The sequence below is a fragment of the Gnatocerus cornutus genome, unplaced genomic scaffold, assembly GCF_029298725.1.
Source record: "Gnatocerus cornutus isolate USDA-ARS CGAHR unplaced genomic scaffold, icGnaCorn1.1 ctg00000023.1, whole genome shotgun sequence".
Taxonomy (NCBI): domain Eukaryota; kingdom Metazoa; phylum Arthropoda; class Insecta; order Coleoptera; family Tenebrionidae; genus Gnatocerus; species Gnatocerus cornutus.
In genome coordinates, this window is record NW_028275375.1 from 3,252,024 (window position 1) to 3,312,394 (window position 60,371).

Sequence of the window (60,371 nt, forward strand, 5' to 3'; positions counted from 1 at the left end):
TGGTGGACCACCCACTGATGAAGTTTAAGTATACATATCTATATGTATTTAAATTTTGCAGCTTAAAACTAAAATTTAGAGCAATTCTGGGGATGAGGATAAGAATAGTTATCGCATACATTATGTATAAGCCCGTCTCATTACAGTATATTATGTACAGACAAAAATTTCAACTTTCAAGTTTGTAAGTTTGCATTAAATTTATTGCTCGAAAATACGTTTCTTTTCATTGTCGGAGAAAACCAAAGCTAACCTAAAGAAACCGTTATATTATAAAGATTGTAGCTCTTCTGGGAATTTCAACTTTGCAACCGTTTTCTACTTTTTTAGATATATTAAGCGTATTTCGCCGAATGTTTTCAATGATTTTCGCAACGTTCTTTTTCGTTCTTGGGTCCCTTGTCAGGTCACCCGCTATTTCCCCCACTAAAACAAAATTTGCTTTTTATTCCCACCAAGTTCAACCCCCACTTGATATAGTACCAAAGTTGTAAGCTGGATATTCATTTGTGTTGTGAACTTTGGCAGTGACAACAGTGCAATCATGACTTGTAATTTTTACGATTACCAAAGCAGGGTACGTATAATTACTTAAATTATTTTGAACTATTGTAGTTATTAATCTTAACTGATTGCCTTTTATTTTGTTTTCTTAGTTTACTTGTCTCATGGTATTTAAATATTATTTAAATTATTTTTATTATTACACAATTGTTTCGAATTTTAGAATGTTTGGGCTAACTTCCAAGAGTTAGAGGCCGAATTTTTCCACTTTGGAGTGCAGCACCTCTATCCTAACATCGAAGAAGTCCGCCAAGATATATTCCAGATGCCTGAGTACTTCTCCCTGGCGCATTGCGTTGCGGAGGACCTCAGGATGGGGCGCGGTATAGCTGTAGACTTCCGGTAAAACGATAATTATAATTCTTTATCTTCATCATTATAACATCAACGTTTTAGGCTAAAATTCGGCAGAGTTGAAACTCTCAAAGGGCAACGGCAACGAACGGGAGGTGTTGCTGTGTTGCGGTTTTCTATGCGCAATATTTTTTACCTCATCACTAAAAAATATTCGCATGGTAAACCTACATACTACACACTTTTCTGTTCGTTGCTCCGATTGAGAGATATGGTCATATCCGAGCGCATCTCCCACTTGGCCATCCCGCTTATCGGATGCGGCCTAGACGGCCTTGAGTGGCCGAAAGTAAAGTTTATGATAAACTTTATATTTCGTTCTACCAATCTACACATTGTGGTGTGCAGCCTGTAACACCGTAAGTCGATTTTTAAATGTTTTCAATTTTAATTTAAATTCTTATTTCAGATTCGGCCATCTCATAAATGAGCAGACATTATGATGTTGTATCCAAGCTTCGAGGCTAGCTACGTAATTAATGCGTGGTCACGGCGACAAAACATTTTTATAATGTCTGCTTATTTATTTGTGCATTAGGCCTACTGGGGAAAGCACGTAAAAAAAAACGCGCCTAAAAAGCTGTACCTCTATGGTGGTGTGGAAATCAGCTGAACCTGTTTATTAATCTTTAACCATCTATTAGGAAATAAGTACGTCTCAACCGAGATATCGATGTGTAATTTTGGAAATTTGGGTGAGTTTCTACACTAATTAATGTGACATGTTATAAACTTCAGTTGCAGGTCGTTGACAAAGCAAAGAATGTTAAATGTTAAAAGAAGCCGGTCCGCCATTTTGTATATGTTCGGTAGAGATGTATGTGCAGCGGCTGAAATTTTATAATTCCCTATTATTAAAGTTCTTAAAAAAGATCATTTCACATTTGATTTTCATCCTCTAAAATATTGGCAGCATAAAATTCGTACTTTTATCCAGGATTTTGTACACAGGTGCAGATAGAGGCAATTGTCATAATTTTATGTAATTGTAGATTTGACTTTATTGTCTTTCGTGTTATTCAAGGTTAACTTGAGCAAGCTGCATTCGCTGCAGGATAACCAATCGACGAACACTAAGAAATAGAAGTAGCCAATAGAATGAGGGCAGATACGAAAATGCATTTCACGTATTGCTGGTTGTCTAGTCCGTCATGTTGTTAGTACATAATGTAAACTTCTTTATTATGTTTAAAGTTATTTTTCTTTATTATGTTTTAAAATTTCCCAATGTAACCTAGTGTATGCACAAAAGACCTTAGCAACAACTACTGCTGGTCTCACCGCCTAACAAAAGCGAAAAAATTGTTTAAACCCACAGGGCGAGATTACAACCCTCTGACAATTGATGGAGGCAAACTTGATATGGGAGATTTATCAGTGAATTTTTCTCTATTTTTTGGGTCTAATGCCATTGGGGTACATTTTCGACTTTTCACATTTTTAGAGGGTGAATATAAATGGGGCGAGATTACAACCCTCTGACGGCTGGTGGAGACAAACTTGATATGGGGGATTTATCAGTGAATTTTTCTCTATTTTTTGGGTCTAATGCCGTTGGGGTACATTTTCGACTTTTTACATTTTTAGAGGGTGAATATAAATGGGGCGAGATTACAACCCTCTGACGGCTGGTGGAGACAAACTTGATATGGGGGATTTATCAGTGAATTTTTCTCTATTTTTTGGGTCTAATGCCATTGGGGTACATTTTCGACTTTTCACATTTTTAGAGGGTGAATATAAATGGGGCGAGATTACAACCCTCTGACGGCTGGTGGAGACAAACTTGATATGGGAGATTTATCAGTGAATTTTTCTCTATTTTTTGGGTCTAATGCCGTTGGGGTACATTTTCGACTTTTCACATTTTTAGAGGGTGAATATAAATGGGGCGAGATTACAACCCTCTGACGGCTGGTGGAGACAATCTTGATATGGGAGATTTATCAGTGAATTTTTCTCTATTTTTTGGGTCTAATGCCGTTGGGGTACATTTTCGACTTTTCACATTTTTAGAGGGTGAATATAAATGGGGCGAGATTACAACCCTCTGACGGCTGGTGGAGACAAACTTGATATGGGAGATTTATCAGTGAATTTTTCTCTATTTTTTGGGTCTAATGCCATTGGGGTACATTTTCGACTTTTCACATTTTTAGAGGGTGAATATAAATGGGGCGAGATTACAACCCTCTGACGGCTGGTGGGGACAAACTTGATATGGGAGATTTATCAGTGAATTTTTCTCTATTTTTTGGGTCTAATGCCATTGGGGTACATTTTCGACTTTTCACATTTTTAGAGGGTGAATATAAATGGGGCGAGATTACAACCCTCTGACGGCTGGTGGAGACAAACTTGATATGGGAGATTTATCAGTGAATTTTTCTCTATTTTTTGGGTCTAATGCCATTGGGGTACATTTTCGACTTTTCACATTTTTAGAGGGTGAATATAAATGGGGCGAGATTACAACCCTCTGACGGCTGGTGGGGACAAACTTGATATGGGAGATTTATCAGTGAATTTTTCTCTATTTTTTGAGTCTAATGCCATTGGGGTACATTTTCGACTTTTCACATTTTTAGAGGGTGAATATAAATGGGGCGAGATTACAACCCTCTGACGGCTGGTGGAGACAAACTTGATATGGGGGATTTATCAGTGAATTTTTCTCTATTTTTTGGGTCTAATGCCATTGGGGTACATTTTCGACTTTTGACATTTTTAGAGGGTGAATATAAATGGGGCGAGATTACAACCCTCAGACGGCTGGTGGGGACAAACTTGATATGGGAGATTTATCAGTGAATTTTTCTCTATTTTTTGGGTCTAATGCCGTTGGGGTACATTTTCGACTTTTCACATTTTTAGAGGGTGAATATAAATGGGGCGAGATTACAACCCTCTGACGGCTGGTGGAGACAAACTTGATATGGGAGATTTATCAGTGAATTTTTCTCTATTTTTTGGGTCTAATGCCGTTGGGGTACATTTTCGACTTTTCACATTTTTAGAGGGTGAATATAAATGGGGCGAGATTACAACCCTCAGACGGCTGGTGGGGACAAACTTGATATGGGAGATTTATCAGTGAATTTTTCTCTATTTTTTGGGTCTAATGCCGTTGGGGTACATTTTCGACTTTTCACATTTTTAGAGGGTGAATATAAATGGGGCGAGATTACAACCCTCTGACGGCTGGTGGAGACAAACTTGATATGGGAGATTTATCAGTGAATTTTTCTCTATTTTTTGGGTCTAATGCTATTGGGGTACATTTTCGACTTTTCACATTTTTAGAGGGTGAATTAAAATGGGGCGAGATTACAACCCTCTGACGGCTGGTGGAGACAAACTTGATATGGGAGATTTATCAGTGAATTTTTCTCTATTTTTTGGGTCTAATGCCGTTGGGGTACATTTTCGATTTTTTACATTTTTACAGGGTGAATTTAAACGGGGCGAGATTACAACCCTCTGACGGCTGGTGGAGACAAACTTGATATGGGAGATTTATCAGTGAATTTTTCTCTATTTTTTGGGTCTAATGCTATTGGGGTACATTTTCGACTTTTCACATTTTTAGAGGGTGAATTAAAATGGGGCGAGATTACAACCCTCTGACGGCTGGTGGAGACAAACTTGATATGGGAGATTTATCAGTGAATTTTTCTCTATTTTTTGGGTCTAATGCCGTTGGGGTACATTTTCGATTTTTTACATTTTTACAGGGTGAATTTAAACGGGGCGAGATTACAACCCTCTGACGGCTGGTGGAGACAAACTTGATATGGGAGATTTATCAGTGAATTTTTCTCTATTTTTTGGGTCTAATGCCATTGGGGTACATTTTCGACTTTTCACATTTTTAGAGGGTGAATTAAAATGGGGCGAGATTACAACCCTCTGACGGCTGGTGGAGACAAACTTGATATGGGAGATTTATCAGTGAATTTTTCTCTATTTTTTGGGTCTAATGCCATTAGGGTACATTTTCGACTTTTCACATTTTTAGAGGGTGAATTAAAATGGGGCGAGATTACAACCCTCTGACGGCTGGTGGAGACAAACTTGATATGGGAGATTTATCAGTGAATTTTTCTCTATTTTTTGGGTCTAATGCTGTTGGGGTACATTTTCGACTTTTCACATTTTTAGAGGGTGAATATAAATGGGGCGAGATTACAACCCTCTGACGGCTGGTGGAGACAAACTTGATATGGGAGATTTATCAGTGAATTTTTCTCTATTTTTTGGGTCTAATGCCGTTGGGGTACATTTTCGACTTTTCACATTTTTAGAGGGTGAATATAAATGGGGCGAGATTACAACCCTCTGACGGCTGGTGGAGACAATCTTGATATGGGAGATTTATCAGTGAATTTTTCTCTATTTTTTGGGTCTAATGCCGTTGGGGTACATTTTCGACTTTTCACATTTTTAGAGGGTGAATATAAATGGGGCCAGATTACAACCCTCTGACGGCTGGTGGAGACAAACTTGATATGGGAGATTTATCAGTGAATTTTTCTCTATTTTTTGGGTCTAATGCCGTTGGGGTACATTTTCGACTTTTCACATTTTTAGAGGGTGAATATAAATGGGGCGAGATTACAACCCTCTGACGGCTGGTGGAGACAAACTTGATATGGGAGATTTATCAGTAAATTTTTCTCTATTTTTTGGGTCTAATGCCGTTGGGGTACATTTTCGACTTTTCACATTTTTAGAGGGTGAATATAAATGGGGCCAGATTACAACCCTCTGACGGCTGGTGGAGACAAACTTGATATGGGAGATTTATCAGTGAATTTTTCTCTATTTTTTGGGTCTAATGCCGTTGGGGTACATTTTCGACTTTTCACATTTTTAGAGGGTGAATATAAATGGGGCGAGATTACAACCCTCTGACGGCTGGTGGAGACAATCTTGATATGGGAGATTTATCAGTGAATTTTTCTCTATTTTTTGGGTCTAATGCCGTTGGGGTACATTTTCGACTTTTCACATTTTTAGAGGGTGAATATAAATGGGGCCAGATTACAACCCTCTGACGGCTGGTGGAGACAAACTTGATATGGGAGATTTATCAGTGAATTTTTCTCTATTTTTTGGGTCTAATGCCGTTGGGGTACATTTTCGACTTTTCACATTTTTAGAGGGTGAATATAAATGGGGCGAGATTACAACCCTCTGACGGCTGGTGGAGACAAACTTGATATGGGAGATTTATCAGTGAATTTTTCTCTATTTTTTGGGTCTAATGCCGTTGGGGTACATTTTCGACTTTTCACATTTTTAGAGGGTGAATATAAATGGGGCGAGATTACAACCCTCTGACGGCTGGTGGAGACAAACTTGATATGGGAGATTTATCAGTGAATTTTTCTCTATTTTTTGGGTCTAATGCCGTTGGGGTACATTTTCGACTTTTCACATTTTTAGAGGGTGAATATAAATGGGGCGAGATTACAACCCTCTGACGGCTGGTGGAGACAATCTTGATATGGGAGATTTATCAGTGAATTTTTCTCTATTTTTTGGGTCTAATGCCGTTGGGGTACATTTTCGACTTTTCACATTTTTAGAGGGTGAATATAAATGGGGCGAGATTACAACCCTCTGACGGCTGGTGGAGACAAACTTGATATGGGAGATTTATCAGTGAATTTTTCTCTATTTTTTGGGTCTAATGCCATTGGGGTACATTTTCGACTTTTCACATTTTTAGAGGGTGAATATAAATGGGGCGAGATTACAACCCTCTGACGGCTGGTGGGGACAAACTTGATATGGGAGATTTATCAGTGAATTTTTCTCTATTTTTTGGGTCTAATGCCATTGGGGTACATTTTCGACTTTTCACATTTTTAGAGGGTGAATATAAATGGGGCGAGATTACAACCCTCTGACGGCTGGTGGAGACAAACTTGATATGGGAGATTTATCAGTGAATTTTTCTCTATTTTTTGGGTCTAATGCCATTGGGGTACATTTTCGACTTTTCACATTTTTAGAGGGTGAATATAAATGGGGCGAGATTACAACCCTCTGACGGCTGGTGGGGACAAACTTGATATGGGAGATTTATCAGTGAATTTTTCTCTATTTTTTGAGTCTAATGCCATTGGGGTACATTTTCGACTTTTCACATTTTTAGAGGGTGAATATAAATGGGGCGAGATTACAACCCTCTGACGGCTGGTGGAGACAAACTTGATATGGGGGATTTATCAGTGAATTTTTCTCTATTTTTTGGGTCTAATGCCATTGGGGTACATTTTCGACTTTTGACATTTTTAGAGGGTGAATATAAATGGGGCGAGATTACAACCCTCAGACGGCTGGTGGGGACAAACTTGATATGGGAGATTTATCAGTGAATTTTTCTCTATTTTTTGGGTCTAATGCCGTTGGGGTACATTTTCGACTTTTCACATTTTTAGAGGGTGAATATAAATGGGGCGAGATTACAACCCTCTGACGGCTGGTGGAGACAAACTTGATATGGGAGATTTATCAGTGAATTTTTCTCTATTTTTTGGGTCTAATGCCGTTGGGGTACATTTTCGACTTTTCACATTTTTAGAGGGTGAATATAAATGGGGCGAGATTACAACCCTCAGACGGCTGGTGGGGACAAACTTGATATGGGAGATTTATCAGTGAATTTTTCTCTATTTTTTGGGTCTAATGCCGTTGGGGTACATTTTCGACTTTTCACATTTTTAGAGGGTGAATATAAATGGGGCGAGATTACAACCCTCTGACGGCTGGTGGAGACAAACTTGATATGGGAGATTTATCAGTGAATTTTTCTCTATTTTTTGGGTCTAATGCTATTGGGGTACATTTTCGACTTTTCACATTTTTAGAGGGTGAATTAAAATGGGGCGAGATTACAACCCTCTGACGGCTGGTGGAGACAAACTTGATATGGGAGATTTATCAGTGAATTTTTCTCTATTTTTTGGGTCTAATGCCGTTGGGGTACATTTTCGATTTTTTACATTTTTACAGGGTGAATTTAAACGGGGCGAGATTACAACCCTCTGACGGCTGGTGGAGACAAACTTGATATGGGAGATTTATCAGTGAATTTTTCTCTATTTTTTGGGTCTAATGCTATTGGGGTACATTTTCGACTTTTCACATTTTTAGAGGGTGAATTAAAATGGGGCGAGATTACAACCCTCTGACGGCTGGTGGAGACAAACTTGATATGGGAGATTTATCAGTGAATTTTTCTCTATTTTTTGGGTCTAATGCCGTTGGGGTACATTTTCGATTTTTTACATTTTTACAGGGTGAATTTAAACGGGGCGAGATTACAACCCTCTGACGGCTGGTGGAGACAAACTTGATATGGGAGATTTATCAGTGAATTTTTCTCTATTTTTTGGGTCTAATGCCATTGGGGTACATTTTCGACTTTTCACATTTTTAGAGGGTGAATTAAAATGGGGCGAGATTACAACCCTCTGACGGCTGGTGGAGACAAACTTGATATGGGAGATTTATCAGTGAATTTTTCTCTATTTTTTGGGTCTAATGCCATTGGGGTACATTTTCGACTTTTCACATTTTTAGAGGGTGAATATAAATGGGGCGAGATTACAACCCTCTGACGGCTGGTGGAGACAATCTTGATATGGGAGATTTATCAGTGAATTTTTCTCTATTTTTTGGGTCTAATGCCGTTGGGGTACATTTTCGACTTTTCACATTTTTAGAGGGTGAATATAAATGGGGCGAGATTACAACCCTCTGACGGCTGGTGGAGACAAACTTGATATGGGGGATTTATCAGTGAATTTTTCTCTATTTTTTGGGATCACTGCGACCGGGGTAGATGCTGGATTTTTACGATAACGGTGATGAAAAAGGCGGCAGCACAACCCCCTTTGATTATCCCTTTTCTGTATATTTTACACCAAAGTATTGATTGTTACAATGGGAGGTTATTATTCCAAAGTCAAATTGCCATAAATTTGAAAGAAAAGTAGCGAAATCATGAAAATACCCACGAAATTCCAGAATTTGTCTGGTCTACTGTAAAAAAAGCCGAGTGCTCGTTGTGTTGCCTATGTTACGGCGCAACCAAAAAGCCAATCCCAAGCTAACTTCAACGACATTTGCAATTAATATTCCTGAGGAGCTAAATACAAACGATGGTATCTACAGATACTATTTCATTGTATCGACGTTTCCGTTTTCTTTGGCGTTTCCGGAGGGCAACGTATTCAATGATTGGAATCAACGCGAATTTATTTGGCAAAAATTTCAACATTTGCAAGTACATTCGCATTGGTATTTTCCTTCAGCAGTCTTCCGGGCGGTTTCCGGGGTGCATTTGCAGTCGCAGGTGCAGTTGGCGGAGGACGTGCGCTCGCATTTGCAGATGCACTCGCAGTCGAATTGGCCCTCTGGCGTCTGAAGGGTGCACATTTTGGTGAAGGTTTCGGTCGAGCCTTCGGAGGAACCTGAGAAAAATGTTATTATTAAGGGAATTTTTAGGGGGTTTTTACTACTTTTGCAGCACGTTTGGCTTGACATTGTGAAAGCGGTGAATAACGCGTGTGGGTTAGATAAAGCGCTTTCTTGTCACTAGGAAGTAGAGGAAAGAATGGATAATGTGTTGCCTAGATTCATTTTTATAAGCAGCCCACGGCACCGAGTGCAGATGGTGGAGTTTCGTGTCGCGTGCAAGGTCTACAAAAATCTATGGATTTATCTTATCACAATAATTATTTATAATATGGATATCTAATAAAAATGCAAACTCTAAATAATCTTTTCTTCGAATTTTAAAATTAATGTGACGACTTGTTAGATCCGGTGCCTCCAATTAAGTAATCCGAATTGTTAATCGCTAATTGTTAAATTCAGGAGTTTCATTAAAATGCTCAACGACTCATTTCCTGTGACTAATGTAAGACGGTCTGCGAATTTTTTTCATGAGGAATAAAAAATGGGTTGTTTGGTATTTTCCAGGTAGATTTCAATCATCGATTGAGTATGTTGGAAGAGCGGAAAATGCGCATAAAGTGGAAATATGACCATATGTATTTGAAATTATTGGAAAATATGCAAAGATATGTAAGTGTGTCAGTAGATTCGTGGTAACTTTCAAACTTCCTTGGGTTTCTCAGTCTTTTCTTTGGATTCTTTGAATCTCTTACCCAGTTTAACATTTTTGCTTGATTGTTATTAAAAAAAATACTTACGAATAGATTGTTAGAATTTATAAAAAAATTGAATTCTGCATTTTGCAAAAACTTGGATTCTTTTTTATGAAATCGCCGGCTTAAGTTGTTGAGTTGCTAAGTCTATTTTGGGCTAATATGCAATTTCGATTTTATAAAAAGGACAACAAAAAAATTATTATTTCAGAATTTATAATTTTATTTTCAATTACCAAATTTAAAAGTGATTACAATTTATATATCTCCGACAAAAAAATTCAAAAAGGAATCCACAACTTAACGACTTAAATTTTTCGTTTGTTTAGATTTTTTATATTCTTCGGGTGCTTTAGGTTCTTTGTACACTTTTTTCCAGAATTATTTGGAATACCACAATTTTTGAAGTTTGCTAAATGATTGAACCTTCTTTAGATTCTCTCTTTATTATTTCGAAAGCTTCTTTAAATTCTTTTTGAGCTTTTTTTTACATATTCCTTAAATACTTCTTTAGATTCCTATTTTAATTATCTTCAAATTCTTTGATTTCATTTATAAATATATTTTTTCTAGATTATATTTCGATTCTTTCTCCACTTTCTTTAGATTCTTTAAATATTCTCTCGTTTATTTTTACCACTTCAATTTATTATTTAGATTTACTTGTTTGAGCATTTAGTTTGTTTCTTTCTTTGATTCGATTTTCTCTACATAAAGATTCTCCAGTTTCAATAGATTTATTTTATTAAAATATAAACATTTTCTCTAAAAATTTGTTTATATTTTTTTTTCTCTTTACATTTTCCCTGTACACTTAAATTTTTTTTAATGCTTTTTCGATTTTTTGTACTTATGATCTTTACATTTCATCTCTATTCTTTCTAAAATCTTCCGAGTTTATTACATATTTTTTATTCCTTCGTGTCTTTAAAATCAATCATTCAAATGAGATAAAATTTAGGCAAAATTTAACTCGATTTACTGTTTTGCCTCTATCGCTTTTAATTTTTTTATTCTGAGAATTCTTGCATTTGTCTCAGATTTTGAAGACATCACCACGATTTTGTTTAAATTTTCTAAACTTTCCGTAGATTTTCTAAATTTTCTATAGATACATTTTTTTCGATTTATACCTTATTACTTTCTTTACTTTCGAGAAAACGAGCAGGAAAATCTACAAATGAAACTATAAATCTCAAATATTTGTGTCAGCGGAAAATATGTAATTTTAAGGCGCCTTTCAGAAATTGGGCCCCCGGACGCAAGCGTTTCTTTTTTCACTTTTTTTATGTTTCGAATGTTTGCACTTTTTTACATTCACACTTAAGAATTTCAAAGTTTTACATCTATTTTTGAAGATGCTTCGAAGAAGTTTCTCTGATATTTAAGACCGCCTTGAACTGTGAAATTAAATTTCTCTTCTACAAGTAGATAAAAAAGCGTATTTTGGGTTGTCTATATTAATTAATTAATGTCATTAATACCAATTTTTAAATTTAATTTTTACATTAACTAGGTTATGAGTGTATATTGCAAGTATTAAACCTTTTTGTTTTCAAAATAAAAATCATTACACAGCTCAAGTACGATTTATTCAAAATTAGTGTAAAAAGCACGAATTTTTGTGAGTGTAAAAATTCGCATTAAAAATAGGCGGTCCAAACCAATTATGATTTGGATAGATTTCCATCTTTTTTTTTAATTTCTGTTTTTTCTGTTATATTTTGAATCTTTATGACCATAATTACGTCAATAATTTAAATAAACCTTAAAAAAACCAGCCATTTTTTATATTTTTTTGAAGTGAAGTTTTTGAGGTGAAGATATTGTTTGGCACTTCTTTTTAGATCACAAAACACCAACTTTCAAAAAAGGTACTCAAAATTAATTTGAATTTGTCGCGCAATGTTAGTGTTATTGAAAAGGGAAAAACACATAGTTTACAGTTTTTCATCGTAAATAACTCAGAAGTGAAAAGGAAATTTATACATATATTTACCAACGAGTTAGTTACAAAACTTTGCCGACGAACGTATTTTGAGAAAAATAAGAAAAAGGAAAATGTATTTTCTGGCATTTAATAGAAGTTGAAAGTGCAGAAACCCATAAAAAATCGTTTATTACTGTGGTTTTTTAATGAACGATTTGCGAGCAAAAATCGTGCGTTAATGACCCCCATTACTGAACTTTAGACGGAAATGTGAATAAACCGTGTTGAAGTAGTATCACTGCTTATAAGTACACAAAAACACAAAATTCTATTATTTTTTAGATTTTTTTTATTTGATTGATGATTCTGCAGATTCGGAAATTGCGTATAGGAAATCTCTTTTTAATTTTTTTCTCTATTCCGCGTTTTTGTGTCTCGATTGCTAATAAAATTAGTTAACGAGTCGTGTCATTCACAAACGCTCGTGTGCTAAATGAGAGTACCGTGTGCAACTTTATATTTTTGTTTTGATGATTTCATTCACGTAAGCGAGACGAGCATTATTAAGTGATAACAACTTGTTTGTCATGAAGCAAATAAATTGAGTTTTATTGCCAAATAAATAAAACTGATCGCTAAACATTCGCAGTGGCAAATTTTTATAACTATTATGAATGTTGAGGAAACATTTTACTTTTAATTTATTAAATGTTCACATATTTTCCTCTTTTATTTATTTTCGTTGTATAGAAATAGTAACGGTGAGAGACATACCAATCGATGTAATGCGTGTAAGAAAAGTAAGAAAAAATATGCGTAGGCAACAAACACGGCAACACATAATCAGTTTGAAGCTAACGGTGATGAGCAGTTTTTTCAAGAATTGCTAAATGATGAACTGCGGTTGGTCTTCAATCCCCCTTTTTGTGCCATCATTCTTATATTATCCAATTTAAAATTAGTTAGAACGGACGAATCTAATTAAGTTAATTCCAGGTGACAAAAAATGTTTTATTGCGGCATTAAATTGAAACCCCAAATTAATTTCGAAATTTAAGTTTCATTCATCACACATTTATTACTCTCAAACCTTCTGGAATATTTTCTTTAAGATAAGACTAGCAAATTAACTCACGTCACAACGCCATTTGTTTATATAAAACCGCCCAAAAACTTGCGGTGAAGACAAAATGAGTGCCTCTGAAGATGACATTGCTGCAGGTAAAATCCTCTCTTGTTTTAGTTTCGTTTTGACTTTATTTTTCTAGAAGCGGGACGTTTGTCAGTTAGTGAGAAAAAAGGAAGTGTTGCAGAAAGCGACGCTTCTTCTGCATCATCGAAATGCTGTTGGATGAAAAGCCAAGCGTGTCACCCGTACGGTTTTTATCCTGTCTTCTTCCCTGCTTTCTGTATGCCACCGAACTGTTCTCACTGCACGCCATGTAAACCTGTAACTCCGGAGTGTCCTTTCTGTGCTAAGAAAAAGGAGGAGGAATCTGAAGAGAAGTCCTGCGAGTGTTGCCAGGCGGGGAAATGTGAATGTTGCAAGAGCGGGAAAGAGTGTGGGGAGGAGAAAGAGAGTAGCAGCGAGGAGGAGGAGGAAGAAGAAGAAGAAGAAGAAGAAGAGGAGGAGGAAGAGGAGGAAGAAGAAGAGGAAGAAGAAAAAGAGGAAGAAAAACCGGAAGAACCCGAACCAGAGCCAGAAAAAGAGGAAGAAGAAGTGAAGCCCGAACCCGAGAAGAAAAAGAAGAAAAAGAAAAAGAAAGAGTAAATTCTCATACCAACTACTTAGTTCTCCATCGTAATTTGACTTGTTTTAGAAACGATGGTGGCGTTTCTGTAGCAAAATTGATTCACCAGTTTTCTAAGGACGTGTGATAATGATAAGAGTTGCTTCACACATCTGCAGAAAGTAGTCAGATTTAACACGTTGTAAACAATCTTGTTTATTGCGTTGCATAACTTATTTATGAGAGTCAGGAGAATGTCAATAAAAGTACACAAATAAATCATTGGGGAATTTTATTCATTCGCGCTGCTTTTTTTACAGCACGATCCAGCATTGTCACTCGCTCCACCTTCTTTCTTACAACAAGGCGCGTTGGTTTTATTCTTACCGCAGCCACATTTCTTCTCAGCTCCTTCGGGTTTTGAATCCTCGGACTTCGGATCTAAAAGAAGAAAGTTAAGAACAGGCAAGGGGGATTTTTAGGGTACTTTTGCTGCAGGAGTCACCTGGGGGGTCCATGCTTGCTGCTTCGTCACACTGAGCAGACGACACAAATTAACTGTTTAAATTAGATTAGATAAGAGAATTGGGGCTGAATATCGAATTATTGACTTCGATACTTGAATTTGATTGATCTATTGAAGGGATCTGACTCGATTCTTAGTCAAATATTGGGTCATTAGTATAGGCAACCAGTAAAACCCCGCGTTATTGCTTGTCGCAGCCTCAACTTCTTTGGTGGTGAAAACAACCCCTCATAAAAAACATATATTTACGATCAAATGACTAACAATTTTCCAACATAAACACGTGAAATTGTCGATAAAACTATTAGGTACAAAATATTTGGTATTAAATTAATTAGTACTTAGAACATGTCGAATTTCTACACTAAGGTATCTAACAACTCTTTGGTATGCGAATAATAAGAATTACAACTATTTTCGGCGCTGTGCCTCTGCCTCTTCGTGCTGCACATCAACGCCTGCAACATCTCATACTCTTGGTCCTCATTAGCTAAATCTTTGTGTAAATTCTCCAGGTGGTGCCGCCTGTTCATGAGCATCTCCATCGTCTCTTCGAGCACCACCTCGTTGTGCTGCATCTCGCACGCGCTCTTCGTCATTTCCGTCCTCAGGTTCGTCAACGCTTTCGCTAGATCTTCCGTGCTGCTTTTGTGCTTGTCGTACTTCCGAAGATTGGCGTCTAACCTGACTAAACTTTCTTCTTCTCGGAGAAGACGTTTGTTGAGTTTGGAAATTGACTCGAATAGCTCTAGTTGTTCTCTCATAGTCGCTTCGCTGACTGTAGAACTCGTGTCGTCGTCTTTGAGGTCTTTACTGAACTCCTCGGAGGACGGCGAAAATCGCTCGAAAGAGGTCTAGAAAAACACAGTTAACACGAAGAATGAGAGGATTTAGAAGTACCTCTGTGGATCTCGAAGGTTTATTGGACTGCTCGCTGTCCCCCTCGGTCATAACTCCACTGTCGCTGTTCTTGTCGGCGCAGAGATTCGCCTGGCTTTCGGGGTCCACAGCTTCAGAGAGCCCCTTCAAGTACGTTTCCAGGAGGTAATTACTCCCGTGTTTCCGCACTCGGGCTTTGTGCGTCTTGTCTTCCAAATACCCGATTTGGTGCTCGCTGTGTCTGCAAAACACACGACTCATGAAGGAAAGGAAATGCAATTTTCCGCTTGGGTTCATCAATTAGGTTCTCACCTCAGTTTCTTCAGTTGTCGCCTAATCACTTCGCCTTGCGCTAAAACTAGTTTAAGTAATTCTTCCGTGCTTGACGGCTGCTTTTCATTTTGTAAAGCATGCAGTCTCTTCGGATGGATAGTCTTCCAGGCGCTGCGATCCGACCATGTGCTGGCGTCCGATCGACAACGCGTTCTTCGGCTCGGTGGTCTGTCGTACTTGATCCTCCTGAGCGAGATCTTCACCTGCGAACAATGTAAGATTGATTTGACGCGTTTAAGTGGGGCTTACTTCAGGTTGAGCGGTTCCCCAGGCGTTCCAGATGTCCAGGATGGCGGATTGGTGGTCCAGGGGCTGCTCCACGCCGCGCCACCGCTCGGTGATGTGGTACAAGTCGGGGGAGCCCACGTGCCGCCCCTGAGGAATCAAATTAAGACATGGGGATGTTGCGATGTTGAAGGCATCTTACCCGCGTTTCCTCGTCCTGCAGCAGCACCTGGATGACGTCGTTGCAGGTGGTGTCGGCGGTGACGCCAGAGACCCAGCGTTGCTCGCCTCGCACCCAGATGGGCACTTCTTCGTCGCTGCTGGCGCTGTCGTCCGAGTCGTCCAACACTTGTCTTTTCGCGTCTTCCAGCCACATCATGGTATCTGGAAGAATTGAGTTAGTGAACTGGTTTGCTTAAACTGGGCTAATGAAGCGTGGCGGATTTTTATTGTTTTCCGACAAATGGTGGGAACTTGGTTGATAGAGCCGGCGAGCACGTAACGTCTCGCCGGAAACACGTAAAGCTCCTCCTCTTCTCCGCCGCCATCGTTTAACCACTGATTCATGAACACTTAGCTCGGTAGCGCACCTTCATAGAAATTTCTGACACGCTCGGTGATTTGTGGAAAAGGTGTTTTATGGACTTGTTGATTGATTTTTATTTGAACAAATTGTTTTATTTCCCACAGAGGGTTTTTCTCGGGTAATTAAACGGACAAATTGCCCCAGTTTTTGTCTCTCAGCTCACCGATTCCGGGTCAGAATTTGATCGGAAATATTTTTTACTGCCGCAATCGAAGAATAAACTTATTTCAAATCAATTTGTGAGAACAGACCGTGACGAGGATTGAATTCTCTTTAAATATTCCGTTTAAGAAACAGACAGTACCACACCGAGCCTGTCTGCAATGGTAATCGAGTCGCTGGCGCCTTTCTTGACTAGCAATTTATTCAGAACATAAAATTTAAGGTTTCGATATTTTATAGCAATCTCAGTTTTGATTGCTCCATTAATTGCCGCTCTATTAAGTAAATTGGTATTTTTTGAGTAATTTTTTTTTTAAATCACTCGGTATACAGGTGAGAGGCTGTGGACTTTTGATGACAAGTATATTTCCCGTTATCGCGGTATTAACTTGTTAACTTGTTTCAAGATTTTAATCTAGAAGCTACAAACAGAACAAACAAATTCCTGACATGTTGTGACGACGTTTCCTCAACCAATAATTGCACAATTAATTATTTTCCTCCAGGTCTGTGAAAATCACACGGAGATTCTTAAATAAAAACTTCGTGTGTCGTAAAAAAACAATGAAAATTGTTGCTAGAATACATGGAAATTCTTTATTATTATTAAGAAACAGTTTGGAGGAGCAGTTTCAGATTCCCAGCTTCAGGTGGTCATATTTCGAGGTTTCAGGCTCTGATTTCTAAGGTCCTCGGGTTTTCAAGTTCTCAAGCCCTTTGATCATTCCTTTTTCCAGTTTAATTTCGAAATTATTAGAATCTGGAAATTCCTTAAATTATCTCATTCGTAAATGTTAAAATTTAGAGAAATTTTGTGGATTTTAATGATTTTTAGGATTTACGGGTTTTGATCTCTTCATTATTTACAAAAAAATGTGAAATTTTAACTTCACATGAGGAAATTAAGAAAGATCGAAAGAGAAAGTAGCAATTTTGTTCCGAACTTTTTATTTAGTTCTGTAAGTTGGACACTTTTTGACTCAAAGATTTTAAATTCTTAGAGTTTGCGGGTTTTGATCTATTTATTATCCCCAGAAAATCGCAAAATTGAAACTTCTCAGGAAGAATTTTTTCCAGGATCAGAGAAAATGTGACAATTTTTGTACGGTGGTTTCTATTTAGTCCTGTAAATTGGACACTTTTTAAGTCTTAGATTCTGAATTTTCAGAATTTACTTGTTTCGATTTGTTTATTATCCTCAGAAAATTGCAAAAAACTGCACAGCAATAAATAAAAAAAAAATTCTTCCAGGATGAAAAAGATTTTTGTACCAAACTTTCTGTTTAGTCCTGTAAATTAGACAATTTTCGGATTAAAGCTTCGAAATTTTCAAGATTCACTAGTTTTGACTTCTACATATGTAATTATATCAAAAAATTCAAAAAATTGAAAAAATTACCAAAAAATGCCAAAAACTTATACAACCAAAAGAATCAAAAGTGCAAAGAATTCAAAGGTGAAGAATTCAAAGGATCATAGAAGCTTAAACAATTGAAAGAACCGGAAGAATACCAAAGATTATAAAAAATTAAACTCCAGGCGGTGACTAAAACAGCGCGGCTAACTAAAATGCCTCTTTAGTCACGGCGTTGAAGATTATTTTTTATTCTTTTGCACTTATTATTTGTTGCAGAGGCTCATTTTCCAAAAAAATTCACGCTGAATCTAAAACTGCCCTCTTCCCGTCCGTCCACAAATAACTGAATTAAAAGAGTTTGAAATTTTTGGGAGCCAAAATTTTCAAGCTTGAAAATTCGATCAATATTTCGCTTATTTACGCAGAATTTCTGTTGGTAGGTACTCATTTTACGCAGAATTTCACGCAGATTCCAAAACTGCCCTCATTTTTTCTGTACGTCAACAAATAACTGAATTAGAAGCGTTTGAAATATCGGGTAGTCGCCAGAAAACCAGAATTCTGAGGCTTAAAAATTCGGTTGATTTTCGGTTAATTACGCAGAAAACTCAAAGTATTATTACTCATTTTACATGGAATCCAAAAACGTGCGACGTTTAACTGTAGATCCATTAATAACTGAGTGAGAAGCGATTAAAGTTTCGGTTATTAAATTTTGAGTTCCAAAATTTTCAAAACTCAATATCACCATAACAACGACAGAAAGAAATTCAAAGAATTGCAAAACAACATAAACACATTACGTACTATACTTTTTCTACGACCTTGAGTTTTGATTAAAGATTTATTTATTTTAAATTAAGCAAAAAATATTTTTCCTTTGTCATTTTTTTGTAAAATGAAAAATAACGTTTTATTTTCTCTTGTGAACTCAATCCGGGGACATACTGTATATTAGACACACAAAATAACTAAACTATACCTGCACATGAAAAAAAAAAGAAAAATCAGAATAAGGGAGAAAGTAACATTTTTTTCACAAAGTTTTTTATTTAGTTCTGTAAATTGGACAGTTTTCAAATTAAACAGTCACAGTTTTCGGAATAAGTAATACTTCCATCTCTTATTTAAACACACTAAATTGTAAAATTGTAATTGCACAGGATGAAATTTTAAAAATAAAGTAATTAACCACTTTTATACAATTTTTTTTATTTAGTCATGGAAGTTAGACAATTTTTGAAGAGTTGAAATTTTCAGTATTTACGAGTACGTATTTTCCTACGACAATTTAAAAAAAGGCGTCAAAGAACGCATCTCAACAAAAAAACCGAATTAAAATTAGAGATTCCGCTGCATATATTAGCACAGTTTTTTCAACTAGTCGGAATGCTTGGATGCATATTCCGATCATCTGATGAAATTAGATTTTTTTGGCCATAAAATCCAACGATGCCATTAATTGTCCACTGCTTCTAATGATCAAGACATATGAAAACGGAATCGACAAAAATAATGACTTTATCATCTTCGTCAAAGCAGCATTCCGACGATTCCGGGTTCAGATTTCACTAGTTGATTGTTGAAAGTCGTTTTACATATTAATAATATTTCCATTATTACAAAATTAGCAAAAAGAGCCTTTCTATGCTAAACACGTCTAACACAATGCAATTACCGGCAATGTTACCAAAGCCTTGTATTGTGGTTAATTAGTATTTTCTATTTTCCCAATGTCGTGTTTTTTTACAAGGAATAATAATTAAAATTCCAACAATACACGTACGGATTCTTCACTTTTCCATTAAAAGAACGCATCAATCGGAGACTCCTTTTAATAGTCCTCAGGAAACTGTCAACACAGTCAACTGGACAAATCAATAATATTGAAATGTGAGCTTTTCCTCGCAATAATGAAGCGATTAATCATAAAATTGCGTAAACAAGACCGACTAAACAAGCAAAATGCCAACGCAACTAGAGTAATTGCCATATTTTCCAATTTTTCACACAATTTCAATATGACAGCAATTTAGTTTTAATTAGCAGTGACATACCTTGATCAATTAATTTACATGAAAAACACTTTCCACTGTAATTATATCAGACAGTTTAACAATAATTAACAAGGAAGAACGTAAATATCCCGCGATTTACGAGCTGAGGTGTTAACATTGCACTTCTTGCGCAAGTTTTGGTCGCCGTTCAATCAATCGGCCTCTGTTAATTAGTGGCGATTTTTTGCGACATCGCGACGATAAATAATTTATGGTTTTCCACACTCGTCAAGTTTATTTGCCTCGGTCGAGCGTCAAAGCGATTTTGTTATATCGAGAATTGTGAGGAAACCAAAACGAATTTTGAAGCACAGGTGGTCCACGAAATAAAGTAGTTCAACGGTAGTCTGTAATCACAGCTTCAAAAATCAAAACAAATAAAACCAAACCAGTAATTTGAGGAGATTATAGAAGCTAGGCTTTTGTGGCGTGCATTTCGGTCTACCGACGAGATGATTAGTAGGTTAGTCTGGGAGGCAGCGGCGGGGCAGGATGTCGAAATTTAAGGATTTGTGAAGAGTAGCTAAAATGTCTCAATGCGCTCGATCGAGAATAAACAATTTAAGCGAGAGCTGGAAGCAATCAAGTGCAACCAGCGTCGTAATCAGTATAATACGCAGCCAATGACCGTGAAATTTTACCACGCTATAAAAGAAAGATAAAGCTTTAAGACGCCACGAGACGCAGGAACCCCAATCGTCCCGCCACTGCTCAAATTGTATTTTTTTGAGGGCGTGCACCGTGTAAATGCGATTTTAATTTAATATTATTAACAGGTCGAAGTGGCTTTTCCAGTACGGCAGCGACTGCTTCACGCTTCTTCATTTAAAATGTGCATTTTAAGAGTACCAGGTCTATAATATGTCGCTTAGAACTTGTCACACGCTGGCGATGATTTCCTGAAGTATTAAAGCAGTGCTTCGATCGTATTTTTACTCGGTTTTCAACGTGTTTCATTAAAACCTTTTAATGTTGCTGAAAAATGTCAACGTACTGTTGTAAAAGCATTTCATAGTTCGTCGCGCATAATAAACAACATTATCGAAGTTATCTCACTTCCTACAGTGCAACGAAAGCCTGTCAAGTCGACACTAAAACCAACAAACGCCTGTTAACTATCATTTAGATTTTTTCCGTGACGCGCCAATGTGGAATTTACAAAAAATACGAGTATTACGGAGAAGATGTAAATTACAAAATGAAACGGTGTCTGACACCGACCAATAAAAAATTTGTAGCAATTGCTGGTTTCGATGTTAACAACTTTGTCCAGTTTCCAAGCGGTTTTGTTGTCACCGGTTTAAATACGTCCTAAAAAATCGAAATTTTTACGATATGAAAAAACTTCGTTCTCTTGCTAACGATATTGAATAGGAAATTTTGTTCCCACGTCAGGTTACACAAGCGTTTTAATTCATAACTGTAAAAAATTCAAGAGTTAAATTTGAGTTAAATTTTACAATTTTTGGATTCTCGAAATGTTGTTTATTTAATTTTCCTTCGTTCTTCTACAGTTTTCTCTGTTCTCTTGGTGGTACAGATTTTCCAAATTCTTTTTATTCAGATAATTTATATAATTCAGATCCATGAAATCCTTCGTGTTCTACACACAGTTCAAATACTTAAGATAAACTAGTTTCTTCAGTTAAATCAAATCTTTCAGATCCATGAGATCCTTTAGCTTCTTCAGATCCTTCAGCTGGTTCAGACGCTTCATAACCTTCAGATCCATCAACTTCTTTGTAATGTTGCAATCTTCTGGGAATAATAAAGAGATCAAAACTCAGAAATCCCGAAAATTTAGAATCTCTAAGTAGAAAAGTGTCCAACTTACAGGTGTAAATAGAAAATTTGGTATAAAAATTGCAACATTTTTCTGATTCTAGAAGAAAAAATTTTAAAATTTCTTCCTGTGGAGTTAAAATTTTAAAATTTTCTGGAAATAATAAAGAGATCAAAACTCGTAAATTCTGAAAATTTAGAATTTCTAACTAGAAAAGTGTCCAACTTACAGGTGTAAATAGAAAATTTGGTATAAAAATTGCAACATTTTCTCTGATTCTGCAAGAAAAAAAATTTAAATTTCTTCCTGTGAAGTTACAATTTTAAAATTTTCTGGAAATAATAAAGAGATCAAAACTCGTAAATCATGTAAATTTAGAATTACTAACTAGAAAAGTGTCCAACTTACAGGTGTAAATAGAAAATTTGGTATAAAAATTGCAACATTTTTTCTGATTCTGGAAGAAAAAATTTTAAAATTTCTTCCTGTGGAGTTAAAATTTTAAAATTTTCTGGAAATAATAAAGAGATCAAAACTCGTAAATTCTGAAAATTTAGAATTTCTAACTAGAAAAGTGTCCAACTTACAGGTGTAAATAGAAAATTTGGTATAAAAATTGCAACATTTTCTCTGATTTTGCAAGAAAAAAAATTTAAATTTCTTCCTGTGAAGTTACAATTTTAAAATTTTCTGGAAATAATAAAGAGATCAAAACTCGTAAATTCTGAAAATTTAGAATTTCTAACTAGAAAAGTGTCCAACTTACAGGTGTAAATAGAAAATTTGGTATAAAATTTGCAAACATTTTTTCTGATTCTGGAAGAAAAAATTTTAAAATTTCTTCCTGTGAAGTTAAAATTTTAAAATTTTCTGGAAATAATAAAGAGATCAAAACTCGTAAATCCTGTAAATTTAGAATCTCTAAGTAGAAAAGTGTCCAACTTACAGGTGTAAATAGAAAATTTGGTATAAAAATTGCAACATTTTGTCTGATCCTGGAAGAAAATTTTCTGGAGATAATAAAGAGATCAAAACCCGTAAATCCTGAAAATTGAGGATATCAGAGTCGAAAAGTGTCCAACTTTCAGGACTAAATAGAAAGTTTGGTACAAAATCTTAGTGATCCTGAAAGAAAAATTTTTAAAATCTCTTCCTGTGAAATTACAATTTTGCAATTTTCGAGAAATAATAAAGAGATCAAAGCTCGAAAATTCTGAAAAATTTGTTTATTTAACCTGAAAATTGTCCAATTTAGAGGATTAGAGATATAGTCTTGTTAAAAAATTGCCAATTTTTCAATAATCCTGGAAAGCTTAAATTTCTTCCTGTGAAGTTACAATTTTAAAATTTTCAGGAAATGATAAAGAAAATAAAACTCGTAAATCCTGAAAATTTAGAATCTTTAAGTAGAAAAGTGTCCAACTCACAGGTGTAAATATAAAATTTGGTATAAAAATTGCAACATTTTCTCTGATTCTGCAAGAAAAAAAATTTAAATTTCTTCCTGTGAAGTTACAATTTTAAAATTTTCTGGAAATAATAAAGAGATCAAAACTCGTAAATTCTGAAAATTTAGAATTTCTAACTAGAAAAGTGTCCAACTTACAGGTGTAAATAGAAAATTTGGTATAAAAATTGCAAACATTTTTTCTGATTCTGGAAGAAAAAATTTTAAAATTTCTTCCTGTGAAGTTAAAATTTTAAAATTTTCTGGAAATAATAAAGAGATCAAAACTCGTAAATCCTGTAAATTTAGAATCTCTAAGTGGAAAAGTGTCCAACTTACAGGTGTAAATAGAAAATTTGGTATAAAAATTGCAACATTTTGTCTGATCCTGGAAGAAAATTTTCTGGAGATAATAAAGAGATCAAAACCCGTAAATCCTGAAAATTGAGAATATCAGAGTCGAAAAGTGTCCAACTTTCAGGACTAAATAGAAAGTTTGGTACAAAATCTTAGTGATCCTGAAAGAAAAATTTTTAAAATCTCTTCCTGTGAAATTACAATTTTGCAATTTTCGAGAAATAATAAAGAGATCAAAGCTCGAAAATTCTGAAAAATTTGTTTATTTAACCTGAAAATTGTCCAATTTAGAGGATTAGAGATATAGTCTTGTTAAAAAATTGCCAATTTTTCAATAATCCTGGAAAGCTTAAATTTCTTCCTGTGAAGTTACAATTTTAAAATTTTCAGGAAATGATAAAGAAAATAAAACTCGTAAATCCTGAAAATTTAGAATCTTTAAGTAGAAAAGTGTCCAACTCACAGGTGTAAATATAAAATTTGGTATAAAAATTGCAACATTTTTTCTGATTCTGGAAGAAAAAATTTTAAAATTTCTTCCTGTGGAGTTAAAATTTTAAAATTTTCTGGAAATAATAAAGAGATCAAAACTCGTAAATTCTGAAAATTTAGAATTTCTAACTAGAAAAGTGTCCAACTTACAGGTGCAAATAGAAAATTTGGTATAAAAATTGCAACATTTTCTCTGATTCTGCAAGACAAAATTTTTAAATTTCTTCCTGTGAAGTTACAATTTTAAAATTTTCTGGAAATGATAACGAAATCAAAACTCGTAAATTCTGAAAATTTAGAATCTCTAAGTAGAAAAGTGTCCAACTTACAGGTGTAAATAGAAAATTTGGTATAAAAATTGCAACATTTTCTCTGATTCTGCAAGAAAAAAATTTTAAATTTCTTCCTGTGAAGTTACAATTTTAAAATTTTCTGGAAATAATAAAGAGATCAAAACTCATAAATTCTGAAAATTTAGAATTTCTAACTAGAAAAGTGTCCAACTTACAGGTGCAAATAGAAAATTTGGTATAAAAATTGCAACATTTTCTCTGATTCTGGAAGAAAAAATTTTAAAATTTCTTCCTGTGGAGTTAAAATTTTAAAATTTTCTGGAAATAATAAAGAGATCAAAACTCGTAAATTCTGAAAATTTGGAATTTCTAACTAGAAAAGTGTCCAACTTACAGGTGCAAATAGAAAATTTGGTATAAAAATTGCAACATTTTCTCTGATTCTGCAAGACAAAATTTTTAAATTTCTTCCTGTGAAGTTACAATTTTAAAATTTTCTGGAAATGATAACGAAATCAAAACTCGTAAATTCTGAAAATTTAGAATCTCTAAGTAGAAAAGTGTCCAACTTACAGGTGTAAATAGAAAATTTGGTATAAAAATTGCAACATTTTCTCTGATTCTGCAAGAAAAAAATTTTAAATTTCTTCCTGTGAAGTTACAATTTTAAAATTTTCTGGAAATGATAAAGAAATTAAAACTCGTAAATCCTGAAAATTTAGAATCTCTAAGTAGAAAAGTGTCTAACTTAGAGGTGTAAATAGAAAATTTGGTATAAAAATTGCAACATTTTCTCTGATCCTGGAAGAAAATTTTCTGGAGATAATAAAGAGATCAAAAACCCGTAAATCCTGAAAATTGAGGATATCAGAGTCGAAAAGTGTCCGACTTTCAGGACTAAATAGAAAGTTTGGTACAAAATCTTAGTGATCCTGAAAGAAAAATTTTTAAAATCTCTTCCTGTGAAATTACAATTTTGCAATTTTCGAGGGATAATAAAGAGATCAAAGCTCGTAAATCCTGAAAAATTTGTTTATTTAACCTGAAAATTGTCCAATTTAGAGGATTAGAGATATAGTCTTGTTAAAAAATTGCGAATTTTTCAATAATCCTGGAAAGCTTTTTTTGGACTCGTGATTTATTTAGCCCCAAATTTTGTATCAATTTAAACCAGATTTCTTCCAAACCTACACCTCATAATTTCTGATTTAGCAACCACGTTTCACCTTCTCCTACGCAATTTTTCCGCCCTGTCTCCCATGTAGGTCTCAATTATTCAAATAAAAATCACTAAAGATGTAGAAATATTGTTAGATCAACTACCTCGAATCTCGAAACAGAAGCTCGTTTTCCTCGCTTATTGTCCTCCTGCCTCGTGCTTGATTAAAGTAATCCGGTAATAATTGAGCTTTCGCGGTGCATTCTTATTAAAAATAATATCTACCGCTAGTTAATTTGTTTAGTAATACAGATTAAGAAGAGCAAACGCGGAAGAACCAAGTCACTGATATTAACAATCAACTGAAAGCGACGACATGACTTGCAAATTCTGTTTTATTGTAGTAAAAGTGCCAGACCATAGTAAGTTTTTGTCGACAAAACTTAGCATTAGATTGACTGCAACGGCTCGTTTGACATAACTGTCATCAGGAAACCTCGTTGTCTTTGCTTATCGCTTTTAATGAAGCACCGTTAATCACAAACACGATTTTCCAAGCCGTTTTGGAAATCTCTGAGATCCTAATGATACGGTAGCAAAGTAGGAAGTAAACGGTCGTACTACCACAAGGCAACGATTAAAATAATACAGACTACAACTATTAATTTGAATTTTCACCGTCAGTTTTCGTACAGTAATACCAACCTGTTATCCACAACGCGTAGAAATACCGCAAGCGACGTCTGAAATATTTAGGCCGAAATCGTGAAGATGCGCAAAAATTGAAAACATCACGCAACGCGAAAAGGTACATTCGCGAAAATCAGGTTATTGTTCTGACAATGTGCTGAACCTTAACCTTAGCCGCCCACGCGAAGGTACAGCGAACTTTTGGCCTAATTGTTGAAAAATCGGTATCGGAACGGCTGTCAATGGAAGAAAGGGAAGCGTGAGAAGACAACGCAACAAAGCAAGGAAGAGAATTTTTGTCACATTTAATTAAAAGTGGCGGTACGCGGTTATCTTGCTTCATGTTGCAAAGCTTCGCTTTCATTATGAGGCTTATCGGTGAGAAGTTCTTTTTTGGTCGCTTTAATTGTAAAGCACATTTTTCCATTGCACCATGGCGATGTCAGTGCGGAAAAGATGCAGCTGTGCGTTAACAAAATTGCTACTTTCTCCCTGTTCCTGATAACTTTTAAATTTTTCTTTTTGTGCAGTTACAATTTTGTAATTTATAGTGTCTAATACAAAGATTGAAATTACTTAATCGTGAAAATTTTGGACCTCTAACTCAAAAACTGTGCAATTTACAGGACTAAAAAATAGAACGTTTTGTGAAAAAAATACCCTTTTCCCTTGATCCTGATTTTTATTTTTTATTTTTTTTTATTGTGCAGATACAGTTTAGTTATTTGGTATCTCTAATACAGAAATCAAAACTAGAAAATCCTGAAAATCTTGGAACTCTAGCCCGAAAATTGTCCAATTTACAGGACTGAATAGAAAATTTATTAGAAAAATGGCATTTTTTTTCTGATCATAAAAATGTTTTGTTTTTTTAATATTTTCCTGTGAAGTTACAATTTTGCAATTCAGTATGTATAAAGTGAAGAACGAAACTAGCAAATGCTGAAAAATGCAACTGTTTGACCTGAAAACTGTTCAATATACAGCACTAAATAAAAAGTTTTGTGAAAAAATTGTCACCTTCTCCCTGTTCTTGTTTTTTCTTTTAATTTTTCTTCTTTTGCAGTTACAATTTTGTAATTCACAGTGTCCAATACAAAAAGTGAAATTACTTAATCCTAAAAATTTAGAATCTCTAACTCAAAAGCTGTTTAATTTGCAGGACTAAATAGACGATTTCGAAAAAAAAATTGCCTTTTCTCCCTGATCCCGATTTTTCTTATTTATCTTCTTTTCTTGTGCAGGTACAGTTTAGTTAATTGGTGAATCTAATAGAGAAGTCAAAACTAGGAAATCCTGAAAATTTTGGATTTTTAACCCGAAAATTGTCTAATTTACGGGCCTGAATAGAAGAGTTTTTAAGAAAATGTCTATTTTCTGCCTGATCCTGGGTGTTTTTTTTTTAATATTATCCTGTGAAGTTCAAATTTTGCAATTTAGTATGTAAAAAATGGAGAATGAAACAAGTAAATGCTGAAAAATGCAGCTTTTTAACCTGAAAACTGTTCAATTTACAGGATTAAATAAAACGTTTTGTATAAAAATTGCTATTGTCCTCCTGTTCCTATTTTTTTTTAAATTATTTTTTTTTGAGTAGTTACAATTTTGTAATTTGCTGTGTCTAATGCAAAGATCGAAATTACTTAATCGTAAAAATTTCGAATCTCTAACTCAAAAACTGTTCAATTTACAGGACTAAAGAGAAAGTTTTGTAAAAAAAAATTGCCACTTTCTCCTAGGTCCTGATTTTCTTTTTTAATTTTTTTCTTTTGCACGTAAAGTTTTGATATTTGGTGTGTCAAATACAGAATTGAAAACTAGTAAATGTTGAAAATTTGGATCTTTAACACAAAAATTGTCCAAGTTACAGGACAAATAAAAAATTTTGTAAAAAAATGTTATTTTTTTCCTAATTCCGGATTTTTTATTGCTTCCTATGCAGTTAAAATTTTGTAAGTTGCTGTGTTTACTACAAAAATTGATAATATTTAATTGTGAAAATTTCGAATTTCTAATTTTAAAACTGTTCAGTCTACTGGACTAAATCAAAAATGTTTTGTGAAAAAAAATTGCCACTTTCTACCAGATCCTGATTTCCCTTTTTTATTTTTTTCTTGTTCACTTACAGTTCTGATATTTCGTGTGTCTAACACAGAAGTCAAAACTAGGAAATTCTGAAAATTTTGGATCTTTAACCCGAAAATTGTCCAATTTACAGGACCAGTAAAAAAATCTGTATTAAAATAGCAACTTTTTTCTGAATCCGGATTTTTTTAAATATTTTCTGTAAAGTTACAATTTTGCAATTTGCTGTGTCTAATACAAAGATCGAAATTGGTTAATTATGAAAATTTCGAATCTCTAATTCAAAAACTGTTCAATTTACAGGAGAACTAAATAGAAGATTTGATTAGATTATTCGAAAAAATAAAAACTGATTTAAATTATTACGATAATAAAAAAATGTAAAAAGACGAAATAAAATTTGTAGTTAAATAAATGTAGAAACGCATAAGATTCAAAGTATTCTCAGAATTAAAAAAAATATATAGATCAAAAATGTGAAAGGTGAGAAATTTCTGTCAATTTAAATTGATACTTTTAATTCTTTTTAAAGTCTCCTAAACACAAATACGCAGGCATTTCAGAAATCCATAGAATTAACAGTAAAATTGGTTTGAACTTAAAATTAAAATTCTCGACGACTTGTTTATAAATTTATTGAAAAAAAATCTCTATTTCTTTTCGGATTCTTTCAATTTTTCCAACTTTTCACCAATTCTGCTTCTTTTTAGATCCTCTAGATTTGATAGACGTTTGCTAGTCATTGTGCATGAATATAAAAACTGTTACAAAATTTCCGAATGTTCCCACAGCTCCGTTCGTCCCAACAATCAAAGATAAAATTTACCACCAGCAAATGTAAAGAGTTGTTACAAATTTATTTCTCACACTTTTGCCGCAATAAAAGTAGAAACCACAACATTTCACACAAAATACGTACATAAAGAAATAAGATTTTCTCAGTGTTGAGTGCTTTTTAATTTTTAGTGGTTTGAATGTGATCAGTGCGAGTAAAGAGCATCTGATTATAATTCAGGTTGTGGTTCCACAAATATCACAGACGTTCACTTAATAACAGTGATTAGCTTAGGATTCCAACAGGTATTAATTGCATCTATAAATGTCAATAAAACACGTAAAAAGTGAAATTTCTCTCACGCTTTGTCCGAGTCAATCCTCAAAAATTCCCAAGCACATGCAAATTACACCCACACGCCGATTAGCTTATAAATTATGAGCGATATAGCGATAGTGCACCTGTCATAACTGATAAAATTTCGCAATATTATAATCGCCGTTATTACGATAATTATCGTGTAACATGCGTTGGCAATGTAAATAACGTCGGAGAATGAGAAACCCCTTCAGAGGTCATATCTAAAATCACCTCGATTTAGTAACCACTGTAATGATGACGTTATTGTGTGTGAAATCAAAAAGTTTCATCTGATAAAGATCGTGGATTTTCTGTGTTCCGTGATGGCTTGGAGCGATCCGCTTCGTAGGCGGCCAAGCGCGAGAGGCACGTGCCCGTGAACCAGGAAAAAACGGAATAAGCAAAGAAGTTGTAAATCTCGACGCTTTCTTTTCGCTTAGAACAATGGCGTTAACTAACGTCCTTAATTATTTTCGAGGCCGCTGGAGCGATCGATCGGCCGGAAACGAAATTCTCTTGAGCTTTTTCAAGCGGCAATTAACAGTCATTATAGATGATTGGATGCTTTACGCAAATTATATGCGATTTGCTAAACTAATTAGGATAATTTAGATGTGGAACAACTTTGCACTTTACGCTTCTATTCCTTATCTAGAAAAAATAGGTCTTTACATTTAACCAACTGGAAGTAGCATTTTACGGCTCGACTACAATGTTGAGGAGAAGGCGGCATTTGCTGGAGAAACTGCGAAATTTGTAAAAAGCTTTTTAGCCGGTAAACCCTCTAAAACTTAATTAAATTGTTGATTTGACAGATTCGAGAATTCTTTGACAACGACGTTTGCAAATTTTGAAACCGCCACCAAAAATTTGCCACAAAAAAAATTGTCGTCAGAAAGAAAATAGGCATTTTCGTATATTCAATTTTCTATTTAGTCCTGTAAATTGGACAACTTTCGAGTTAAAAATTCAAAATTTTCAGGATTTACTAGTTTAAACTTCTGTATTAGACACATCAAATATCAAAACTGTCGAGCGTAAGGAAAAAAATTAAAAAGAAAATTAAGAATAAATGAGAAAGTGTTTTTTTCTTCACGAAACTTTCTATTTTGCCCTGTAAATTGACCAGTTTTTCAGTTAAAGATTCAAGAACAAGGAGAAATTGCCAGTTTTCCTTCACAAAACTTTATTTTTAGATCTGTAATAGAAATTTTCACAATTAAATAATTTTGATTTATGTATTAGACACCGTAAGTTACGAAATTGTAACGGCACAAAAAAAAAATTAAAAATTAAAAAAAAACAGGAACAGGGAGAAAGTAGCATTTTCTTCACAAATCTTGTAAATTGAACAGTTTTTGGGTTAAATAGACGAAATTGCCACGTTTTTGTCATTTACGGGTTTGGATCTCTTTATTATCTCCAGAAAATTTGAAAATTGTAATATTACAGGAAGAAATGAAAAAAAATCTTTGGGGATCAGAGGGGAGGGTTCCAAAACATTTTTATTTAGGTCTGTAAATTGAATAATTTTCGGGTTAAACATTCGAATTTTTCAACATTTGTTTGTTTCATTTTCTAATTTATACACATTAAATTACAAAATTGTAACTCCAGGGAAAAAATAAAATAGGAAAATCTGGATCAGGTTTTTTTTTTATTTATTTTCTTAATTCTGTGGAGTTTTGGAAAATTCTTCGTTTTAGTTTCTAGGTGTATGAAATCTACATGAATCAAGTCGCATTTTGTGAATTGGAAGGTTTATAATGAATAGATTGGCAGAAATTTCGCATCCATCCTTTTTGAGATTTTTTAAGTATGAATTTTTCGGAAAATTTTCGGCAAATTCCTCGACAGATGAAGTAGACAGAAAACAAATCGCATTTTGTGAATTTGTAGGTCTCAAAAAGAATTAGAAATGTCATTTTGAATCTTTGGAAATTTGATTTTTTTCTTAATTTTGTGGGTATTTTAAAAGTTTCAGCTGAAATCTATAACAAAATCCATTCGTTTCAAAAATCCAAGCCTTGTATTTTTTATTTAGAATTCTTTGCATTTTTTATTCTGTATTTTATTAATACTCTGAAGTTTCAAAAAACTCGGCGTGTCTGTGCTTTGACAGTTTCAATCACGAAGCAAATTGCATATCGTGACTTAAAAGATTTTAGACATAATTAAAAATACATTTTTGAAATATGTATCAGAAATTTCTAGTTTTTAGGGGTTAAAAAATTATAATTTTTCTTGATTCTGTGGTTATTTTAAAACTTTCTCGTTTCTATATTTCGGCAAATGAAACCTACAAAAAATGTATAAATCTTATACAAACATAAGAAAAATTGGAAATTTTAAACGAAATTAAAGAATCAATAAAAAATCAAAAAAATAGAAATGTCCAGGATAATTCTAAAGATTTTTGATAAATATTACATTATATTAAAAACGAATCATGGAGAATTTCGGAAATTCTTGCAAAAAATTGACAAATTGCAGAAAAAATGGACTCGATCGATGAGTCTGACAAAGGTATTAAAGTTTAGATAATTCCAAAAGCATCTATAAATCTAAAAAGCATACGAACTTTGATGAAAACAATTACAAAACAATTTTTAACATAATTTTCTGTATCCATTTTGCCAATTTTAGATGTTAAAGAAACAATTTCTCTAAGCGTCTAAAGATTTTTAACTTCGCCATTATAATAGCTCAAAAGTCCTTGCAACTTTGCTAATAAATCTTTCCAACACGCAACTTTTTCTCTATTAAACTAGAATAGATTAAAATAAATTGTACCGATGTGTATGAAAAATACAAAACCTTGCAAATAGTTTTCGGTGAAACCGCCGCACGTGAAGCGCTTTATCCTTCCTAAACCGCTATAAATATTCCGCAAGCAAACATGCAAATGCGTACAAAGAACTCAAAGTGTGTGACAAGGAAATCAAATTGGGTCCGATTACCTTACTTGGTGAATTAATCACTCCACTCCATTAATTGATACTTGAAAGAACCGCGAGAATTTCCACTTTTCGTCGTACGTTATGAATAAAATAACTCAGTCTGATGAAAAAACCTGCAGCGCCTAACAAGTGTCCGCTTAGTTATTAGGAGCAAGTTGTAATTGCAAATGAGATCGCTTGCAACACACTGACATTAAAAAACAATGCACTTTACGACGTCTGCAGCAATTTTCTTGTTCAAGGCGAGGTCCTGCCAGAAAAACTGCCAATTAGTCCTGTCAGCGATTTTCAACGTGCTTTACTGTGGTAATTGGAGCTTTCGCGGTAATAACGTGTGAAGCAATTCCATACTTGATTTCATTATTTGGTTCGCACAGAATCCTTCTTTTTCGCCACAATTGCGAACGTCCGGTTGTGTAATTGGCGGGAGCATTTCCAGAAAAATGACACGTTTTAATGCTACAAGGTTATAAACCAAATTAAAAATAAAAAAGAAAGTTATCTCGAATCTCAAAATTTACATTTTGAATGCAAAAAATTCGAGACAAGGTTTTTGACATATGATTTTGCATAACTCGTGCATTAATAAATTTGATAATATTCAAGTATCTAAGACGTGGTTCATCGATCTCATTGCAATGGCCGAGTTCATTAAAAATATGGAAAACCAGTCACCACTAATAAGAAAATCAATTCTGTATTAATATGCACGTCACCATAAATTCAATTCATTTTCTATGACATAAACAGGAAACTTCTTCATTTTTCGCCACTCCAATCAGATTAGACCATAAATCGGGATTTTCTCTAGAAAAACTCGCACCGGAGCCCTCAAATTTCAACACAATTCTAATCGCTTTGACACAGTTTATACCAGCTAACTGTACCTCTGACCAAATCTCGGTTTCAATTATTTTCCCAACACATTTATTTCAGTCAAACATATAAATCAAGTAAATTAGTTTGCCGAGAAGAGATAAATATGATTACATGAGTGCGGCATTCCTGTAGTGCAACAGACGCCTTTCAGTGTGTTCTGACATTAATTAACAAAGACAATTTATGATTGATTTGATTAATAACTTAATTGTATCGCATTAGCCTCAACGCAAATTCCCTACGAATCGACTAAATTCATCTTCCGATCGTTTGATTCTGTTGATCTTAAAAGTTAATAACAATTATCGGTTTAACGGGTATTTAGAAGGTTAGAAAGCACCTCATTAACTATGTGGATGACATATGAACTCTGGTAGCGTTTAACAGTTCAATTTTAGAAGGTTCAGTTTAACTGGATCGAGGTTTCAGTTCAGCTGTCTGTTATTATAGTTTGAAGAGGATTCGTTTTTTGTGGCGTGAAATCTGCAAATTTTTCATTGACTTGAAGTCTAAAAATTTGCAGTTTCTAATAAATTCTGCAATAAATGAGCGAGTCACTTTCTAATTGGCAATGTTTATTTAATGATACATAGTGATTATTTATTGTACAGAAAAACCAATTATAGGATAACAAATTACAAATAAACAATTTGTAATATTACAGAAACGGATAAACATTTAAACCAATTAAACACGAAGTTTTTATTTGTTTATCTTGTCGTCCTATTTTAACGTTTTAAAAGGTCTCCTTTGTTAACTTAACGTTTATTTGCAGATTTTAGGTTTACTTAAATTGAATTAAATCAGATATTTAACAAATTCATAGAGTTAAAAAAAAACGTTTTAAAAATGTGGAAAAATGGTGGATGCGCCATGAATTTTTAAAACCTGTCATTTTTAGATCATTTTGAAGGTGAAAAATTCAAATAGGTATGTTTACTTCTCTGTTGGTTGTGCATTTTTGAGCTTAAGCCTTTAAGAGCGATTTTGAATCAATTTAAAGGTGAAGAATATGGCATTAATTGTAGGAGGTTTCAGGTTTAAAATTCAGAATTTATGTGTAAAAAATGCGTAAAAAATATTTTTAAAATGAATAATGCAATTTTTAAGAATTTTGGTTTGTTTTAAAAGGAAAATATTGTCATACTGCCATAATTTTTTTCAGATTTATTTCATGGTCCGTTTCGGTTTTACGAGCTTTTAAAATGTTAGCTTCTAGAAGTAAAAGCAGGACAAATCGAACATCAAAGAAAAATACATATCTTTAAATTAAACCAGAAGATTTTTTAATAATTTAGGCTCTTTTTAAAGAAAAAATGTTGTGCTATGACTGTTATTTTTTTTTTCAAATTTTTATCATGGCCTGCTACGGTTACATGAGCTTTCAAAAACAGAACTAACTGAAAAACGAAAAGAGTTGAATATTTTTTAACCAGTCAGTCGATGTTAAAGAATTTAGGCTCGTTTTGAAGGGAAGATATAGTTAAATACCCATGATTTTTTTCAAATTTTTATGATAGGCGGTTTCATGATCTTTTAAAGCTTTAGTCTGTATACGCGGAAGACGAATTTCGAAAAAGTAAAAATTTTTTTTTTTTTTTAAACCAGTCAAACGATTTTTAAGAATTTAGTCTCGTTTTAAAGAAAAAATATTGTACTATAGCGGTGATTTTTTTCAGATTTTTATCCTAGCCTGTTGCGGTGTCATAAACTTTCAAACTCTAGCCTCTAGAGGATAAGAACAGTACAAATTGAATTTCGAAGTTTGTCAAATATTTTTAAAACCAGTCAGCCGATAAAGTCAAATATTTTTAAAACCAGTAATTCGATTTTAAAGAATTTAGGCTTATTTTAAAGAGAGAATATCGTGCTATGACTGTGATTTTTTGCAGATTTAAATCATGGCCTGCTACAACTTTATGAGCTTTCAAAATTTTAGTCTTCAAACCTAAAAGCGCAACAAACAAAAAACGAAGAGGGTCAAATATTTTTCAAATCAATAAACCGATTTTAAGGAATTTAGGCTTATTTTAAAAGAATGATATTGTGCTATAGCCACATTTTTTTCAGATTTTTATGATGGCTTATTGCGGCTTCATAAGCTTCAAAACTCTAGCCTGCAGACGGAAAAACAAAACCAACTGGATTTCGGAAAAAGTAAAATATTTTTAAAACCACTTAGTCGATTTTCAAAAATTTAAGCTCGTTTTTAAAGAGAAAATATTGAGCTATCACTGTGATTTTTTTCAGATTTTTATCATGGCTTGTTGCAGCTTCATGAATTTTCAAAATTCTACCCTCTAGAAAAAGAGTTGAAAAAACTGAATTTTGATGATTATCAAATATTGTCAAAACCAATCAGTCGATTTAAAAAAAATTAGTTTGTTTTAAAGGAAAAATGTGCTATAGCCGTACTTTTTTTCAGATTTTTATGATGCCCCTTCAGAAGCCTTCAGACTTCTAGTCTTTATCAGTAAGAACAGGACGAACTGAACATAAAAGAGAGTCAAATATTTTAAAAATTAATGAGACGATTTTTAAAAATTTAGGCTCGTTTTAAAGATAAAATATTGTATTGCAGCCGTGATTTTTTTCAGATTTTTAACACGTGTAGTTACACCTTCAAACGTTTTCAAAATTTTAGCCTGTTGATATAGTAAACAAATACAAAATGATAAATTTAAAAAAACAAGTAAAATATTTTCAAAATTAGTCAGTCAATTTTAAAGAGTTTATTGTCACTTTTAAGTGAAAAAATTGTACCAAAATCTTTGATTCTCCAGAATTCTAAGGCCCCAAACGTGCAATTTTTCCTTAAAAATTTTGAGTTTTTTGCAAAGAACCTGAATTTGCGTTTCTCGAAAGTAGCAGATGTTATCCGTGCTATTTTCTTCATAAAACGATTTTTCTTCGACGCAGTTTCGATCTTTCGATAACCCAGTTACGCAACATTTTCATTATATTCGATATTTATGGTATGAATTTAAAGCTGATTATTATTCCTTTTGGTTCCATTCTCACTAATGGTTCTCCATATTGTTGCGTAATCTTGATGTACTATCTGTGCATTTCAAAAGGAATTAAACGCGTTGCAACAGTATAATGAATGAAATAACTGTTGCAAAGGAACATAATGCAATGATGGTGATTCATCTACATACACAGATTTAAATCTATTGTCTAGTTAATGAAAGGCTGCGTAAAAAAGGTAACCGTGTGTTGTAGTTTGCGAAATTTTTGTCGTCTTCGTCATCACCTGTAAATTGTACTACGACCTTTAAACGCTCTCATTTGCAATTTATTATGGAAGGAGTGTCAAACATGGAGGTAACTTTTTCCAATCGAACGCATTGTTTCATCTCTAGGTTAGATAAAAAGGTGTGAAATGACGTTCTAAGCGCCGTTAATAGAAATCCAACCTCTAGCCTAGCCCGCAATGGTGCGACAATTAAAAGTGCAAGTTAGATAAAATCCTAGTCACAACTTACAGATCCAGAGAAAATCAGCACTTTTGTGGCTCAGTTTAGCAAGGAAATCGCTCTACAATTACGGAGAAAAACATTGAACATTTCGAGGCCGTCCTTCTTATACCCAGTAGCTAAAGACCAGGTGTGTGATCGCGTGCATCATCCTCCGGCGACGCCACAAAAAAACCCACATTAAAATAAACACAACACATATTCGTCGATGACGCCGAAGAGTTTCTCCACGTCATACTCTCGTAAATTAACATAAGAAATGAATGAGGGGCCTTAAGCGCTAGACCCAACAAAAACACCGCGAATAACGAGCGACCACCAAATAACTGTAATTTAGAAAAAAATAACGCGGGCCACATCAAAAACGCCGTTTCACGATTTCATGAAACCATAAATTGTGCGCGAGCTTTGATTATATGCTGACTACGGATAGAGGCTTGTTTTTGGGGCCAAATTAAATTATAAATTTCCGATGGTAAACGAGACGGGTGCAGAGTATAAATCACGAAAGACAATTTGAGGAATTCGAATAAAACTGTGATGAGATTTTCAATTCTTTCGTTTTATTATTCGGTGTGTGTAGTTGAAGTAACCCGCATGATCGAGTTTACACTGTAATCTTCTTGAATTATTATGTTTAAATATGGATATGACAAGATATAATGACCGAAGTACTCAAACTACAAAAAAATTTAATCTGTGTCATTATACAAATTTATGGGTTCCATTCGGTCAATTTTTATATCATTATCAATGCTATCGGGTCATAAATATCAACAGGTGCTACTTAAATTTAAGTCTCCAAAACTATAATTTCGTTTTTTTTTAATTCCACTGATAGACGGCGCCAAACAGCATAGCGAAATTTCGGACATTCCTTGCGCTCAAAGCTTCCGTTCTAGATTATTTAGATTTTTCAAGTTCTTTTCAAGTTGTTCTTTGAATTCCTTCATTCAGATTATCCTGTCACTTGTGGATTTATGTGAACCAGAAAATAACGAGTCTCGAATAGAGTCAAAGACTTTTTAAACCAGTCAGGCGATTTAAAAAAATAGCCTCGTTTTAAAAAGGACAGATTGTGGTACATCTGCATTTTTTTTCAAAGTTTTGTCTGAGCTGGTTTTGACATATCTGTGTAAGAAATGATGAATTTAGATAAAAGGGATTTTTTAAAACTTGTTTACAGACAATAGGTTGTCCTGTGGTTTTTATTTTTTTAGATTTGATCTTGATTTTGCAAAAAGTCAAATATTTCCTAAACTAGTTAGCCAATTTTAAAGAATTTACCATCATTTTAAAGCAAAAAGATTGGACTACAGCTGAGATTTGTGTCAAATTTTTGCCTTGATTCAATATGGTTTAAAAAGCCTTCAAATTATACTACATATGGCTATGAACAAAAAAGATAAATTTAGAAAAAAAGTCAAATATTTTTAAAACCAGTTGAGCGATATTAAAAAATTTTACACCACTTTAAAGAAAATTGATTGTACTACAACTGTGAATTTTCTCAGATTTTTAAACCAATTCTTAAAGGTTTCTTCTTTCCGTATAAATATAAGCAAAAAGAGTCTTAAAGGTTTCTTCTTTCCGTATAAATATAAGCAAAAAGAGCCAAATTTCGAAAAATGTGAAATATTTTTAATATAAGCCAGCCAATTTAAAACAATTTAGCATCCTTTAAAAGAAGAAGGATTGTGCTAAAGCCGGTGATTTTTTCAGATTTTTCAACCAATTCTTTATGGTTTCAGGAGCGTTCAAAATTCGATCTTTTCTATATAAACATAAGCAAAAAGTGCCAAATTTCGAAAAAAATGAAATTGTTTTAAAATTAATTGGCCTTTTTTACAGAATTTAGCATCATTTTAACGGCAAAAGATTGTGCTATTTAAAGAAAAAGGCTTGTGCTATAGGCGTGGGCGTTCAAAATTCGATCTTTTCCATCTAAATATGACCAAAAAGTGCGAAATTTGGAAAAAAGTGAAATATTTGTAAAATCAGTCAGCCGATTTCAAAGAATTTAGCATCATTTTGAAGCAAATCTATTGTGCTATAGCTGAGATATTTTTTTCAGATTTTTAAACCAATTCTTTGCGATTTCAGGGGCGTTCAAAATTTGATCTTTTCCATCTGAATATGACCAAAAAGTGCGAAATTTCGAAAAAAGTGAAATATTTTTAAAATTAATCGACCGATTTTAATGAATTTAGCATCATTTTAAAGAAAAAAGATTGTGTTGTAGCTGCGATTTTTTTCAGATTTTTAAACCAATTTTTGCGGTTTCATGGGCGTTCAAAATCTTTTTCATGTAAATAGGAGCAAAAAGTGCCAAATTTCAAAAAAGCGAAATATTTTTAAAATTAGTCTGGCGATTTTAAAGCATTTAGCTTCACTTTGGAGACAAGATATTATACTATTGCTATGATTTTTTTCATATTTTTGCCTTAATTCGTTGAGCTTCAAAAATCTTTCAAAATTTTAGTCTCTTAGAAAAAAACCATAAAATTCCAAAAAAGTGAAATATTTTTTAAACCAGTCAGCCGAATTAAAAAAAAAAATGAATGTGTCATTTTAGAGGAAAAAGATTGTGCTATAGGTGTGATTTTTTTTCAAATTTTTGTTTTTTTTGTTGTGGTTCCATAAGCCTCCAAAGTTCTAGTCTTTATACCTGAACAAAAAAGATGAATTTCGAAATTTGGATTCTTATTTTTTTTCTCAATTATTAATACATAAAACATTTCTACTGCTATTTTTTGTTTTGTGACTGTTAAATCTTTCCGCAGAATTTGTATTAAATAACTTGACAGGTAATTATTATGATTGGCCAATTGCCAGTGAGTTATATGCTACTTTACGCCTCAACAAACAAATAATAGTTTGTCGATACTGTTTAACATTTTTACTTCGAAGACAAGCAGAAATTTCGATATTGTAGAGAATGCGCGTGCCATGTCGCCGAATTTAACACCTTTTTTCCCATTTCTCTAATTCTTGTTCTTTGTGTTTTACAAGCATCCATAAACATCATCTTAAATGAATTTTGACACCGTTAGAACATAAAAACCGTTAACTGTTTCATTTTAGTGCTATTTCTGATATTCTCTCATCTGAAATTTGCAGGCCCCCGAATCCAAAAAAGGAGGCCTATTTTATACAATTTTCTTAACTGTTTCCCATCGCCTTATAAGCGAAGAAAGTTCGAACTGTACTGCAATTTACTACATGAACGCTATTAGAAATTATGCGACTGAAATGTCGACTAATTTATGCAGAAATCGTCATAAACAATGCTCTTGCACGCCTCCTCTCATTACCTATGTGCACATGTTTAGAAAAGATGCATCGTGAAAAAACGAACGACTTTCGAAGAGAGAGGAGGATAGAAGAACAAATGTCAGGAGTACGAAAGGTGCCATTCACTGATCACGAATTTTCAGGATTGCGCAAACGACAACCCTGAAGTTTAATTAATTATCCCGTCGTTCATTACATTTTTTTTAACAGAGGAAAGTACTCACCCAGATTGTCAAGTCGAGTATAATCTGAAAACAGAAAATATCGGTAAAAATTGGTGTGACTACATTTTTTTTATTTATCACTAGGAAGTAGGTCTTTCGTGCTTTGTGGGGGCCCGTATCTGATAGACTGTCGTATAAATTTACATGCAAAAGCGGCAGCAACAATGAAGATATTGCCGAGCAAAGTGCGAAAATAATGGAAATCTTTGAAAATAAAAAAATGTTGGTGGCGCCATCTATTAGAAGATTTGAAAATTGAAAGTGACTCTCCAGCAAATGCCGCTCAAAAAATTAATTTAAGAATCTGAAAAAAAATCATAGCTATACCATCATCTTTTGTTTTAGATGTTGCTAAACTCTGTAAAATCGGCCGACTGGTATTAAAAATATTGGCCCTTATTAGAAATTCGTCATTTTTTTTCCTACTAATATGTAGAAACTAATATTTTGAAAACTCTTTAAAGCAGAATGACTAGAGGCAAAAATATTTAAAAAAAATCACAGCTATAGTACAATCTTTTTTCTCTAAAATCTTTAAAATCGGCTGACTAATTTTGAGAGAATTTCGCTTTTTTTAAAATTTGGCACTTTTTACTTATATTTAGATGGAAAAAATAGAATTTCGAGTGATCCTGAAATCGCAAAGAATTGGTTTAAAAATCTGATAAAAATCACAGCTATAGTACAATTCTTTTTCTTTAAAATGATGCTAAATTCTTTAAAATCGGCTGACTAATTTAAAAAATATTTCACTTTTTTCGAAATTTGGCACTTAATGGTTATTAAGATGGAAAAGATCGAATTTTAAAAGCTTGTGAAACCGCAAAGAATTAGTTTAAAAATCTGAAAAAAATCCCAGTTATAGCACAATCCTTTTGCTTTAAAATGATGCGAAATTCTTTAAAATCGGCTGACTAATTTTGAGAGTATTTCGCTTTTTTCGAAATTTGTCACTTTTTACTTATATTTAGATGGAAAAGATCGAATTTCGAGTGCTCCTGAAATCGCAAAGAATTGGTTTAAAAATCTGATAAAAATGACAGCTATAGCACAATTCTTTTTCTTTAAAATGATGCTAAATTCTTTAAAATCGGCTGACTAATTTTGAGAATATTTCGCTTTTTTCGAAATTTGGCACTTTTTACTTATATTTAGATGGAAAAAATAGAATTTCGAGTGCTCCTGAAATCGCAAAGAAATGGTTTAAAAATCTGATAAAAATCACAGCTATAGCATAATTCTTTTTCTTTAAAATGATGCTAAATTCTTTAAAATCGGCTGACTAATTTTGAGAATATTTCACTTTTTTCGAAATTTGGCACTTTTTACTTATATTTAGATGGAAAAAATAGAATTTCGAGTGATCCTGAAATCGCAAAGAATTGGTTTAAAAATCTGATAAAAATCACAGCTATAGCACAATTCTTTTTCTTTAAAATAATGCTAAATTCTTTAAAATCGGCTGACTAATTTAAAAAATATTTCATTTTTTCGAAATTTGGCACTTAATGGTTATAAGATGGAAAAGATCGAATTTTAAAAGCTCGTGAAACCGCAAAGAATTGGTTTAAAAATCTGAAAAAAATCACAGCTACAGAACAATCCTTTTGCTTTAAAATGATGCTAAATTCTTTAAAATCGGCTGGTTAATTTAAAAAATATTTAAATTTTTTCGAACTTTGTAGCAACAATGAAGATTTTGCAGCCTGAGTGGCGAACGAAGTGTGAAAAGAACCAAAATCTTTAAAAATATGAAAAGATTCGAAAATTGAAAGTGGCGTTGTCAAAAAATTGTCAGATTAATGTCTCTCTAGCAAATACCGCCTAAATCGCAGGCTCAGGGGGCATTTGCTGGGGCGACGTAAACGCCTACTTACAGTTGCTCGAACGTAAATAACTATTTAATAAATAGTGGCAAAAACCGACCCCTTTTACAATCGCGAAGAAGATTGTGAGAACTGGCCACCAGCATTTCCATGTTTCCGTCCTTTATCTAATGCCCTTTTTCCGTTGTAATCAAACACTGTGCATCGCTGCGTCCGATTTTAAGCCTATCAAAAAGAAACTCGCTTGTTGACGAAATCGAGATTGATTTTTGCAAAATCCCGTTCTTTGATGTCATTGAATACAGTTAAAAACTAGCTACAACAGAATTTGAACTTGACATAGTTATTCCCATACGTGTCTTACGACATTGCCGGAATAAATTAGACGTTGAAAAATCGATGACTATAAATTAATGGCGTTCGTTTTAATAAAAATAGCCATAAAATAAAATATCGTCGTGTTTTATACAAATAGATTTGAAGTTTACGGTGAGACAAGAAGGAACCTCACGATGTGTTTGTACTTTTAATTTGTTTTAATTTATGCGCATTGTTTGAATTCTCGGAATTTGCATAAAACAGATGTCCCATACTAAAACCTCCGCTACTATCAACGGTGACATTTCATTATGGTCAATTTTGGTAGCAATAAAGTGCTACCATTGCCAATCGAGACCTACTTTTTTGAATAAACTGTTCATTTAGAAACAACCTTGCACTTATTTTTAATTAATTGATCGTTTACTAAATTGCAAATGGGCTCTTAATGCTATATACAGTGACAGCGATCCTTACAGGGCTCGATTTAGATCTGTCTATTTTAATTAAAATTGAGCCATTAAATGACCATTGTAGTGTTCCAAATGTTGAGTCGGATAATTGGCAAGAGATGATGCACATACTTTTAACAACTTAATGAAGACGCTCTTCCGCTCTTTTGTCTGAGGAACTAATGAAGATTTATGTCACTAACAAATCGTTAATGGAAACTAACAAGCAGTGGCCAATTTGCAAATTTTGGTTTTATTGCTCGGGATGAGTTTTGCCTCTTCAGAGTAAGAGGAGCCTTTTAATTAAATTCAGCTTAATGACTTAAAAACCTGATGGGAATGTGCGCTTTGAAACCTGTTGTGGTTACATAAATTTTCAAAATTTTACCCTCTAGAAATCGGAAAAAATCAAAAGAAGTACAACCAGAAAAAAAGGAAATTTGAAATAAAAATCAAATATTTTTAAGACGCTTCAACGATTTTAAATTTTAGATTTTTGCGTGCACTGTTGTGGTCAGATAAATGAACAAAATGTGCTAAATTTAGAAAAATATAAATATTTTAAAAATTACTCAGCGGATTTTATAGCATTTAGCTTCATTTTGGAGAGGAGAGATTGTAGCTGTGATTTTTTTCATATTTTGCCTCTATTTGTTGTGTTTTCAAGAGTTTTCTTAATTTTAATGTCTACATATGAATATGAACAGGAACTCATTTTAACAAGTTTAGGTTCATTTTGAAGAGAAAAAGTTACTACTACTGCTACTACTGTGATATTTTTCAGATTTTTGTCTTTATTCATTATGATTTCAAGAGCTTTGAAAAACCGAGCCTTTACATATAAATACAGGGTCCGGCAACACTTGTGTCCACCCCTAAAAACGCCTTTAATTTCAAAGATAAAATTTGGAAACTTTGCATACGCTTATAGTTGACAAAGCTCTAGAAGCTGACGCAAAAATTTGTTTTTTTATCACGGTTTGGTTGGCGTCGCGACGCCTAGAAGTATAATTTTTAACGATTTTTTAGTTTTTGTGGAAATATTCGCGAATTCAATTTTTTTTCAACATAACTGTGATACAAATATCTGAGTTTTTATTTTAAATCTACTGCAAATTGTGTTTAAAATTTGCGAAAAAAACGCTGTTTTATCAAGTTAGTTTTCAAAATTATGACAGCGCAGCGGCAAACAACGTTTACACGTTTTCACAAGTCACTTCATTTTCATTTATAAAGGTTAATTTTGTTTAACACGAGCATGTTGCACTTTATGGACACCCGAAATCATTAATTAACATCGACAAAGCGACAATTTTACCAAGTAGAACTTTTGTTACAATTCAAAGCGAACCAAAGGATAGATGTCATTTGTGACACAAGATGTTGACAGATGGGTGTAAACGTTGTTCCCAATTTTGACGTAATGAAATTGGAAACTAACTTGATAAAACAGCATTTTGTTTTCAAATTTTGAAGACAATTTGCATTAAATCTAAAATGACAACTGAGATATTTTTAACACATTTATATTGAAAAAAAATTAAATTATAGGTTGATATCACAAACCCTCACAATTAACTAAAAATTGCATTTTTAAGGCGTAGCGACGCCAAAACTATCAGTGATAAAAACAAATTTTTGCGTCAGCTCCTAGAGCATTGTCAGCTGTGAGCGTATGCAAATTTTCAAAATTTTATCATTAAAATTAAAGAAGATTTTGGGGGTGGACACAAGTGTTGCCGAACCCTGTATAAAGAAAAAATGATGGATTTCGAAAAACGGTAAAATATTTTCAAAAGTAGTCAGCCGATTTTAACGAGCGTACTTTCATTTTAGAGAGAAAAGTTTGTGCTTTAGCTCTAATTTTTTTCAGATTTTTGCCTCCATTAGTTGTGATATAAAAAAGCTTTCAAAATTGTAATTTCTACATATGAATATGAACAAAATTTGCTGCGTTTCAAAAAAGATCAAATATTTTTAAAACCAACAGATCGATTTAAAAAAAAATCGCATCGAATTAAAGAAAACAGAATGTACTACAGCTGTGATTATTTTTAGAATTTTAATTATTATGATTTCAGGAGCTTTCAAACTTCGAGCCTTAACATATAAATATGAAGAAAAAATGTTTGATTTCAAAAAAGGTTAAGTATTTTCAAAAGTAGTCAGCCGATTTGACCGAGTTTACCTTCTTTTTAGAAAGAAAAAATTATGTTACAGCCCTATTTTTTTAGTCCACAAAGTCCAAATATCAAAAGCAGAAAAAAGAATCTGAAGAATCGAAAAAATACGAAAGTGAAAGATATAGGTTCACAATCCAAAGATAAATAATAATAAAATCTGTTCTTTTGAAAATCAATGATTTGAAGAATTTTATGATCTCAAAAAGAAAAAATTCGAAAAATGCAAAGAATTCCCTTCCTTGAGCCCGACATTTCATGAAATTTTTACGTTTTAACATTTCCACTTAATCGTTCAAATCTGAAGATTTCTGAAATTTAGAGCATGCATTTTAACTCGTTATCATTGCAAAGCTTCCTCTAATACCTCCACGCTTTGAAATACGGCCTTCACTCAAACCCCATTACCCTTATTTTCTCGTTTTTTTTCGTTCCGCCACTGGTTAACGGTAAGTTTGTGACCCGAAGTGTCAGTGAAAGGAAATTTTATGAGTATATCAACATAATATGACCGCGGCGTACGCATTGATTTTATTAAAACGTACGCTATTTCATGCACAGGTGCGGTTTTTAATAATCGTCGTAAATCTCGTTCGTCACGATCACCGTATAAATGATAGTAAAAACATTCAATTACAGAGGCGGGGGCGGCGATGGGGTCCTTGTAAACAGTAAATAGTCGCATTAGCGGACCCATTAAATTGCAGGACTGTTAACCGCTACCGTTGAGATAATTTATAGATTATCGACTTGATAAATCAATTACAATGTTTCACATGTGTGCCATTTATGACATTCATAAATAAAAAGGTACTTAGCACGCAGTGGCGGACGCTGAGTGCTCTCGTTTATTTTTAATTGTGTTTTCGAACCGGAAACATAAAACCTAGTTACTTAGAAAAAAACCTTTTTAGTTGTTCTACCTCCGCCACTGCGTTATTTGTCGTCCGGACATCCTCGTCTTGTACAACACCATAAATTCGTGGCGAGAGCTTTCCAGGATGGGACAGCTGGAATTTTAGTTGGTCGATAAAAGTGTTTTATGAGCCACGAGGAATTCTTTCTACAGTAGCACTCAAAAGACGTGAAAAAAATCTTGAACACAATATCAATCCAACTGACTTGTAGTTACAAAATTACCGCTCTCGTTGCCGCCCCCGGCAAAAAGTGGCTTAATAATCGCCTCCTGCGACAGAGTCTCTGTGTCATTTCTCATCCATCTTCGTTTGACGTAATGACCGCTTGCCTAATTCTCAGAAAAATACAAATTTAAGTGGTGGTTACAAGGGCGACTTGCACATTTTTTTCTGTAATTGCAAGGCAAACGTTGTAATCAAAGTTTTCAGGGAAAAAAACGAAACCCGCCGCTTTGTGCAAGTGTACAAAACGTAACGATCTTTTTATTACGACAGTTGGCGATCATCAAAGTGGAACACTGAGGAAGGGACGCGCTTCGATGGCTTTTACCCCTGATAACAGGTGCAGTGTAACAGGTTCGGTTTTCACCTGTTGAAAAGGGTGCGATTTCTCTTCTGGCTTTTGTGGGTCAGGCTGAAATTTTCCCAAGAAAAAATGTCGCTCAAAAAGGTCAAAAACTGTCATTATATGGTAATGTGAACAGAGTTTCCGTCATGGCGTATGACTCATAACGAATTCTTCCATCTTGGGTTCGTCTAAGCACAAAAGAACTATCACTTTTATAATCGTGACGCATTGTTATTGTTGTAAATAACACACGAAATATGTACAGCTAGTTTTATTGCTTTTCTAATTTCATAAAACTTAATGTCTTCAGAATTAATTACCAGTAGGTGAAACCTCGATTTAGAGGCCTAATGATCATGTTGGTTTTCATTATTTAACTTCCTATTAGTGTAAAATATCTTAATGCCTCTTTCAAATGTTTGGGATCGTAGATTGAGGCACTTTAACCTCTGTTATGGCGCATAGAATTCGCTTTTATGGTGGATTGAGTAATTTTATTCACATTTTGCAATGATAGATAAATAAGATAAGAAATGAGCTGGAGGAACGTGGTTTATAAGTGGACGGATTTCCAATTATTACTTAAATGCAAAGCGAAAATGTTCTTTTGAATTTTTTCTATTGTCCCACCAACAATAAGGCAGAAATTTCAATTCGTTATTCTGATTTTACTACAATGATCACGTTGAAGCCACTTTTCACTAAAAGGAGCAATTTTGAAGACTATGATGTAAATTCTCAGCCTCCAATTTCAACTAAAGAATTTTAAAAATTGAGATCGTAGATCCGTAATATCGTTAATTTTAGCAAAAGAAAATATTTTACTTCAGCTGTGATTTTTTTCCTATTTTTGTCTTGATCTGTTGTGGTGTTTTAAGCTTTTAAATTTCTACATCGAAAAAGACCAAATATTTTCAAAACCAGTTGGTCGATTTTAAAAAATTTAGTCTCATTTGAAAGAGAAAATATTGACCTATAGCCGTGATTTTGTACAGATTTTTGCCTTTATCTGTTATGATTGTGATTAGCTTTGAAAGTTATAGTTTTTCATTTTTCTCTATCCTATTAAAAACAGTTTTTAGATTTTTTTCAAACTTTTGTTTTCGATCTAAAAAAAATTATGAATTTTTCCACAAATGGCTTTTATAATTTGAAATAACTTTTTCAAAAATTAACTTTTTCAATAATTAACTTTTTGAACAGAAAAAAATGTATTAGAGCTGTGATCTTTTTCAAATTTGTGCTTTTATTTATTATGATTTCAGGAGCTTTCAAAGTTTGAGTCTTTACATATAGAAATGAAGAAAAAAATATTTGATTTCGAAAAAGATGAAATATTTTCGAAAGTAGTCAACCGATTTTAACGAGCTGGCTTTTATATTGAAGAGAAAAGATTATGCTACAGCTCCTATTTTTTTCAGATTTTTGCCTCCATTGGTTGTGCTTTAAAAAATTTTCAAAATTTTCAAGTTCTGCATATGAATATGAACAAAGTGTGATGGATTTCAAAAATGATCAAATATTTTTAAAATCAGTCAACCGATTTAAAAAAATCTAGGATCGATGTAAATAAAATAGATTGTACTGCAGCAGTCAATTTTTTCAAATTTTTGCCTATATTCATTATGATTTCAGGAGCTTTTAAAATTCTAGTCTTTACATATAAATATGAAGAAAAAATGATGGGTTTCGAATAAGGTCAAATATTTTCAGAAGCAGTCAGCCGATTTGAACAAGTTCATTTTAGACAAAAATGATTATGCCACAGATCTAATAATTTTCAGATTTTTGAGAAATAAATCCACCTAATCCAAAAAGTCCAAATATATAATAAATAAAAAAAGTAGAAAAAAAATTGGCTCACTTGGGATATGCGGAAATGATCGCAGAATTAATTGAAGTTTTTTTTGAAAAAATAAAATAAAAAATAAAAAATGTCGAACTTCGAGAAAATAACGTTTTTTTTCTCAAAAAAGACACAAATTTTATTAAAATTATTATCTTAAATTTTTTTGTATTAATCTCCAAAAAGTACATTTTAAAACAAAAATTTTGAAAAAAAAAACGTTTCAATAAGTTAATTTTTGAAAAAGTTATAGCTATTTAAAAATATAAAAGCCATTTTTTGGAAAAATTAAAGCTTCTTTTGGGTTGAGAACAAAAATTTGAAAAAATTCTGAGAACTGTTTTTCATAGGGTAGAAAAAGATGAAAAACTTTTAGCCAAATCAAAAAGGGTCGGAGTCAAAAGTGGTCGATTTGATATGAAATAACTCATTCATATTCCTAGCTAGCTACTTTACGATTGAGGAGAGTTGTGTTCTAATTCGATGGATATCTCGCTTATTAGCAAACCAAACTTAACTTATTTGTACTCATTTTACGCAGAATTTCACGCAGAATCCAAACCTGGGCTCAAAATCCCCGTACGGCAACAAATAACCGAATAATTGTTACTAGAAAAACGGTGTTAACATATCGAAGCGTTTCCAATTTAAAATTCTATCTTTCTTCATATAGCTCAGTCAGAATTCCAATATCGCTATTATGTAGCACGTAAATTTATTTAATTGCGTGGGTAGAAAACAGTTACGTAAGCGAGTGCGTCTTGAATTGTTCAATTGCAAAACCAGACTACATGCAATGAATAATCATAAAAGTTCAGGAAACGTGAATTTATACATCGTTTTGCACCTTCACCCACCTCTAAGAGCGCAAGTTTATTAAAATCAGACAGCTTACGATAATTTTAACGATCATCGTGATTTTTCGGCCGAAAACCGTTCCTCGTCCTGCAGATGTCGTCTCGTTTACATTTTCCATATTTGCAACATTGTATTTAATGGTAGAACAGATGTCATCCACGCGTTTTTTGCCCAGGAAAGTAAAACCGTGACGAAAAGTAAAACGAACGCGCCAAACTGGATTGCTGATAAAACGGAAGCTTTTTTTTCGAGGTAGTTAATTAAAAATGAATCAAGGATTATCTTTACAGCGTCATCGACGTTATAATACCGTATTAATTTGCAGACTGAAGGCGTTGATGACCAGCAGCTGCTTTTACGGAGTAATTGTTTTCCGAGATGCGCTTTTTCCAGGATTGTGATAAATCTGCACCGCTAATTAAAGGAGTAAATGTCGCACGTACGTCTGCAATCTATCGAGATAAATCATCTTGGAATTACTCAATTTTTCTTTTTCGCATTGACTGTGATTATAGCTTTGACTGAGGATCGCATTATCGATGATATCTTTTCGTTTGCTCGAAAAAAAGTTCTCACAGTTTCCTTTCAGTTGATAATTTGCAGATCTGTTTGGAGGTAAAACCAACTTACGCAATTTCTTAATAATGATATAGACCTGCATTATATCAGCTAATTACCGTTTTAATTAATACGTCGCTATCACGCGACTTGCATGACTTAAACAAGTTCTTTCGCATATAATTTCCTTTGATTAGCTGTGATTTAAGCCAGTTTCTACAGACCTATTTATTCGACACTTACGGCGATTACGTTTATGAAGGAAAACACCAATTTTGGATTCGACATCGTTAAGAAGTGGTTTTTTTTTGCGAGCGAAATTACATAAATCAATGCCAAATTTAATGGCACTTTATGAGCGCTTTGAATTGAATACAGTTTTTCATAAATTCGACATTAATGTGCGAAAAAAAAAATAGCCAAAAACTCCGAGGGCGTAGAATCTGAAGAAGAAGAAGAATCACAAAAAATGCATAAAATTAGCAACATTTCAAAAATTTTATAGTGCGAAGACATTTCTTCAAAATTATAATTTTTTGAATACTAGAGTGGTTTCAGTCTGATCATATTAAAGAATAAAAATGAAAATGTTTATTTCTAGATTTTTTTCGATTTTTTTCTAACATAGTTTTTGGTTTTTTAAAATTTTTGTTTTGATCTCCAGTTTCCAAATTTTCAAATTCGTTTTGAACTGTCTAGATTCAGTAGATTCTCTTTTGATTTTTTTGAATTCGTCTAAATTTTCTCCACAATGTCTTTAAATTATCTTTGGATTCTTTATTAATTATCTTAGTATTTTTCTTATAATTTATCTGTTGTAGTTTCGAAGATATCGAGCATGAAAAACGCCCATAATCCTGAGTTTTGGTTACTCGAAAACAAAGCTATAAACATTTAATATTATTATGACTTTCTTGATTACGTCGTAAATTTAGAAGCAACGACACTTACTAGGGTTTTGTTGTATAATGTTGTAACCACAACTAACTTTGTTGCTAATTCTATTAGTTATTATTTATTGCTCGTGGATTTGCGTTTCAACACTGCGCCTTGCGAGCCCAGAAGTTAAAAAAATTAAAATGGAGAAAATATGAAACAAAAATTAGAAGAATTTTCTTCATGCTCTTCGGTGGAAATTTTCTAATTTTGATGCTACACCTATGAAATTTGGGAAAGTTACTATCATTGACTTTTCGTAACAAATTGCAAAATTGTAAAGCGAAAGACATAGATTTTAGAAATTTTCGTTTTTAGAGCAAAGCAGAAATTTTCCATATCGTTCACTAAAATTCGTAATTCTGGTAACTTTAGTGCTACAGGTATGAAATTTGGAGAAATTACTATTTTTAAGTCATTTATTAACTCTACTAAATTTAAAAATTGTAGAACAAAAGATACCAATTTTAGAAATTTTTATTTTGAAAAAGAAGCAAGAAATTTCGATATCCTTCACTAATATTCGTAGTTTTAGTAATTTTTGTGCCACAACTGTGAAATGTGGAGAATTTACTACATTTGAGTTGTTTATTATTTCTAGCAAGTTTCAAAATTGAAGAGCAAAAGACACCAATTTTAGAAATGTTTATTTTGAACAGGAAGCAAAAATTTTCGAAATCTTTTACTAAAATTTGTAGTTTTGGTAATTTTAGTGCTACAACTATGAAATTGAGGGAAATTAGTATTTTTGAGTCGTTTATTAACTCTACTAAATTTTACAATTGTAGAGCAAAAGACACAGATTTTAGAAATTTTCGTTTTTAGAGCGAAGCAGAAATATCGTTCACTAAAATTCGTAATTCTGGTAATTTTAGTGCTACAGCAATGAAATTTGGGGAAATTACCATTTTCAAGTCATTTATTAACTCTACAAAATTTGAAAATTGTAGAGCAAAAAACACCAATTTAAAAAAAAATATTTTGAAAAGGAAGCAAACATTTTTGATATCCTTCACTAAAATTCGTAGTTTTGGTAATTTCAGTGCCACAACTATGAAATTTGGAGAATTTACTACATTTGAATCGTTTATTATTTCTACCAAGTTTCAAAATTGTAGAGCAAAAGACACCAATTTTAGAAATTTTTATTTCGAAAACAAAGCAAAAATTTTCGATATCCTTCACTAAAATTCGTAATTTTAGTAATTTTACTGCCACAACTATGAAATTTCGGGAAATTACTACTTTTGAGTCGTTGATTATTTCTACCAAGTTTCAAAATTGTAGAGCAAGAGACACCAAGTTTACAAATTTTTAATTTTGAAAACGAAGCAAAAATTTTGGATATTTTATACCTACTAAAATTTGTAATTTTGGTAATTTTAATGCGACAGCTATGAAATTTGGGGAAGTTACTACTTTTCAGTCATGTATTGACTCTACCAAATTGCAAAATTGCAAAGCAAAAAACACAAATTTTAGAATTTTTTTTTAAGACCAAGCAAAAATTTCCGGCAATACCCAATAAAATTCGTAATTTAGGTAATTTTAGTGCTACAGCTATAAAATTTAGAGAAGTTAATATTTTTAACTCATGTATTAACTCTACCAAATTGCAAAATCATACAGCGAAAACACAGATTTTAGGGTTTTTAGACTTTAGATTTTAAGATCAAAATAAAAATCTGAAAAAAATAACAGCTATACTTAATTCTTGTTTCTTTAAAATGATGCTAATGGTTTTAAAAATATTTAACCTTATTTGAAGTCCGTCGCTTTTGTTTCTATTTGTATGAATTCTAGTCTTACCTACTTTTGAAAGCTCTTTAAAGAAAAACACCGTTTTGGCCAAATCTTGTCTTAAAAATATTTCTGGACTATCGTACGAGATACTCGTAGATACGAGAATTTTGCATTTTTTTGGTTATCAAGAATTATAATTAATAATAATTATTGGCGGTTTTAAACATTTGTTTTTTTTTAAACAAATTCTGTATTCAATTGCAATTGTTCTGAAACTGAATTTCAAAACTCGACCTTTCGACTAGCCGTAGTTAATACCAATAATAATCTTTCCATACCTGGTGGTACAATCTGGGTCTTTAGATGACTCATCCGTAACAAGAAAATCATATACGAAGCCCACATTTCGTCCATTTCTAGCAAAATGCGTGCAGACAAGACAAAATGCGACGATAAAAAATTATCATAAATAACAATTCCATGCCTTGCAAAATTAGAATAAACATATGTGGGTAATTTAACGTGTTGTGATTGCCGTAACAATAGACTTGCAGTATAATTAATTAACCGTACAAAAAGTCATAAGCAGTTATGGTTATGGCTACTTCTCTTCAGCAGAGCGTTGACTCCTGCTTATCCCAAAACTTTCTCAGCTTCGTTTTCTGCGTAATTAGAATTTTCACTTGCATGTGACCTAATTAGACGTGTAATTTAACATTCCATTACGTCCATTTAACGTAATTATAGTGTAGGAATGAAATGACCGGTGCTCGAGCATGATTAGTTGTCGCGCAACCTTAATTATTTATTAATAATTTATTTTATTTAAACACCTACTTAGAATCCGTATCACGATCAAGACCATAAAACCCATGATATAGGAACAGCGCAGAAACGCCCAATTTGTTTGACACAAATTTATTTCGTCCCAAATGCGAATAAATTTGTAAGTTTGACAGTAGTTACTCCAAAAACGGCCCAACTTTCATTTATCAAAATCGCCCACGTGTGGTGATTAAGAACAATGCCATTTTCGTGCGGAAATTTCACGCTTTACAGTTTTGTGACCCAAACAAATCGCTAATTTAGGAAAGAATAGTTACAGTAATTCCCGTGAATTTGCAGTGGGTGGTACTTAACCCACGTGGAATTATCCGAGTTTAATTAATTCCCAAGTAATTCCTCTAAGTGGAGATTTATGAGCTGCGGCTTCAATGTCTGCCAGCAAAATACCATCACGTTCTTTAATATTTGTTTCGGCACGAGAATTCCAGGTCGTATTGGTTTGTGGAATTTTTACCTCCATGAGCCTTTTGATGTTTAATTTCCCCCCAAATTAGTCATATTTCCGCGCATAAGTGGCGTGGCGGAAGCACAACGGTACAATGTAAACTGGAGACGCAATTTGTCCTCTGAAAACCACACAAAAGAGAATCCTCGGTAGCTAAATCAGAAAACTTAAGTCATGGTTCACTTCACTGGGAACAAGAACGTCTGTTGGTCGAAAAAAATCCCAAAATGACCCAAGTAACAGTTGATCGAGCACTTCACAAAGTGAGTCGTCACCGCAGCGAAACGTCCGAGTATTCCTATTGAAAGTGAGTTTAAAAATGAAGCAAAATTGAAAAATCCACATCTGGTGGCGTGTACAGTTATGTTCTTTTTCCACGTGAGTCATCTCAGAGGATAACATTTTAATAATGGAGAGCTAATCTCTGGACGCTGCAAGTTGATATAAAACTTCTGCGACGTTTACGACACAATAAAATAAACTAACGGATTATTATTTTGTCCAAAAAGTGCCAATAAAACATCGAAACGTGGAGTTACGATACCATAAAACACGCTCGTAAAGTTGGAAGAAGAGTCTTTCTGAAATCTCTTCACGACTCGTTCGTTATCCTCGCAAGGCATCAAAATCACGTTTTAAGCCGTAAAAAGGTACTAATTAGCCATGTGGAATAAGCACTCACTTACAGGAAAAAATCAGCACTCATTTGCACGCAACGCATTGTCGGGTCTAAAACCGACACTTTTTTTTTGCTTTTTCAAAACACCGGTCGTGGTACTGCATAAATATTTAATGTTTAACGTTTTCGACGGTTTCGCAAGGTGCTTTCAACACTCGTGCTCGACAATGACCTTTCAGGCGAAGATTTAGAACGATCTGACGAGGAACTGTACAGACCACCGCGAATTTATCCTGAAGGACGTTATTGAATCGTGTTATCATTCTAACAATCTTGTTGCGCGCTTTCATAGACCTAGGCCAAGACAAATATGCGGAATCTTTGAGAAAAAACGCGACGGTTTTTCAGAAGCGAAAGTACCGCAAGGAAATATATGGGCAACGCAATTAGACCAGTTGACCAAATTTGGAACCACCAAACTAGATTGAGACACATTATGAACTGGATAAGTAGATAATTAAACTTTCTTTGGAGGAACATTTTTCTCTGCCAAAATTCAAACTGGTGAAATGGGTAGACATTCCCAATGTAAATTTCCCTTTTTTTATGAATTACAAACACTTTTTGCTCCATCTGGTCGGGATCCAAATATATTTTTTAAAAAACAATTTAAATATTGGAAATTTATGGCTCGTCTTCTAAATAAAAATTCTAAAATCCGTCCCTGTAGCTAGAAAAATTTGAAATTTGGAGCAGACAGTCAACATGTCAAAAATGGTAGTCTGTCCATATTTCGGAGCTCTACCATGAAAACTACCAAAATTACAAGTGCAAATGTAAAATATTGGACTTTTTGACTTGTGAAAATTTCTAAAAACCGTCCCTGTGGATTAAAAAATTTAAGATTTGGAACAAACAGTCAACAAATCAAAAATAGAAATCTCACTAAATTTCATTCCCCTAGCATCGAAACAACGAAAATTTCAGGTCCGAATAAAAAATATTGAAAATTTTTGACTCGTCGTCAAAATATTTTTTTTTTAAATCCGTCTCTGTAGCCGAAAAAAATTTGAAATTTAGGGCAGACAGTCAACATGTCAAAAATAGTAATCTATCCATATTTCGGGGCTCTACCATCAAAACAACAAAAATTACATGTCCGAATGTAAAATATTGGACTTTTTGGCTCGTCTTGAAAGTGAAAATTTCTAAAATCCGTCCCTGTAGATTCAAAAATACAAGATTTGGAACAGACAGTCAACAAGTTAAAAATCGTAATCTCTCCAAATTTCATTCCCCTAGCATCGAAACTACGAAAATTACAGGTCCGAATAAAAAATATTGGAAATTTTTGTTCCTCTTGAAAATAAAAATTTGTAAAATCCGTCCCTGTAGCTCAAAAAATTTGAAATTTGGAGCAGACAGTCAACTTGTCAAAAATAGTAACCTGTCCATATTTCGGAGCTCTACCATGAAAACTACCAAAATTACAAGGGCAAATGTAAAATATTGGACATTTTTGGCTTGTCTTAAAAGTGAAAATTTCTAAAAACCGTCCCTGTGGATTAAAAAATTTAAGATTTGGAGCAAACAGTCAAGAAATCAAAAATAGACATCTCACTAAATTTCATTCCCCTAGCATCGAAACTACGAAAATTTCAGGCCCGAATAAAAAATATTGAAAATTTTTGACTCGTCTTCAAAATAAAAATTTTTAAAATACGTCCATGTAGCCGAAAAAAATTTGGAATTTTGGGTAGACAGTCAACATATCAAAAATAGTAATCTATGCATATTTCGGGGCTCTACCATCAAAACAACCAAAATTACATGTCCGAATGTAAAATATTGGACATTTTTGGCTCGTCTTGAAAGTGAAAATTTCTAAAATCCGTCCCTCTACATACAAAAATACAAAATTTGGAACAGACAGTCAGCAAGTCAAAAATCGTAATCTCTCCAAATTTCATTCCCCTAGCATCAAAACTACGAAAATTACAGGTCCGAATAAAAAATATTGGAAATTTTTGTTCGTCATGAAAATAAAAATTTCTAAAATCCGTCCCTGTAAATAAAAAAAATGAAGATTTGAAACAGACAGTCAACAAATCAAAAATAGCAAACTATTCAAATTTCATTGCTTTAGTGTCAAAACTACCAAAAATACAGGTCCAAATGAATGTACCTATTGAAAATATTTGACTGTCTTGATAATGAAAATTTATAAAGTCCGTCCCTGTAGATCAAAAAAAATAAAATTTAAAATAGACACCTTTAATCATTTTGGCCAAAACAAATTTGAAACTTTATTATAATTTTAGCCTAAACCCTAAATTAGACTAAAATTGAACAGATCCAGTAAATGGAGCAGTAAAGAATTTTTTCCGAAAATTAGACCGCATCTTGGGTCAAAGCATAATTCCCAATGAAATATAGACATTAATAAATTGTAGTTGTAGACAATTAAATTATTAAATTATACCATTAAGCAGTACATAATTACAAAGATAAATCAGAAGGTAATAATTCGCTTCTGACAAAATCTTAGCTTTGTTTCTTTTTGAGTTTTAATTAACCAATTCGTTCTTTCCCAGTTTCCAATAGTTACGTTTTTCGGTCAATTAGCGGAAACGGTAAAATCTTCGATGAAGAACTGACTTCCTCCACAGTAAACCTCCGCAATTTGCATTCTGGGAAGTAGAATGAAATAACGAACACACACTGGAATAATTTCTCAATATTGTACGGTAGAGGGGACAATGAGTACTACTGTGGTACCGGATGTGACAGTTGCACCACGTTATAACCATGACAGGTGTATTTGGATACACTTGTTACTTTAACTTTAACGGCGACATTGAAGAAGCGCGCCAAATATTGATTTTGACAATCTTTTAAACAGCCATGTCATTAAATTGACATTATTATAAGCTATCATCTTACAGTGAGCGATAAATCAGGGACTGGTTATTAATAGGATGCGATTTAAGCGGTGATTTCAATGCTGCGTTAGGCGAGATGCGCCAAGAATAAGAGGTAATAATAGACTTCCGTTTCCGCTTGGAGAAAAATTGAGGAACGCTATTACTAATACGTAATTATTTCAAAACAATGACAGTGAAAGGATTTTTCATAACACCACGTCAAACTCAAGCAGACAAATTTTTTCTTGTGTTTGTTTTGAATGTAAATTAGATGGGAGACTCACCGAGAATTTGGTGATGAAAATGCACTCTTATAAATAAATCCACATGTCAGAGCGCTGCAAAGTTCAAAAATCTCTGGTACACTCGCCACAACAGTCGGTCAAAGACTGGTGGGTGAACCATGGATGACTGAAAGAGCGTTCAATGAAAGCTCTCCCCACTTTGAAGGCTGTTTCGACAGCGTAGAACATCTAATACTACTAATTTCAGTTGGGCAAAAAACCCCAAATGCAGGAAAATCTGAAGCGTTTTCCTGCCGGTTATCTGCGATCTGCTTTGAAAAATCACGTTTCTCTTTCTTAGAGTCAATCGTATTGTTTTGGAAATATAGAGCGGAAAGAACGCCAAAAGCTTCAATCTACGCGTATTTTCACTTCTTGAAAAGAATAAATAATGAAAGCGTTTTTTTCACGTCTTTTTAAAAATCCCCGCTTGTCAATCAGGTCTTCTCTAAAAAAGCAGTCGTTTCAAGGCTAAGCAGAAAAAATCTGCTTAAAAATTAACCTTTCATTACTGACTGAAATTGCATGTCTCACTCATTTTCAACAAAAATCGTAAATTTTTCACACGGCCTTCGCATTTCGTGCAATGATCGGGAAAAGTTAAAATTTTATTGTCTTATTTTGCAGGAACGAGTTCCACAGATCTTTTATTAATGATTGTCATTACTATTGCAGAATTTTCCTGTGTAAGCGTAGGTACATTTATTAAATCTTTTTGAAGGCCGAGACTGTGAACATGTTCAGAAAAGAAACGGGATAAATTTATAGATATTCCTGCGATAATTTGCGAACTATGTAGTTAATTGGTACTTACTGACATAAATACACAGGTCAGATCATATTTACATCTGTTAATCGCGTAAATGGAATAATTATGCCTGAATGTCGGTCCGCAGTTACTTCCAGACAATTATACATTTTCATGGAATGTGTGAACAGTTTCTTTATTTTTCTCCCAGTCAGTCTGCCCTCTAACTAAATTTACTGCCGCGTTTTTCCTGCTGCTATTAAATTACCACCTCACATTTCTTCGTTTTTCGCTGATTACTTAAGTAAAGCTTCGGAAAATTGATTTTAATTGAGATAAATCAGTAGCACGTAAACTTAATCTAAATTAACACTAATTGAGTTGATTTGAATTCCTGCGGTGTTACTATAAGAAGTACGAATTGCTGCAACGTGCTCTTTCGCGGTTTCAGCGGTATTGTTTCAGTTAAATGTCTGGAAAAGCGTCGAGTCAAATTTCTTGAAGATAAAGATTGGATTTCGCAAGCGAGGTGAAAGTCGCTTCTCCACAATTAGTAATTTTTTCGAAAATTCGAAACACTTTTGCATCATTTTGCGTGCAGCTCGTCTAATCCTATTGCGCCATTCTAACAACACAGCACCTTTTATGTCAACACACACGTAATGGAACAACATTGTGGAAATAATTTGTAGTGGATTCTAAAAAGCGATTGACTCTTCTTCTGCGATCTAGCGGTAGCAAGCTTCTTTTGACACTGTTAACAAGTACAGATCAAACACGTGTCGGTCCCCGCGTTCAAACCCGTAAAAAACCCACACATGATTTATCACCACCGTCACTATAATTATTAATTTATTGATATGGTTAATTAATAGTAAAACTGAATTCATTTAAAAGATTTATGACGACATGCGCTTGTCTGAAATCGAGCAGAAAAAGAAAAAACTGATAATTTATGACTGGAAAAATTGCTCTGTCGCCCAAAATGCACTGCCTGGGGCGGAGATAAATTTGCATTTTTATGATGCTCTGTTAGGTGTCACGACCTCGAAGTCTTAAATCCGAAAAATTAGCTTTCTCGGCACTGCCCTAATTCCGAAATTGTGCAGGTCAGTTTGAGGTGAAGGCCAAGACGTTTGATTGAAACGTTTGGTGTTAATTAGTTTAGGATCTGTGGGCGCGAATTCATATCCAGTTTAATTTATTGTTATTGTAAATATCGAGTTCCGTTGTGTTCCACCCACATCGGGCCGAAAATCTGTTTTATTGCTTTTCTGGAGCGAACATCTGGGATTTGTGCTCCGGGACGTAAAAACGCATAAGTCTGAAATACAGTTTTCCGAATGTTGCCATGTTTAATAATATCATTATAAAAAATTATCCTTGATTTATAGACACTTTGTGTGCAAATGCGTAATTTATTGTATTTTTTTATTGGAGAATAACAGAGACTTGACACATTCCTGCGGTGGATTTTGTGCCCGTTAATCATTGTATGACATTTATTAAATATTTAAAACGAGTTTCATAACTAAGAGAAAAATTTTAATTAAAACATAAACTTGCGGTGAACTTCCTATTTGTTGATAATCTCATCATTTCAATAAACATAAACTTGCATATTTTATCACAGCGACCGTTTTCCACTTCTTTAAAAGGAAGTTTCTCCAACGAGGACAATTAGTTGTAATTAGTACAAGCATCCGACCAATACAGTTCCCATGATTATTAATCATAAAATTCCAATAATGCGTTTAGTTCAATCAATGATGTCATAATTGCCCAATTGTGCAACCGGATCTTTACTTATGCAACCAACAAAACCAATGATCCTCATTTGTAACTTCACATTTTAATTGGGTTTAGACGTTAAATAATTACATCCTGCAGGTAATCATGAAATTTAGATTTATGTCGGTTGCGAATAAATGTGTGGGTCAGGAACGGAAATGACAAAAATTCCGTTCGGATTTATTTGCTTTTCGACGCGGATTTGCATTGAATGGCTCAAGAACAAATCAAACATTGTTGGGCTGTGACTTCATCATTTTTATTGAGGCTGTAATGGATTTCAGTGTAGGTAGCATGAGAAAGCTTTTATGGTTGTTGCAAAAAATGTTTGAAGCTTCGTAATTATT

General features: G+C 33.5%; 3 protein-coding genes across 4 annotated transcripts; 2 read left to right on the forward strand and 1 right to left on the reverse strand.

Moving 5' to 3' along the window:
* The first annotated feature begins 544 nt into the window (after positions 1–544).
* LOC148166405 (ADP-ribose glycohydrolase OARD1-like) lies at positions 545–1,281 on the forward strand. Its single transcript, XM_088048527.1, has 5 exons — positions 545–577; positions 657–671; positions 728–906; positions 961–1,207; positions 1,267–1,281. The coding sequence occupies exons 1-5, from the start codon at positions 545–547 to the stop codon at positions 1,279–1,281; spliced, it is 489 nt and encodes a 162-aa protein (XP_087904653.1).
* Positions 1,282–12,774: 11,493 nt separating this feature from the next.
* On the forward strand, positions 12,775–14,038 carry LOC148166406 (uncharacterized). Its single transcript, XM_088049096.1, has 3 exons — positions 12,775–13,254; positions 13,302–13,800; positions 13,854–14,038. The coding sequence occupies exons 1-3, from the start codon at positions 13,224–13,226 to the stop codon at positions 13,909–13,911; spliced, it is 588 nt and encodes a 195-aa protein (XP_087905222.1). The 5' UTR covers positions 12,775–13,223; the 3' UTR covers positions 13,912–14,038.
* Positions 14,039–57,609, reverse strand: LOC148166407 (ras association domain-containing protein 9-like). 2 transcript variants are annotated; one of them, XM_088049094.1, is made up of 8 exons: positions 57,486–57,609; positions 40,166–40,189; positions 15,929–16,110; positions 15,751–15,876; positions 15,481–15,704; positions 15,190–15,409; positions 14,251–15,143; positions 14,039–14,204 (listed from the first exon to the last, which is right to left on the reverse strand). In XM_088049094.1, exons 3-7 carry the CDS (start codon positions 16,103–16,105, stop codon positions 14,649–14,651), a joined length of 1,242 nt encoding a protein of 413 aa, XP_087905220.1. In that variant the 5' UTR covers positions 16,106–16,110; positions 40,166–40,189; positions 57,486–57,609; the 3' UTR covers positions 14,039–14,204; positions 14,251–14,648. The 2 variants fall into 2 exon arrangements, with proteins under 2 accessions (XP_087905220.1, XP_087905221.1); XM_088049095.1 differs by lacking the exon at positions 40,166–40,189.
* Positions 57,610–60,371: the final 2,762 nt, after the last annotated feature.

Coding starts and splice junctions, on each gene's coding strand:
- LOC148166405 (XM_088048527.1), top strand. CDS start 545: ATGACTTGTAATTTTTACGATTACCAAAGCAGG. Junction 907..960: donor GGTATAGCTGTAGACTTCCG/GTAAAACGATAA, acceptor TCAACGTTTTAG/GCTAAAATTCGGCAGAGTTG.
- LOC148166406 (XM_088049096.1), top strand. CDS start 13,224: ATGAGTGCCTCTGAAGATGACATTGCTGCAG. Junction 13,255..13,301: donor TGAAGATGACATTGCTGCAG/GTAAAATCCTCT, acceptor TTATTTTTCTAG/AAGCGGGACGTTTGTCAGTT. Junction 13,801..13,853: donor AAGAAAAAGAAAAAGAAAGA/GTAAATTCTCAT, acceptor GACTTGTTTTAG/AAACGATGGTGGCGTTTCTG.
- LOC148166407 (XM_088049095.1), bottom strand. CDS start 16,105: ATGATGTGGCTGGAAGACGCGAAAAGACAAGTGTTGGACGACTCGGAC. Junction 15,410..15,480: donor CGACAACTGAAGAAACTGAG/GTGAGAACCTAA, acceptor TGTGTTTTGCAG/ACACAGCGAGCACCAAATCG. Junction 15,144..15,189: donor AACCTTCGAGATCCACAGAG/GTACTTCTAAAT, acceptor GTGTTTTTCTAG/ACCTCTTTCGAGCGATTTTC.